The sequence below is a fragment of the Pelophylax lessonae genome (assembly GCF_965119305.1).
Source record: "Pelophylax lessonae genome assembly, chromosome: 6".
NCBI lineage: Eukaryota > Metazoa > Chordata > Amphibia > Anura > Ranidae > Pelophylax > Pelophylax lessonae.
In genome coordinates this window covers 12,697,710-12,769,798 of record NC_138773.1, presented here as the reverse complement: position 1 = coordinate 12,769,798, position 72,089 = coordinate 12,697,710, and the positions used below count along the sequence as shown (strand labels likewise).

Sequence of the window (72,089 nt, the reverse complement as noted above, 5' to 3'; positions counted from 1 at the left end):
TGCTGGGAACTGTGGGTTGGATGTTGAATTCTCCTCCTCCTCAAACATTAGCGGTAAGGAAGCGTTGCTCTGTGTACTCACACATCCTGGGTAACAACCTAACAATTCTGCTGACTTTCTTGTCCCCGAATGGTGCCAGTGCTAGGATGTTTAGTCCTTGTCCTCGATGACATGGTCATCTCTCCCTCCCACTAGTTTGGAGGTTGGCACCTAATTTTCATCCCTGCCTAACCTTATGGCACTCCATTCCTTGCACGTTCTCCAGTCTGTCACATGGACTTCTTGGGTTTGATCTCTTGGGTTCTCGTGGGTTTCTTTACTGGGTTCTCGTGGGTTTCTTTACTGGGTTCTCGTGGGTTTCTTTACTGGGTTCTCGTGGGTTTCTTTACTGGGTTCTCGTGGGTTTCTTTACTGGGTTCTCGTGGGTTTCTTTACTGGGTTCTCGTGGGTTTCTTTACTGGGTTCTCGTGGGTTTCTTTACTGGGTTCTCATGGGTTTCTTTACGCCTGTTACTAATATTAACCTACCTTTTACAAACATTTATATCTTCCCTTGTTTCTCACCAGCACTGGACCTGCTATTCGCAGAGGAATTGGGGCTGGTACTGGAAGTCTCAGAGGCAGAACACGAACGGGTTATAGAGCAGTACCGAGCATCTGGACTACAGTGTATAAAGATTGGACGCACCCATGGGAGAGGTCCCACATCCATTGTAAGTTTCTCATGGGAGGAATACTGGCTCCTTGTTCATCCAATTATTTTAAAGCTGAACTCCAGCCAGGATGAATACTATGCTTCTGTTTTTTAAATTGTGGTCTTCTGTTCTATTTTTTTTTTTTTTTTACCCCCTCCCAACATGTCCCTTATTCCTCTTGTTTTCAAGGTAGTTCCTTTTATGGAACTGGGTGTTACGGTTTTCTTCCTATTGAGAAATGGAGCTTGGTCTTACAAACTCCTACAAGTAATTTTATGTTGTACTTCCTTCTGTGGGCTTGTGAGATCTCTTCAGCGCATGGTCATGACCACAGCCATTGGTTGGCAGAAATTTTAACAGCCACTGTAGTTTGCACAGTTCTGACCGCCTCAAGCTCGGCCCACCACCATGCATTTCCCATTAAATCCAATGTAGGTTTTAGATCATTGGATGCGATGTGGTGGACACTTTGTGCCTCTTCTTCTGACATGGGAAATACAGGATACTGATGCATGGTGTGCCTGTAATCTTAAGTCAGACTACAGCTGTTGTGCCCCGTCCAGCCCTCCACAGTGTGAGTGACAGCCGGTATTGGTAAGGGATGTTCATCATCCCTTTATCCACACCTACAGCCCTGGAAAACGTGTGAGGTTTCCTTGATGTTAAAGTTCTTCTTGGATTTGTGCCATAAGCAGAAGCTGCCAAGCATCTCTTGCAGTCTTCTTCCCCAGCGAGTAGAGTTTACTAATGATATTTAGTGTTTTAATGTTTTCATCTGTATACACAACCATTTGTACCTTGGATGTCCATGGGTTTTTTTGTTCAGTTCATGTGGGTTTTGCATTTCCATACAAATGCAGGCCAAATGCACCTATCAATGAAGTCTAAAGGATCACTTAGGCCTTCGGTACCGTTCTGAGGTCATGCCACTCTAAATAAACCAGCCAAGGGTGCGCTCTTCTTATTTCTTCTACTTTCTTCGTTTTTTTCTTCTTTTTTCTTCTTATTCATTCTTTCTTTCTTAATGAATAAAGCTGCACAATGCTGTACCAGAAAGGTAAAATCCACTTCATTGTCCTAGCTCATCATCGAACACTCCACATCAGCACCTCATACTAATTAATTTTGCCCCCTATTTTTGGTCTAATCACACACTATATTATCAAAAGTATTGGGGCACCTGCGTTTACCCGTACATGACCTTGTAATGGCATCCCAGTCTTAGTCTGTAGGGTTCAATATTGAGTTGGCCCACCCTTTGCAGCTATAACAGCTTCAACTCTTCTGGGAAGGCCGTCCACAAGGTTTAGGAGTGTCTATGGGAATGTTTGACCATTCTTCCAGAAGCGCATTTGTGAGGTCAGGCACTGATGTGGATGAGAAGACCTGGCTCACAGTCTCCGCTCTAATTCATCCCAAAGGTGTTTTATCGGGTCAATTTTCCTCCACCCCAAACTCACTCCTCCATGTCTTTATGGACCTTACTCTATGCACTGGTCCAAATCATTTGGTGAAGGGGGGGTTATGGTGCGGAGGTTGGGCTTGGCACTTTAGTTCCAGTGAAGGGAACTCTTAAGGCGTCAGCATACCAAGACATTTTGGACAATTTCATGCTCCCAACTCTGTGAGAGGAGTTTGGGGATGGCCCCTTCCTGTTCCAACATGACTGCACACCAGTGCACAAACAAGGTCCATAATCATGTTGGAACAGGAAGGGGCCATTCCCAAACTCCTCCCGCAGAGTTGGGAGAATGAAATTGTCCACAATGTCTTGGTATGCTGACGCCTTAAGAGTTCCCTTTGCTGGAACGAAAGGGCCAAGCCCAACCTCTTGAAGAATAACCCCCCCCCCCCTCTTTTTTACCAAATGATTTGGACCAGTGCACAAAGCAAGGTCCATAAAGACATGGATGAGTGATTTTGGGGTGGAGGAACTTGACTGGCCTGCACAGAGTCCTGACCTCAGCCCAATAGAAAAGCTTTAGGGTGAATTAAAGCAGAGACTGTGAGCCAGGGTTTCTCATCCAACATGAGTGTCTGACCTCACAAATGCGCTTCTGGAAGAATGGTGAAACATTCCCATAGACACACTCCTAAGTCTTGTGGACAGCCTTCCCAGAAGAGTTGAAGCTGTTATAGCTGCAAAGGGTGGGCCAACTCAATATTGAACCCTACGGACTAAGACTGGGATGCCATTCAAGTTCATGTGTGTGTAAAGGCAGGCGTCCCAATACTTATGGTAATATAGTGTGTGTTTCAACCATAAAGCCCCAGTAGGGGGGGGGGGGGGGTAAATCGTGTCCCAAAGAGGTGCAGGTCCTCTGATGAACTGAAACAAAGTTGATTTTAGCTGTCTAGTACCGCAGTGTGTGGCTTCTTTTATACATTGACTGATGCCTTTGACACAGAACCTACAAATACCCTTTCCATTGTAAATGTCAGCTAAATTTCTCTTACTTGCTGAAATGGTAATGGTGAGTTTTTGGAAACTGGAATTGTTTATCATTTTTCAGGTCAGAGTTTGTGTGAATGGGGAGGAAGTGCTTCGGGAGGAGGTGCGGACACTGAGGGCCATGTGGGAAGAGACAAGCTTCCAATTGGAGCGTCTGCAAGCCAATCCCAGCTGTGTGTCTCAAGAGGAGGCAGGACTCCTCCGACGAGAAGGACCCAAGTACCAGCTGACCTTTAACCCCAGTGAAAAGCTCCCTCTTCTGGCTGAAGTCGGTATGTATATAGGGAGTAAACTATCCATGTATTTGGATTCTGCATTGTCTACATGTGCCGTTATCTTTGCAGGTTCCACCCAGCCTCGGGTAGCTGTTGTGCGTGAAGAGGGCAGTAATGGCGACAGGGAAATGGCAGCAGCACTTTTGATGGTTGGGTTTGAGGTAATGGCCAGGTCCAATCAGAAGCAGGGCATTTTGCATTTCCGGTGACTCCATTCTCATATTTTTCTCTCATTTCCAGGTCTGGGATGTCACCATGGAGGATCTTCTATCGGGAGGGTGCACACTGGACATCTTCCGGGGTCTGGTGTTTGTTGGAGGGTTCAGCTATGCTGACGTTCTGGGCTCTGCGAAAGGTAAAAGGTCACCTGGAAAGTCTGCAACGTGCTGAGTTATTCAGAGGGAGATGTGGGGTAAATCTCCTAGGTGTAGGAAGGCCCTGAAGCTGACGGGTCAGGCATACACAGAGTCCACCAATTTTATGCCAACCAGACTAGTGGAGTTGTACCAGTACAAGTCTGCATGATAACATTTCTGATGTCCCAATATACAGCAACAGTATAATTTTTCGGAAAAGCTTAACCTTTTATCATTAAAATGCTATCCTTAAGCTCCAGTCACTGACATTGCCTAGGTGGAGATGTTGTCATCAGTCTTGCACCCCTTTTTGTTAATTAGGAGCCGCATCTGCTTTTTGTTTCCCCAAGTTTGCCACTCTTCTAGAGTGGCACAAGCAATTATGCTTGTGCCACTCTTTAATTCCCTATAGAGTGTTAAAAAGTAACTATTTGTTTTTTCTGACTTCAGTGAAGTTGATTTAGAAAGGTTTGGTGCACATACAGTATCATTGAATTTCTCTATTCCAGGCTGGGCGGCTTCTGTGAAGTTCAATGCCGGTGTTCGTCAGCAGTTTGAAGCCTTCCGCCGTCGCTCGGACACGTTCAGTCTGGGAATCTGCAATGGCTGCCAGCTTATGGCTCTCCTAGGCTGGGTTGGTGCTGAGAACCCAACAGATGCAGGTGGGTAAAACCAGGACTCCAAAGAACTTCTTACAACTAGCTCCGTGTATTTCTGTGTGCCTGGAATTCCACTCCCAAGTTCTGGTTGGTTGTCCTGGTTTACTGCAGATCTCTATCCTTCTTCTTTTATATTACATGTTACATGTATCTTTCATGCTATTACATGTTACATGTATCTTTCATGCTCTAAGTTCACATGATCTTTCCATCCAGCAGGGCAGGGCCCCAAACAAGGTGTTCTACTTGGCCACAACACCTCTGGACGCTTCGAGTCCCGTTTTGTTACCGTAAAAATTGAAGAGAGTCCATCTATCTTGCTACAGGGGATGTCCGGCTCATCGCTGGGGGTCTGGGTAGCTCATGGAGAAGGTAAAGACTTCATGCATTGTATCAAGTTAATAAGGGATGTGCAGTGCTTTAGTGGGGGTAATGGGTGTTATGATGGGGTATTGGTAGGGTTTAGGGAACTTTATTGGAGTATAGGTAGTTATTTTGGGGTATCAGCCATTCCTGGTGGGGTACTGGTTGGGTATAGATAGCTTTGCCAGTAATATACAGTAGGTCTCTTTGGTGTGGTGTTGATGGGGTACAGGTTGCTGTTGTGGGGTATTGGAAGGCTATAGGTAAGAATTGGTAGTATAGTTCACTCTGATGGGGTACTGATTGTGTTTAAGTAGCTTTAGTGGTGGCATAGGTTGCTCTGGAGGGGTACTGCTGGAGTTTAAGTAGCTCTGGTAGTGGTATAGGTAATTCTGTTATAGTGTTGGTTGCTATGCTTTGGGTATATGTTGTTTTTGGAGACTTTGGCTGGCAGGAGGTGAGAAGCTCCAATCGGAGATCATTATTGGGCACTTGGGTTTTCTAATAGTAGGCAGTGGTTGTGGCATCGCTGCAAAGCTTTCCAGTCTTCCTGCATGTGCAGTGGGTGATGGACTTGGTCTCCCGATTCCAAAGAAGTGTGGAATGAGTTGTGTGAAGGATTTAAGGAGGGTGAAGTCCCTGACAGGGCTGGTGTGGTGGGTGCCAGCTTTGACCTTGTGGCAGCTTCTTAGGCCAGCTTGCTACATGTGGAGGGCTCAGTGGTGTTAGTATCCCCTAGCTCTGGTCCCAGGCCTACAGATGATATTAATCCTGCTTGTATAGTCTGTCCCTATGTCCAAAACACCTACTCATAGGGTCCTCCAGAGGAGATGATGATGTCTAGTACAAGGAGTCCACAGGAGTTTACGTCTCACTTGACTGACTTTCTTTCCCTTCCTCAAGGTCTGATGAGGTTCCGGTCTCAGGCGGTTCTGGATCATGTGACTTCCCACCACCTGGCTTCTATCTGCTATGTTGATGACCAGGGCCTGCCCACAGAAGAGTACCCCATGAACCCAAATGGCTCTCCACTGGGCATTGCCGGACTCTGTTCTGAGGATGGACGCCACCTCGCCATGATGCCCCATCCAGAACGCTGCGTTCTGACCTGGCAATGGCCCTGGATGCCAGCAGATTGGCACCAGTCGCTTACTGTCTCTCCATGGATGCGGCTGTTTGAAAATGGATACAGCTGGTGCCTGAAAAACACTGTGAACAATGTGTAGGCTCAGGGAGCAGAATGATACCAAACTGAACTCGGTTTTATTTCTCGTAGGTTACACTTTTCCACCATGTTTGAGCTAGAGACTAATGCAGTGAATCATGAAATGAGTGGGCCCATGTGCAAGATCAAGAGTGGGCTCCAGGCATCGATAAATAAAGAAATGCGACACACACGTAGCGTGGGCGTGGTTTAAGGTGCACTACATATTGGGCATGGCTTAAAGGGGGTGTGGTTAAATAGTCTGAGATTACTAACATTATCACATTCTGCACTTATGTAAAATAGGGAATGTACAGTGCAGGGTGTACAGTGGCAGATAGTATGTGCCGGAGAAGAGTATGGGGCTTATGACGGTGAGAAGTGTGAAGCGTATGGGGTTTGGGTAGTAGGTGCAGGTAGAGGAGTGCAAAGTGTATGAGGTTTGGGTAGTAGGTGCATTGGGGGAGGGGGCCCTGGTGCTCCTTACCTGGCTGCTGGATCCACATGGAGTCCTGTGTAGAAGAATCATCCCCCCTCTCACTTTTGTCCTTGGCTGACTTTTCTGGTTGGACGATCTCACGAACGCAAAAGAAAACTTCCTCTGCTCACTTCTGCCAGGCCCTGACTAATCACTCATCTATTGCACAGCCCAGCAGAGGAAGCCAGTGCTGGAAGTCTTCATTTGCTGCTACTTTTTGTTTACTTGTCTGGGCTGTCACTGCAGTGGCTTTCCCAGCATCTCTCCAGACATGCCTGTGTTCTATCGGATCTCCCTACCCCATCAGAAATCCATACCCTCGTCATTTCCGGTTCAGATCAGCTGTGGATTCATCATGCATCAGCTGTAGCCGCGTCACACGTCCTAGTGTGCATGCAGGTCGGGCAGCGGGCAGGGAGATCTCTTATAACAAATATCCATCTCATCTTCATGCCCCACATTGCACCGACCCGACAATTGGAACAATCCGATCTCCATGCCCCACACTGCACCGACCCGACAATTGGAACAATCCGATCTCCATGCCCCACACTGCACCGACACGACAATGGGACAATCCGATCTCCATGCCCCACACTGCACCGACCCGACAATGGGACAATATGTCCACTGTCCATTTGATGGCTATGTCCCATTGTCAGATCGGTGCAGTGTGGGGCATGGAGATTGGATTGTCCCATTGTCGGGTCGGTGCAGTGTGGGGCATGGAGTTCGGATTGTTCCAATTGTCGGGTCGGTGCAGTGTGGGGCATGGAGATCGGATTGTCCCATTGTCGGGTCGGTGCAGTGTGGGGCATGGAGATTGGATTGTCCCATTGTCGGGTCGGTGCAGTGTGGGGCATGGAGTTCGTATTGTTCCAATTGTCGGGTCGGTGCAGTGTGGGGCATGGAGATCGGATTGTCCCATTGTCGGGTCGGTGCAGTGTGGGGCATGGAGATTGGATTGTCCCATTGTCGGGTCGGTGCAGTGTGGGGCATGGAGTTCGTATTGTTCCAATTGTCGGGTCGGTGCAGTGTGGGGCATGGAGATCAGATTGTCCCATTGTCGGGTCGGTGCAGTGTGAGGGCATGGAGATCGAATGGATATTTGTAATAAGAGATCTCGCTGCCCGACCTGTTGCCGCGCATGCGCACTAGGACTTGTGCCCGACCGTTGCGATGTTATCAAATTTCCCTACCTATTGTGCGCATGCGACGCGGCTACAGCTGATGCATACATAACGATACATGACGAATCCACAGCTGATCTGAACCGGAAATGACGAGGGTATGGATGGGGTAGGGAGATCTCCTAGAACACCAGCCTGACCACAGGAGCAGTGATACCGCTGTCACTTGTCATCGGTGGATCCCTCCCCCCCCCCCCCCTCCTCCAATGTGGCACCTGGGGCCTTCTGGATGAAAAGATGGAGCCCCCACCACTACACCGATCATCCCTGAAGGTATCATCCATGTGTGCAGGGTGGGTCAGGGCACAGTGCCCCCCCCTCCCACTCAGGGGGCCCTTGAACACCCTGAACACATGGATGATACGCCATGGAGTGAAGTGTGTATTACTGCCCTCTACACATTCCACTCCTCTAGTGTTAACACGTCTGCCCTGAAGGCCTAGAGTTCTCTGTTTGAATCCCGGCCAGGATACTCTCTGCATGAAGTTTATCCATGCGCTTTCTTCTAGGTACTCAAGTTTCCTTCCACACTCCAAAAACAAATTGGCAGACATAATGGGGTCCTGTCTAAATTGGCCCTAGTATGTGAGATAGGGACCTTTTTTATACTGTAAGCTCCTTGGGGGCAGGGACCAATGTGAATGTACAATATGTAAAGTGTTGTTTATATTGGCGCTATATACAGTAAATACCTGTAATAAATATTGGTCTGCTGCTTTTTCATCTTTACCCTCTTGGCTTAATGAACTTTGAATCGGTGTTGTGTGTCTGGTCCGCCCAAAATTATATTTCAGTTCTAGGTGGAGTCTGATGGGCTGAATTAGCGACTGGTAAACTTTCCCAACCACAGCTCATCATGGTGTTCCTGTTCATCCAATGTTCTTCTCAATGCAGAATTAATCTAAAAATCTAGCAGGATCATGGGATCTCCCCTGTAAATTCCATAACAGAAGTGCAAACATGGCACCAATAGAGCTCCTGAGAACCAAATCCTTCGATCAGGGGTTTTCAAGCTTTCAAAACAAAGGGCCAGTTTACTGTCCTTCAGAATTTAGGGGGGCAGACTGTGGCCAGCAGTAGTACACTTTTTTTTTTTTCTTGGAGTCAGCAGGAAGAATAGCGCCTCACCTTTGTTAGTAGTGTGAGGAATATTGCCCCATTGTTGATATCAGTGGCACAAATGATACCCCATTTTTTGGGTCAGTGGGCAGAGCAATGTCTTGTATCAGTGGGAGGGATAGTGCCCCAATGGCCAGTTAAAGGCAAGCAAAGGCCCACAATTTGGAGACCAATGTCATAGATCAGAGTTCTCCAAACTGCGACCCTTTGCATGCCTTTATCCAGCCCTTGGGACACTATTCCTTCCATTGAGGCCAACGACTGGGCACTGTTCCTCCCACTGACAGCAACTATGGGGTACTATTCCTTCCAATGCTATCAGAGATAGCTGACCCCCACAGACGGGGCACGATTCGTCCCACTGACCCCCACAGACGGGGCGCGATTCGTCCCACTGACCCCCACAGACGGGGCGCGATTCGTCCCACTGACCCCCACAGACGGGGCGCGATTCGTCCCACTGACCCCCACAGACGGGGCGCGATTCGTCCCACTGACCCCCACAGACGGGGCGCGATTCGTCCCACTGACCCCCACAGACGGGGCGCGATTCGTCCCACTGACCCCCACAGACGGGGCGCGATTCGTCCCACTGACCCCCACAGACGGGGCGCGATTCGTCCCACTGACCCCCACAGACGGGGCGCGATTCGTCCCACTGACCCCCACAGACGGGGCGCGATTCGTCCCACTGACCCCCACAGACGGGGCGCGATTCGTCCCACTGACCCCCACAGACGGGTGCGATTCGTCCCACTGACCCCCACAGAGGGGGCGCGATTCGTCCCACTGACCCCCACAGACGGGGCGCAATTCGTCCCACTGACCCCCACAGACGTCCCACTGACATGCGAGACGGGGCGCGGTTCGTCCCACTGACATGCGAGACGGGGCGCGGTTCGTCCCACTGACATGCGAGACGGGGCGCGGTTCGTCCCACTGACATGCGAGACGGGGCGCGGTTCGTCCCACTGACATGCGAGACGGGGCGCGGTTCGTCCCACTGACATGCGAGACGGGGCGCGGTTTGTCCCACTGACATGCGAGACGGGGCGCGGTTTGTCCCACTGACATGCGAGACGGGGCGCGGTTTGTCCCACTGACATGCGAGACGGGGCGCGGTTTGTCCCACTGACATGCGAGACGGGGCGCGGTTTGTCCCACTGACATGCGAGACGGGGCGCGGTTTGTCCCACTGACATGCGAGACGGGGCGCGGTTCGTCCCACTGACATGCGAGACGGGGCGCGGCTCCTCCCACTGACATGCGAGACGTGGCGCGGTTCCTCCCACTGACCCCCCTGAGACGGGGCCCGGTTCCTCCCACTGACCCCCCTGAGACGGGGTGCGGTTCCTCCCACTGACCCCCCTGAGACGGGGTGCGGTTCCTCCCACTGATATCAATGATGTACATTTTTTTTTTTTTTTTTTTTTTTTTTAACTCCAACTGACCACCAAGCCTATGACATTGTTTACTCCCACGGATGCTGGGGCATTTTCTACTAGTGGTTAAAGCCTGGCCTCCCCGAAGGTTTAAAAGGCAGTAAACTGGCCCTTTTGTTTAGAAAGTCTGGAGACCCCCGCCTTAGGCCAAATGCTGCAATATCCATTTTGGGTGGTTTGTCTAATTACTCTTTTACACCTGGTAATTTTAAATACAAAGTTTTAATGGCATTCAAATAAAAAGCCCCACCCCCCCCCCCCCCCCCCAAAAAAAGGTATTTTTGCTATTTTCTGAGTTTTTGAATCCTGGCCATTTCCATCAGGATCAGAGTGTATGACAAGTTTTGAATGTATTGTGTTTGTACTGCCTTAAGAATAATAGAAATGGTATATCTACCATTTATATGGAGGCTTCCTGCCTAAAGCTGGACTTTTTTTTTTTTTTGGTCCCCCCACACTAGTAGAAAACCTTCTCCTCCGGTGACGAAACCGATTACTCTCAATTTCCTGCAGACTTGGATCTCCACAGTATAACCCTTTAAAGCTGAAGCAGCAGTTCTGAGCCTGCCTTTATTTCCTGTCTGAACAGCTTCAATCATCATCATCATCATCATCATCATCATGTCCTAATCTGTTCAGTTTGCCCTACCCCCCCCCCCCCACCCCACAGTTAATAGCTTTCTCTGCCATTAATCGTATTTTGCTCTTCTTCACATGTTGGTGTGATATTTTTTGATTTGGAGCTGGTGTCAGTCACTGTTCTGCTGTTCCCAAGCATTATATGAAAGATCACATCCCTGGCATCCCTTAAGGCGTGCATACCCCCTCCCCCGCTGGCCAATAGGTACTGCAGACTTTAGCTGTGCAATCTAATGATTTTACTATTCAAGTGTAGTTAAGCAACTACTCAGCAGATTGCACAAATACAGTTTGTAGCACCCAGTTGCAGCAGAGAAATGCATGCATATCCAAAGGGATGGTGGTGGTTCTGTTCTTTCATATAACACTTGAGGCAGGTTGCTGTGACATTTCACAGGAGCCCACCAGCCCCTACAAACAAACTCCATCCTACTACAGAGCAAGGACCAGCAGACAGACGCAGTGAAGATGTCACTGGTTCTTTAAGAGGTATTTCCTGAAAAGGAAATTATTTCATTAAGAATTGAACTGCATGTTAATAAGGGAGAGAGAGAGAGACGAGGGAAGGTAATATACACTATAGCAGGGGTCTCCTAACTATGGCTCTCCAGTTCAGGAACTACAATTCCCATTGTGACTGGAGTCACTTTGGCCAACCGAAAGTGGCTCCTCACACCCATCATGCCTAGCCATGTCTGTGAATGTTGGGAGTTTTACAATGCCTCATGGGACGTGTCATTCCGCAACAGCTGGAGGGCCGTAGTTTGGAGACCCTTGCACTATTTTGTTAAGCGTATTGTGACCCCTGCCTTTTCAGGCACATGAACTTTAATGGCATCCTAGTCTTAGTCCGTAGGGTTCAATATTTAGTTGACCCACCCTTTGCAGCTATAACAGCTTCAACTCTTCTGGGAAGGCCGTCCACAAGGTTTAGGAGTGTCTAAGGGAATGTTTCACCATTCTTCCAGAAGTGCATTTGGGAGTTAAGGCACTGATGTGAAGAGAAGACCTGGCTCATAGTCTCTGCTCTAATTCAGCCCAAAGGTGTTCGATCAGGTTGAGGTCAGGACTCTGTGCAGGTCAGTCAAGTTTCTCCACCCCAAACTCTCTCATCCATGTCTTTATGGACCTTGCTTTGTGCACTGGTCCAAATCATTTGGTTTAGGTGGGCTTATGGTGTGGGGTTGTTTTTCAGGGGTTGGGCTTGACCCCTTAGTTCTAGTGTTTAGTTAGTTTAAGGCGTCAGCATACCAAGACATTTTGGCCAATTTCATGCTCCCAACTTTATGGGAACAGTTTGGGGATGGCCCCTTCCTGTTCCAACATGACTGCACACCAGTGCACAAAGCAAGGTCTATAAAGACATGGATGAGCGAGTTTGTGGTGGAGGAACTTACCTGGCCTTCACATTGCCCTCACCCAGACAGAACACCTTTGGGATGAATTAGAGCTGAGACTGTAATCCCTGCACCCCTTGCAGACGGAAAAGACAGGTCCATGACCTTCCTTTTCTCTGCTGCAGTTTAAGCAATGCAGCTTGGTCAAAGACCGTTCCAGTCTGTGATTTTGATAGTGTAGGAACACCCTGATGAGGTCAGTCCTAATCTCTCCCCTCCTATTGGCTAGCTCTCTGTGCACTATGCATTGTAGTAAAGTCTCATTGCCTGACTGACCACACTGCTCTTCTCATCTGCACTGTAGTGCGTGATAATGCACAGTGGGGCCCTGTGCTAGGAAGAAAGGGTTGGTATGATTTTTAAAGGTGCACTAAGAGTCCATTCATTTTATTAAGCTCTTTTTTTTTTTTTTATTGTTCCACCGCACTGCTAAGAAGTGAATGAGCCCTAAACATTTTTACAGTCGCACTGTTCCCTGCCTGCTGTTTATATCCACCACCGTATACCCCCCTGTTTTCTCTGCTTACAAGAGTAGTGAGACTCATTTTCAGTTAATGCCATGGTAAAGGCTAGCACCCTTCCTGATCTCAGCCATCTCCGTAAGGCAGATTCCTCTGATCATGTGACCCCCCCTTGCGCCATATGTCTCCTCCTCACGCTATACTCTCCCACCAGATGTCCAGGATCCAGGGCCGCCATCAGGGGGGTACAGCCAGTACTCCTGTATGGGGCCCCGGCACATAGGGGGGCCCGGACAGCAGGAAGATCGGTAGGAAGACAGCATACCTCCCAACCTGGGCAGGACTGTCCCGCTGTACAGAGGCTTTGTCCAGCATAATTCTGGTGATAAATGTTACCTTCTAGCTCAAAAGGAACAGCCAGGGATTGGCTAACAAACCAGCTGGGTGTGCACTATGCAGCCACAATGAAAGACTGCACCTGTCAAATTCATGCTGTGATGTCCGTAATGGACAGGGCTGCTACTCAGACGCGCCCCCTGTGTCAAGCAACACGTGCATAGGGAAGAAGGAGAAGGAAGATATGGCAGCCAGCAATAGAAAGGTATTTTAGAAAGGTAATCATGTGGAAGATGGGGGACATTTGGGGAAGATGACGAGGGCAGAGGAGAGGTGTGTGTGTGTGTGTGCAGAGGTTGTAGCAGCTGGGAAGAGGTGCAGTACAGAGGCATTTACGTACATTCACTACTATGTACAGCTTGGTATGGCACTACTCCGGATTTTTAACATTGGCCTCAATGGGAAATCTTGGTCACCTTGGTATAGCACTACTCCTGATTTTTACCATTGGCCTCAATGGAGAATCTTGGTCAACTTGGTATGGCACTGCTCCCTATCTAGCACTCTCCTGAACCCTGTGCATAATGCGCTCCAGAACCCTGCATTCTGTATCTAGCATTCTCCTGAACGTATTCCTGACCCCTGCACTCTGTACGTGGATGGAGTTATGAATTTGTGGAGGGATTTGGGGGGTTGCGCTGTGAGGGGTGATTGGGAGGGATTTCTGCTAGGAAGAGGGATTGAGGGAGGGGGTAATAATATAATTTTGATATTTTCGGTGGAAGGGGGGGGGGGCCCTGTCAGGTAGGCTGTATGGGGCCCCAGGATTTCTAGCGGCAGCCCTGCCAGGATCACATAGGATGTTGTTTGGAAAAAATCAGAACATAGAAAAAAGTGCTTCTGGTGCAGACATTTTATTAGAAAAAAAAATAACAATTTAAAAATGTCTAACCCAGACTTTTGAACAAAGTGGAACCCTAAAAATGACTATATCTACAACTCCTGATACATTAGTGTGATGGTCAGTGGGAAGAATGCTCCTTACAGATAGCTAGAAAGATCAATGGTATTAGGGGGACCTGGTTGAGAAACCCTGGTCTAACCAATGTAGCATACCTATCAGATGTACAGCCGAGCATCATGTTTTTGTGATAAGACTTTATTAAGGATAAAATATTTCATCCCATCGTAACATTGGCAATACCAACTGTAAAAAAAATGTACTTAATGTAATGGAACCTTAATGAAGGAGGCCTTTCTACACCCCGAAATGTGTTGGTTTTTCTAATAATAAAGTTGTTTCTAGACTAGTAAAACTAGGTGGCACTCTAATTTTTTTTAAGTGTCTGTTCAGAAGATTGTTCCAAGTACATGGTCACGGTTTGCCATAGCGTTATCTACACATTAGAGGGCACCTTTAGGCTCACTCTAAACTCCTTACAGAAGTTGGGGTCCTACCCCATCACCTTGTCTTTTCACCAACTGTTATTTCTGCACATACTTAAGTATCCCACTACTAGGGGAAAGGGGTAAGATGCAGGGCTGTCTTTAACACAGGGCAAAAGGGGCAGCTGCCCCGGGTCTAGTCATTGTTGTGGGGCCCAAAGCAGCTGCCCCTTGAGCCCCCAAATAGTTGATAAGTGGATTCAAGGGGGCCCAAGAAACTTTTTGCCCAGGGTCTGATCAAGAATAAAGACGGCCCTGGTAAGACGGGTGTATTCAACTTAGACAAGGTCTTCAAAACATAGTGTGGTCTCCTGACTGGCAGTCCATGATGATCTTCTCTTCTTCTTCTCTTGGCTGAACATGGCAAAAAATGATGGAGGAAGCAGAAGTCCCTCTCTCAACTTTTTTTATAATGTTATTTTATTAGATAGCCAGGGAACTAGTCATTTTTAAAGAAGAAGCCACTAATGGGAGTCTCCATGCTTCTTAGACCAGCTCGCGACATGTGGAAGGCCCATAGTCCCCTAGATCTGGTCCCAGGCCTACAGCTGACAATATTAGTCTGCCCTGATATTCAAAACTCCTACTCATAATAATCTCATATAATAACACTGGCCTCTGAAATCTGGGACCTGGAGTCCATAAGAGTATACGTCTCAATTGACTTCCTCTGTACCTCCTCTCTTTCTCTTCTCCTTCTGTTCCTCTCTTTCTCTTCTCCTTCTGTTCCTCTCTTTCTCTTCTCCTTCTGTTCCTCTCTTTCTCTTCTCCTTTTCCACATTCTGGTTAAAACTCACAAAACTCTGATGGCATGGTTAAGATGCCCCTTAGATATAAAACTCCAGATCACAAGTAGCATAACAGCCTTCTGGGTGAACTTGGCATATACAGTATGGTGGAGGAAGCAGAAGTCCATCTCTACACTTTTGATGACGTCCTTTTATTTCCTTTAGGAAAAGATGGCAGTTCCTCCTTGTTCTTCAGCCTCACCCCCCAACAAACTCTCACCTAACTGCCATTTTCATCCTCCTGCCAAACACCTCTCGTAGTTAGCGAAAATATCACCCAATCCAGAGAGAGAGCTGTAAATTGCAATGTTCTCCATAGGGAGGTGCATTTCCAGGTGACTCATTGATCATGGACTGTAATGCTAACAATACAATGCAAATGTCTTAAAGAATCGATATGTAGAACCCACAGTAAATGTAGAGCTGGCTTTTTTCTTTGCATTTGTATATATTGAGTCAGGTAGTATTTAATGCTCTCTTAGACATCACAATGAGGGGTAGCCTGGTTAGAACGCATAGCCGTAATGCTTTACAAGATCAACCCCTTCCATAGATTTAATTGCAGAGACCATTCTAGAAGCAGTAGGTCGTTCTTTTGGTTCATAAGAAAAGCATCCTTTCACAATGGGTTGCAGCTTCTCACTTAGTGCGGCTAATGACTTGGGTAGTTCCTTATTAAACATGTTCCTCATCATTCCATTGTATGTTGTCCAGGGCTTTTTCTGAGTAAAAAGTTCAACCAACGTTGCTCCAACAGACCAAATGTCAGACATTTTGGTTGGTGGTACGTGATCTTCCAAGACACATTCGGGTGCTTTGTACAAAAGCGTCCCTCCAATCGGTCCAATTTTCCTTGACTTGTCCATTTTGGTTCTGACGGTTTCTCGAATGTTGGCCATTCCCCAATCCGTTAGGAAGGTTTTCTTTGTCTTTCCTTCAACCTGTTGGAAGAAGACATGTCTATGTGTTCTAATAATTAATTATTTTATTTTATTATTTATAATAATTTATATTATATATATATATAATTATATTATATATTAATATTATATATTTATATTATATATTAATATTTTTTATATATATATATATATATATATATATATATATATATATATATATATAATATTTATATATTTTTTATATATATAATATATTATAGTATAATAATATTTATTTATTATTTAATTATTACAAAGGAACCCGGACTTAGAGAAATATGGAGGCTGCCTTGGTTGACCTTCTGAGAACACTACTAGCCTGGCCATCTTTGGTTTTCAAGCTTTCAGATAATGACTCGGGAACAATCACATCAGGAATGTTGGAGTGAAGTCACAAGTCTTTATCAACAAACTTGTTCAAAGTCAGTAATTAGGCAATTTCTGGAGCCACTGGATCTACATAACAGCCAGGGAACCAGTCATTTTTACAAAAGAAGCCACCAATGGGAGTCTCCATGTTTCCTCAATACAGTTTCCCTTTAAATGACAAAAAAATAATGAAACACAAACATGGCTTACTAGAATATTCACAGGTTTTATATCTTGGTGGATGATATTCTGGGAATGAATGTATTCCACGGCCAACAATATCTCAAGGCTTACGTAAATTTTATCATCCTCTGACAGCTGTAAAAGACATCACACATGTTAGGAAGTCAGTAAAGCCCGGCCCCCTTAAATTAAAAAAAAAAAAAGTATTGGAGAAAATTGGGGAAAATTTTTTTTCTGGTTCACCAGAGCTGTGTTGAGACTTCTGTCAGTGCTTACCTTTATAGGGCAGGAGGTGCTGTGAAGGATCCTATCCAGATTTGCCCCATGGATATATTCAGTTGCCATCAGAATATATTGGTCTGTTTTGGTTGCTGCCATGAGCTTCACAATATGGGGGTGATGTAGTCTCCTATTCAGAAAAATAATGTGACATTAAACCAAAGAAAGACAAGGACCTCTGTCTGGTTAACCTAGATTTAACCTTACCTATACTCACCCTAAAAATTCCCAACCAGTTGCTTATTTACCTTGGCGTTATGGTTATTGACCACCAGCAGGGTAAAATCTCTGTCAGCTCCGGCCACACCTGAGTAGAGTCCTCCGTAGACTTGAACAGGGCTGAATTTGTTTTATCATTTTTTATGTTTGTTATGCATTTTTTATCTTTGGATTAAAACTACTACACTATGAGACTTCTTTTGGGCTCTGGGTGAGCTTACTTATTCCAAGTGGGATTCCTGGCTTAAATCCTGGGTGGAAGTGATACACTGCGATAACTCCAGAGAGATCTCTAAAGTTGCTTAAAGGTTCCCATGTTGCTGTAGAGCACTGCGCCCCGAGCCCACCCTGTTGTAGGACAATAGCGAATGAATATTCGCTATTATCATACTGACTCTCCTCCCAGCCAATCAGGAAGCGGGTCATGAGACCCCTTTCCTGATTGGCTAAAAAGAGACGTGATTTTGCTGGCCATTGGTGACATACGGCTGAGGAGACACACAGCGGCGCTTGGGGAAGGAGCAAGTAAGGATGCTGGCTGTTCAGCTGGGCAGCCAGCCAGCCATCCATCCCGGGAGGGGGGGGAAGGAGGGAGGGGGTGTAGAGAAGATTGCAGGCCAGCCACCCAGCCATTCGTCCCGGGGGGGGGGGAGGGAGGGGGTGTAAAGCAGATTGCAGGCCAGCCACCCAGCCATCCGTCCCGGGGGGAGGGGGGAGAAGAAGGGAGGGGGTGTCGAGCAGATTGCATGCCAGCCATCCGTCCCAGGGGGCGGGGCTTGGGGTTTAATGCCCCCCCGCCCATTTTTATTCACCAGCCGCCACTGCAACTGACACCATTCATCTTTTTAGCTATCTGTATGGGGGGAATTCTTCCCAATGACCATAAGTTTAGGCAGCATTCTTCCCACTGACCATCACACTGATGTATCATGAGTTGTAGATATAGTTATTTTTAGCAGGGGTTCCCTTTAGATCAGAAGGTTATTTCAAGGGTTCCTCTGTGTTGAAAAGATTGGGAAAGGCTGAGCTAAGCCACATAACTAATGATATAAAAGACACCATTTTGAATGCACCATTCAAGGTACAGGGGAACACTTTTCTAGTTTAGAGTATAAAACTTACATGCTCACTTGGATTTCATGGATTATACTACTGAGGTCTTCATCCTCAAGATCCAGTTTTTTAACGGCAGAAGCCGTGCCTTGATAGGCTCCTTTGTACACCGTCCCAAAGCTCCCCACTCCAAGTTTACAGCTCTTATCAATCTGGATGTGTTCTTTAGGTACGAACTGAACTGGAGGCAGCTGTAACGTGGGATCTAAAATACCAAAACAAAATTGAGGAGGATACTAAATTTCCAGAATTGCATCTTTCAGTGCCGGAGTTTTCATATCAATTCAGTACACTACAGAGGAAAACATCAGAAAGAGTTCGGAAATCCTAATTTCTTCCAGCACAATGGATTGTTCCATAGAAGGTGCCCGAAGAGAAAATGGAGAAGGACATGCAATTCTACATAATGAGTGGTAGTATGAGGAGGGCACCAAGAAAATCCATGACTTGTTTCTGGAAAATATTTCCAGAAACATAAATATTATTATCCCTTGGTAGGGCCATATTTATGAGTGTTAATGAGACCGTTATTAAAGTAGGTCTAAAAGCCCAAGGATTTTTACCTTAATGCATTCTATGCATTAAGGTAAACAACCTCCTGGGTGTAGCTCATCCCCCCTCCACGTCATACTTATCTGGGCCCCATCTTGATCCAGTGATGTGCATGGGGGCAACGGCTCCCCCCGGGTCTCTCTCTCCTCACAATGAGCTAATTGCTCCCGTTGCTGTTAATCACAGCCAGTGAGCCAATGAGGAGAGAGCGAGGAGTGTGGCTGAGTGGACATTGTCCATTCACAGAAGCGTGGCTCGGGAGCAAGCCTGTTTGAGTGCCCCCATACCACGAGGCTTGCTATTGGGGGCACTCAGCAGGGGGAAGGAGTCAGGGCAGCCGACGGGGGACTCAAAAAGAAGAGGATCAGGTCTCCTCTGTGCAAAACCATTACACAGGCCAGGTAAGTATAACTCAGGGGCGTAACTACAGGGGTGGCAGGGGTTGCAACTGCAACCAGGCCCCATGCTCCAGGAGGCCTGTGCGGCTCCCCTGTACACCTGGATAGGAGGGGCGGCGGGGGCAGCATGTAGAGAAATCACTGTCCTCCTTTTTCCTCCTGTAGCTGCAGGAGGAAAATGGAGGAGATTGGTTCCTCTGTATGCTGCCCCCGCCACTCCTCCTATCCAGTTCACTTGTGTTCTGCTGTCTCTGGGCCCCTGTGTGCTCCCCTGGTACCCCCCACCCCCCACTGTGCTCCCTCCCCTCTCCTGCCGACTGCTGCAGGGGATGTGTCACAATAAAGAACCAGGAAGGGGTCGGTAAATATATGTAATTTACCAGCTCCTTCCTTTTCTGAATGGACAGAGTCATAGTCAGTCACATTGTAAAAAAAATAAAAAATAAAATGATCAAAAATAATACAATTAAAATACCAAAAAATAAAAACTACTGACACCAGTGGGTGAACTTCCAGGATCTCAAAGGTCACACTTGCGTCCCGCCCTGGCATTCCACCCCCGTGGGGAGTCCCCAAGATGGCAGGAAGGGGGTCCAATGCAGAACTTGTGAAAGGGTCCCGCTGTGGGACTGTAATGAAGAGCCCCGCAATGAGAGTAAAGGGACCCAGGATCAGTGGGAAGAGCCCCAGGCTTGAAGGGAAGGGCCCCGGCCACGAGTCCGGGGGGCCCTTCATGGTTTCTTGCACCGGGGGCCCTGAAGGTTCGAGTTACGCCTCTGGTATGACTTCTTATTTTTTTTATTATTATTATTATTATTACAAACTTTACAATCACTTGAATGCATTCCCTACATAAAGGTAAAAAACCTTAGTAGCCCCCCTTAAATAATGACCATCCTTGATCCAGCACTGTGCCTATCTGCTGCAACTCTTCTCTCCTCTTCCTCATCTCACAGGCTTTGCTCATAGCACTGGGAGGCCATTGGCTCCTGCTGCTGTCCGTCAAAACCAGTGAAGAGAGAGCAGGGGGCAGGGCCAAGCTGCACTGTGTGTTTCAGGCAGTGGTGGAGCCATGCAGGCCATCCTATTGGTCAGATGCACTTCCAGATCCTCTGATGTATAGTCCGAACCCAAACTAATATTATAGAGCCATTTACTCCAAACTGCATACAACTGTTTCAGGCCTTTTGCTCATCAGTGCAGTACATATAAACCATGATCTCTATGAGACCCAACAGAATGTTACAGTATAACCATACAGGATATGGTGAGAAGGGTTCTTGGGTTTAGATATACCTAACATACTTAACCTGAAGCATATTTTACCCCATGCTGTATGATGGGAACATACCTTGAGCCTTCTGCCTTTCGCTTGTCCCTTGGCTTCCTCCAATATCTGCTATGGCGCTGTCAACTGATTCAGTCTCTGAAAAAAAAAAAAAACACCACCAGCCTTAGCTTGGAATGAGCAGAGAGTTATAAGCCTTGAAGGGAAGGTTCAGACATACACTAAACAAAATTATAAACGCAACACTTCTGTTTTTGCCCCCATTTTTCATGAGCTGAACTCAAAGATCTAAGACTTTTTCTATGTACACACAAAAGGCCGATTTCTCTCCAATATTGTTCACAAATCTGTGTTAGTGATCACTTCTCCTTTGCCGAGATAATCCATCCATCTCACAGGTGTGGCATATCAAAATCCTGATTGGAGAGCATGATTATTGCACAGGTGTGCCTTAGGCTGGCCCCCGGACCCCCCAGTGCAGTTTTACTGTATTGGGGGGTCCGGGGGGGGGGGTGGTCCATAAACCAGTCAGTATCCGGTGTGACCACCATTTGCTTAATGGGTGACATGTCCGGTGAGTATGCTGGCCATGCAAGAACTGGGATGTTTTCAGCTTCCAGGAATTGTGTACAGATCCTTGCACCATGGGGCCGTGCATTATCATGCTGCAACATGAGGTGATGATCGTGGATGAATGGCACAACAATGGGCCTCAGGATTTCGTCACGGTATCTCTGTGCATTCAAAATGCCATCAATAAAATGCACCTGTGTACGTTGTCCATAACATACGCCTGCCAATACCATAACCCCACCACCACCATGGACCACTCCATCCACAATGTACACCTGCCCATACCATAACCGCACCACCACCATGGCCACTCCATCCACAATGTACGCCTGCCCATAACACAACCCCACTGCCACCATAGGCCACTCCATCCACAACGTACGCCTGCCCATACCATAACCTCACCACCACCATGGGCCACTCCATCCACAACGTACGCCTGGCCATACCATAACCCCACTGCCACCATGGGCCACTCCATCCACAACGTACGCCTGCCCATATCATAACCCCACCGCCACCATGGGAAACTCCATCCACAACGTACGCCTGCCCATACCATAACCCCGCCACCACCATGGGCCACTTCATCCACAATGTACGCCTGCCCATAACCCCACCCCCACCATGGGCAACCCCTTCCACTACGTACGCCTGCCCATACCATAACCCCGCCGCCACCATGGACCACTTCATCCACAACGTACGCCTGCCCATACCATAACCCCACCGCCACCATGGGCCACCCCATCCACAACGTACGCCTGCCCATACCATAACGCCACTGCCACCATGGGCCACTCCATCTACAACGGGCCACACCATCCAGAATGTACGCCTGCCCATACCATAACCCCACCCCCACCATGGACCACTCCATCCACAACGTACGCCTGCCCATACGTGGATGAATGGAACAACAATGGGCCTCAGGATCTCGTCACGCTATCCCTGTGCATTCAAAATGCCATCAATAAAATGCACCTGTGTACATTGTCCATAAGATATGCCTGCCCATACCATAACTCCACCGCCACCATGGGCCACTCCATCCACAACATACGCCTGCCCGTACCATAACCCCACCGCCACCATGGGCCACTCCATCCACAACATACGCCTGCCCATACCATAACCCCACCCCCACCATGGGCCACTCCATCCACAACGTACGCCTGCCCATACCATAACCCCACCACCACCATGGGCCACCCCATCCACAACATACGCCTGCCCATACCATAACCCCGCCACCACCATGGGCCACTTCATCCAAAACGTACGCCTGCCCATACCATAACCCCACCCCCACCATGGGCCACTCCATCCATAACATACACCTGCCCATACCATAACCCCACCCCCACCATGGGCCACTCCATCCATAACGTACGCCTGCCCATACCATAACCCCTCCGCCACCATGGGCCCCTCCATCCACAACGTACGCCTGCCCATACCATAATACCACCCCCACCATGGGCCACCCCATCCACAACGTACGCCTGCCCATACCATAACCCCACCACCACCATGGGCCACTCCATCCACAACGTACGCCTGCCCATACCATAATACCACCCCCACCATGGGCCACCCCATCCACAACGTACGCCTGCCCATACCATAACCCCACCGCCACCATGGGAAACTCCATCCACAACGTACGCCTGGCCATACCATAACCCCGTCACCACCATGGGCCACTTCATCCAAAACGTACACCTGCCCATACCATAACCCCACCCCCACCATGGGCCACTCCATCCATAACATACACCTGCCCATACCATAACCCCACCCCCACCATGGGCCACTCCATCCACAACGTACGCCTGCCCATACCATAACCCCTCCGCCACCATGGGCCACTCCATCCACAAAGTACGCCTGCCCATACCATAACCCCACTGCCACCATGGGCCACTCCATCCACAAAGTACGCCTGCCCATATCATAACCCCACCGCCACCATGGGAAACTCCATCCACAACGTACGCCTGCCCTTACCATAACCCCACCCCCACCGTGAGCCACTCCATCCACAACGTTGACATCAGCAAACCTTGTATCTTCTCTCTACCTTCTGCCTGATAAATATTTATAAAAAATGCTACTTTGTATGTCTCTATTTGTAAACAATGCTTATAAACACTGTGTCAGATGGTCTGTTTCTTCACAGCTGGAACTTCTACATCTTCTGGGATTTGCTGGCAAGAAGTGAGAGATGGGGGGGGGGGGGGGGGGGGTGACAGGCTTATTTTAGGGCATGTGTAGTTTCTCCAGTGTCCCCAACTGGTGAAAATCCGAGGGTGAGCCTTACAGCCAGACAGAAAATGCAGTCCGCATTTCTAGAATTAGAGGCCAGCAGCGGTAAAGGTGTAACTATGTTAGATGGGGATCTTAGATTGTAAGCTCCCGAGGGCAGAGACAGGTGTAAATGTACCATTTGCAAAGCTTTGCATAAATTGTCTGAGATAAATAAATACCTGTAACAAAGAAATAAATTAAAAATGACGTCTCTCACCATTGTCTATGCTGATCGGCATCCCAGGATTGTTTCCATTGGCTGAGCTCCCAGGATCCTCTCCCTTTCTTTGGGTCTCGGTAATATCTGGAGCTTCAAGAGTACCTGTGTTGTTTTAAATACAAAATGATTATACTCTGTTCATCTGCAAGTTGCTTTATAAAAAAATAAATAAGTAACCATACAAGGGTTCATACTTTAATTCTTCTTTCGATATTTAGAATCCAATCAAGTTATTTTATCATTTTTAGGCATGTTTACTGCAAAAGTCAACTGACCCAGAATCTAGTTTGCGGGTAATGCTCCTGAAATAATTGCTTCTAATAGCTGAGAGCTCCAGTGAGCCTCAGCTGATCAAGTTTCCATATAAGGGTTGTGTAGAGGGAGGGGGTGGGTCTATTCCCTCCACTCAGGTCTCAGATTACACTCAACTCCCTGCTCCAGTGGCGGCTGGTGCCCCATGGGGTGGGTGGGGGCGGCAGACGGACCGCACCACATCCCCCCGGGACCACACCAGCCTGCACACCATACACCCCTCCCCGTCGCCGACTCGCTCACCCTGGACATGTGGAGGGCAGGCAGCAGCAGCGATGGCTTACACCTCAGTCTCCTGCATCTCCTCCCTCCTCCTTCTCAGCCAATGGCATGGCTTCTCCTTTCGGCCAATCGGAAACATGTCTCAGGACCCGCTTCCTGATTGGCCAGGAGGAGAATCCGTGTGACAATAGCGAATATTCAGTCGCTATTGTCACACAACTGGGTGGGATTGGGGTGCAGTGCTCTGCGCCCTGAGCCCACCCTTTTTTGAAGTCTATTAGAGCCTCTGGCTCTAATCACGTGCTTCACAAAAAAAAAAAAAAAAATCACCCATTGGAATTCATGCGTCCGGTGCCCTGCATGTAGATTAGGGGGCCGGACGCATGGATGGGGGGGGGGGGGTGGCGCCCCTGCGCCCACCAATGGAAAGAAACTCAATGGAAACTCTGAAATTCAGTGTAAATTCTAGACTATAAATAGATGTAGAGAAGAGAAGACTGCAGATAAACAGGTACAACTATGCAGGAGGATTTGTTTCATTTCTGTGTATCACCTGAGGCCAGCCACTCTGTGTAAGAGCTATAACCACTTGAAAACTGCCCCACGCAGCTTTACTGTACATGATTTCGTGCACAGGGTCTGGGGCGCGTGCCGCTGGCCAACCAGCAGGTCCGGTGGACGCGATGTCCATCGGGACCCACCGATTGTTCTAAAGGAGAAGCAGAACATCGGTCTGCCAATGAAAACAAGGCAGATCGCCGTTCTAATAGAGAGGAAAATGCTAAGCAGAAACACGGATCTCTGTCTTCCCCCAATCAAAGCACCTCCCCCACAATTAGAAAGCACCTCCTAGGAGCACACTTAACCCTTTGATCGCCCCTGGCGTTAACCCCTTCCCTGCCAGTGTCATTAGTACAGTGACAGTACTGATCACTGTATTAGCATCACTGGTCCCCAAAAAGTGTCATAAATGTCAGTTAGGTGCAAGATCTGTCCGCTGCAAATGCCGCAGTCCCACTAAAAATCGCTGATCGCCTCCATTACTAGTAAAAAAATAAATAAAAAAGTAATACAAATTCCATAAATATATCCCATAGCTTGTAGATGTGATAACTTTTGTGCACACCAATCAATATTTATTGGGATTTTTTTTTTTTTACCATAAATATGTAGCAGAACACAAATTGGCCTAAAATGATGAAAAAATTTGATTTTTTTTTTTTTTTTTTATTGGGAATGTCATATAGCAGAATGTGAAAAATATTGTTTTTTTTTTTCAGAATTGTCGCTCATTTTTTTTGTTCAGAGCGCAAAAAATAAAAAACGCGCAGGTGATCAAATACCATAAAATAAATTAATTCAAATTCCAATACAAATTCCATAAATATATCCCATGCACAAACCAATCAATATACGCCTATTGAGATTTTTTTTTTTTTTACCAAAAATATGTAGCAGAATACATATTGGCCCAAATTGATGAGGAAATTCAATTTTTTTTTTTAAATTTTTTACTTGGATGTGTTTTATAGCAAAAAGTAAAAAAAAATAAAATAAAAATTGCAGAGGTGATCAAATACCACCAAAAGAAAACTGGGGAAAAAATGGATATCAATTTTATTTGGGTACAGCGTTGCACGACCGCACAACTGTCAGTTAAAATAATGCAGTGCCGTATCGCAAAAAATTGCCTGGTCATTAAGGGGGGGGGGGGGTGAAACTTCCGGGGCTGAAGTGGTTAAAAGGCCCAGGCAAAGCATTTATTAATTTATTTTTTATTTATTTATTTTTTATAAAATGGAATTTATAAAAAAAATATTTTTTTTTTTTGGTGAAAAAATAATCACCTGTTTCTGGCAATCCGGGGGCAAAGAGAACCTCCCTCAGCTTAGTCAGCATCTTCTCTTCATTCTTCTTCTCTTCCTTGGTGACGAGGAGGAGATTGCGGGAGAATTTCCGTATCCTGGGCTGAGAGTACAGAATTCCTTCCTTCTCCTTCCAGCTGCTGTTTTCTACGTCATCGATTATCACCAGAACATTGAACCTCCCTGTGCCGGACAGAAACACCACAACACAAATCATCCTGCTGTTCTATGAGGGTTATCCTGACCCCCCCCCCTCAAAATGAGGGCATCAAACAGGAAAAAAAGCAACATAGGCTGTAAGTCTACGCGTTTCACGCTACATCAGTGCTTAGTTGCTTATTAACCACTAGCCGACCTCCCGCCGCAGATATACTGCAGAAGGCTGACTGCGCAAATTGCCATACCCATACGTTGCTTCTCTGGGGTCAGCATTGGGGGGGCGCACTCGTGGAGATTCGCGGGGGGGGGGGCTAATCTGTGGGGCCAGCAGCCCCCCCGGGAAGACAGAACGGAGGTCTGCTGTTGTGAACACGGCAGACCGTTGTTCTGTCAGCAATCAACACAGGACTCCTGTGTTCCTCCTATTTAGGAACACAGGTCCCTGTATTGATCCAATAAGCCCATCCCCCTCACAGTTAGAAAGCACCCCCTAGGCCAGTGATGGCGAACCTCGGCACCCCAGATGTTTTGGAACGACATTTCCTCATGCACTCTGAAGTGTAGTTGAGCATCATGGGAAATGTAGTTCCAAAACATCTGAGGTGCCAAGGTTCGCCATTACTGCCCTAGGCTCACGTTTAACCCCTTGATCACCCCTGGTGTTAACCCCTTCCCTGCCAGTGTCATTAGTACAATGACAGTGCATATTGGTAGCACTGATTACTGTAGTGATGGTTAACCACTGTGGCAGGCTGGCTCTATTACGCAAAACGACGTACCTGTACGTTGAGTCGTATGACAGATAGTGGGGGGCGCACGCTCCTGCTGATTGGCAAGAGAAGGAGCCAATCAGCGGGTCTGGCGTACGCAATGTCTGCCCGCCCCTCGTGATCGCTCCCCATGGAGATGGAGTGGCGGTCTGCTTACGTAAACACAACAGACCGCTGTTCTGTCACAGATGAATACAGTGATCCTGCTAATTAGGAACACCGATCTCTGTGTTCATCTATTGAGTCCATCCCCCACACAGTTAGAAAACACCACCTAGGCTCACATTTAACCCTTTGATCACCCCTGGGTTCACCCCTTCCCAGGCCAGTGTCATTAGTGCAGTAATAGTGCATATTATTTAACACTGATTACTGTAGTGATGTCACTGGTGCCCCCAAAAGTGTCAAAAATGTCAGTTAGGTGTCCGATCTGTCTGCCGCAATGTCGCAGTCCTGTCAAAAAAATTGCCGTCAATACTAGTAAAATATTCTAAAAAGTGACATAAATCTTTCCCGTAGTTTGTAGAAGCGATAACTTTTGTAAAAACCAATCAAAATATGCTTATTGGGATTTTTTTTTACCATAAATATATAGCAGAATACAAATTGCCTAAAATGACCACCAATAGAAAGCTCTATTTGTGGGAAAAAAAGGACGTAAATTTTATTTGGGTACAGCGTTGCACGACCGCGCAATTGTCCGTTAAAGTAACGCAGTGCCGAATCGCAAAATAGGGCCTGGTCATTAAGAGGGTAAATCTTCCAGTCCAGAAGTGGTTAAAGCAGAGAGAACTTTGACATGACAAGGACAACGTACCGAGTGTGCCTGAGAGATGCTCGATCTCGGCGTCGTATTCCTCCTGAATGCAGACTGCCCCCTCGCTCTGGCTGTGATACAGAACACCGAAGCTGCAGTTGATGATCCCTTCAATGCCTTTCTTAGAGATATGGAAGGATGTGACGTCATCAACACAGTCCTGGAATTTAGGGGATTCCAGCAAAGACTGCAGCCACGTGTAATCAGAGCTCCGACACCTGGAGAAAATCCCCACAGTCCCCAGTTTCTGCAATAAAATAGAATAAAAAAAACTGATATAACAATTTCACTGCCAGATCCCAGTATATAAAACACTGTGTGTCTTATGTGATAGTGGAGGAGGAAGCAGTGCTGGATCAGTAATCTGTATATAAGGTGACAGGGTGTCAGATAGCGGAGGAGGAAGCAGTGCTGGATCAGTAATCTGTATATAAGGTGACAGTGTGTCAGATAGTGGAGGAGGAAGCAGTGCTGGATCAGTAATCTGTATATAAGGTGACAGTGTGTCAGATAGCAGAGGAGGAAGCAGTGCTGGATCAGTAATCTGTATATAAGGTGACAGTGTGTCAGATAGTGGAGGAGGAAGCAGTGCTGGATCAGTAATCTGTATATAAGGTGACAGTGTGTCAGATAGCGGAGGAGGAAGCAGTGCTGGATCAGTAATCTGTATATAAGGTGACAGTGTGTCAGATAGCGGAGGAGGAAGCAGTGCTGGATCAGTAATCTGTATATAAGGTGACAGTGTGTCAGATAGCGGAGGAGGAAGCAGTGCTGGATCAGTAATCTGTATATAAGGTGACAGTGTGTCAGATAGCGGAGGAGGAAGCAGTGCTGGATCAGTAATCTGTATATAAGGTGACGGTGTGTCAGATCGAGGAGGAGGAAGCAGTGCTGGATCAGTAATCTGTATATAAGGTGACAGGGTGTCAGATAGCGGAGGAGGAAACAGTGCTGGATCAGTAATCTGTATATAAGGTGACAGTGTGTCAGATAGCGGAGGAGGAAGCAGTGCTGGATCAGTAATCTGTATATAAGGTGACAGTGTGTCAGATAGCAGAGGAGGAAGCAGTGTCGGGTCAGTAATCTGTATATAAGGTGACAGTGTGTCAGATAGTGGAGGAAGAAGCAGTGCTGGATCAGTAATCTGTATATAAGGTAACAGGGTGTCAGATAGCGGAGGAGGAAGCAGTGCTGGATCAGTAATCTGTATATAAGGTGACAGTGTGTCAGATAGCGGAGGAGGAAGCAGTGCTGGATCAGTAATCTGTATATAAGGTGACAGTGTGTCAGATAGCGGAGGAGGAAGCAGTGCTGGATCAGTAATCTGTATATAAGGTGACGGTGTGTCAGATCGAGGAGGAGGAAGCAGTGCTGGATCAGTAATCTGTATATAAGGTGACAGGGTGTCAGATAGCGGAGGAGGAAACAGTGCTGGATCAGTAATCTGTATATAAGGTGACAGTGTGTCAGATAGTGGAGGAGGAAGCAGTGCTGGATCAGTAATCTATATATAAAGTGACAGTGTGTCAAATAGTGGAGGAGGAAGCAATGCTGGGTCAGTAATCTGTATATAAGGTGACAGTGTGTCAGATAGCGGAGGAGGAAGCAGTGCTGGATCAGTAATCTATATATAAAGTGACAGTGTGTCAAATAGTGGAGGAGGAAGCAATGCTGGATCAGTAATCTGTATATAAGGTGACAGTGTGTCAGATAGCGGAGGAGGAAGCAGTGCTGGATCAGTAATCTGTATATAAGGTAACAGGGTGTCAGATAGCGGAGGAGGAAGCAGTGCTGGATCAGTAATCTGTATATAAGGTGACAGTGTGTCAGATAGCAGAGGAGGAAGCAGTGCCGGGTCAGTAATCTGTATATAAGGTGACAGTGTGTCAGATAGCGGAGGAGGAAGCAGTGCTGGATCAGTAATCTGTATATAAGGTGACATGGTGTCATATAGCAGAGGAGGAAGCAGTGCTGGATCAGTAATCTGTATATAAGGTGACAGTGTGTCAAATAGTGGAGGAGGAAGCAGTGCTGGATCAGTAATCTGTATATAAGGTGACAGTGTGTCAGATAGCGGAGGAGGAAGCAGTGTTGGATCAGTAATATATAAGTAAAAGTAGCTTGTATTTATTGTTTAACCTTTGGAGAAGAATACGCCATGCCACCTCTCTAACTTATTTGTATAAACTTCATCTCTGAGCTTTAAAGAGAAGCTTGAAAACATTGGCAAAGGTGTCAAGAGCTCCACCTACTGGCTGCATCAAATATAAAATATCTACATGCAGCGTTTCATAATTTCCAGACTAAAAAAATAATATTCTATTTATTTATTTTTCGTTTTTATTATAATAATTCATAAAATATATACTAAAACGTTACCATAAATGACATCAGAAATCTTACCAGTGTTGGCGGAGAAGGGAGCTTTACTGAAATATACAAAACAGAGAGGAAACGGAATAAAGAAACGTTACACTGTATTCAGAATGTGTGACCAATAAATCCTTATTTACCTTCCAGACACATAATAAAAAATAATTCTTCTGTGTTGGGAATGTACAACGTCTCACATTACAATGTGGCATTTGTTGTTTACAAGTTAAAATCTTTATTTTTTGCTAGAAAATTACTTAGAACCCCCAAACATTATATATATATATATATATATATATATATATATATATATATATATATATTGTGACAGGAAGTCAGGTAAATCTGTGGATGTAGTCACAGACAGGAGATACATTTCCACCTGGTTTAGAAAGTTCACCAATTACTATAGGGTGTCGGCTGCAGAGATAGCCAGCAGGAAGTTGAAAACCATTCAGCTGTTCAGAATGAGGAAATGAAGGCCTCTATAATTTGTCCAGAGGTGTGTGGGCATGGGGAGAGAAGGACAGTCAGATGTGTGCCCCCTGAAAGCTGTGTGAGCATGGGGAATACCTCCTGAAGCGATGTGGCTGAGGAGGGTAACAAGTGTGAAGACTACTCGAAGTGAGGTCTTGGATGGTTGCTATGTGAAAAGAAACCAATGGACATTTCCTGTGTGAAGGGGAAATTAATTAACCACTTGCCGACCGCCGCACGACTATCTACGTCGGCGGTCAGCCCCTCACAGGCAAAGTGACGTAGGGCTACGTCACTAGCTTGTGAGGGTCTAGGGAGCGAGTGCGCGCCCCCGGAGGCGCGCTCCCGCTCCCTAGTGGTCACGGACCCCCCCGATGTCCGCCGGCCACTCTGCGATCGGCGGGGGAGAGGGAGAAAGTCAAGCAGCTTGTGTAAACACGCTGCCTGTCATTCTCCTCGCTGTATGAGAGCTGATCATCTGGATCTACTATGTAGATCCGTTGATCACTCTGCATACAGCTGAAGCCCCAGCCAATCACAGTTAGAATCACGCCCCTAGGGACACACACAGCCCCTCCCTCTCAAATAAAGTTAACCCCTTCACTACCAGTGTATTTTTACAGTAACAGTGCATATATATAGCACTGATTACTGTAGAAATGTCACTGGTAACCCCAAAAGTGTCAAAAATGTCAGTCAAGGGTCCGATCTGTCCGCCGCAATGTCGCAGTACCGCAAAAAAAATCGCAGATCGCCGCCATTACGCGTTAAAAAAAAAAACAACAAAAATGACAAAAATCTTTCCCTTAGTTAGTAAACGCAATAACTTTTGCGCAAACCAATCAAAATACGCTTTTTGCGATTTTTTTTAACAAACATAGGTAGCATAAAACAAATTGGCCGAAAATTTTAAAACATTTTGATTTTTACATTTTTTTTGGGGGGAATTTCATATAAAAAAAAAGGGAAAAATATTGCTATTTTTGCAAAATGGACGCTCTTTTTTTGTTTATAGCGCGTGATCAAAAAATCGCACAGGTGATCAAATACCGCCAAAAGAAAGCTCTGTTTGTGGGAAAAAAAGGACGCCAAATTCGTTTAGGTACAGCGTCGCACGACCGCGCAATTCTCCGTTAAAGTCACGCAGTGCCGAATCGCAAAATACCCCCTGGTCGGAATGGGGGTAAAATCTTCCGGGGCTTAAGTGGTTAAGACTGAAGATTACTCAAGGTGAGGTCTTGAACTATTTCTATGTGGAAGAAAATAAATGGACTATTGAGTGTCTGCTGTAGGATCAGCAAAGTTTGCTCCAACAGTAGGTTGGAGACAGACTTCATTAGGTAGGTTCCTGTGTGTGAGAAGGTAGCCGCCCACAGTGGCAAGGATTTATTTTGTGTTTTATTTTTATTTTGCTGTTTTGAGGCTTGCACTTGTGTGAAGTAAACTGCAAGAATAAACCAACCTGTTGTTTGCAACCACTTCTCGGCTATCTCCCTGTGTAAACGCACCCCCCAAAGGGGTCATCCATGCCTACCACCGAGCTAATCCCCCACAATATATATATATATATTAGCAAAGACTCTGGAAAATAAAATGGCGGTCGTTTTTTGTCATGCAGTATTTGCGCAGCAGTCTTTTAAACGCATTTTTGAGAAAAATACATTTTACTGCATTAAAAAAAAAAAAAAACTAAACAGTAAAGTTAGCCCAATTTTTTTCTATAATGTGAAAGATGATGTCACGCCGAGTAAATAGATATTCAACATGTTACGGTTTAAAATTACGCACGCTCGTGGAATGGGGACAAACTACAGTACTTAAGGGTCAAGAATCCAGAGCCCCCTTGCAGGGTGTGATAATGTCGCAGTACATTTCGCTTGCCAGGTGAATGCAAGCTTCCTCAGGCGACATTATCAAACCCTGCAAGGGGGCTCCGGACTCCGGACCCTTCCTGCATTCCTCACTTTTTGCATTCCCCAATACTCTGGGGGATAGTGGACTGTAATTGGGATCATTACACCTAGCAGATGTCACACGTGGTGAGCAGCATGGGAGCAATATAGCAGGAGGTGAGTAGGGACCAGAGAGAAAGGAGCATCAGAAAACAAGAGGATCAGCAGAGCTGGGGGGTTACTACTGAGTGGGTTATCAGCAGAGCTGGGGGTACTACTGAAATGGGGATCTTCTGAACAAGAGTACTAATAAGCTGGGGATCTGCTGAGAAGAGGTACTAATGGGCTGGGGATCTGTTGAACAGGGGTATTAATAAGCTGGGGATCTGCTGAACAATGGTACTAATAGGCTAGAGATCTGCAGAACAAGGTTACTAATAAGCTGGGGATCTGATGAACAAGGGTACTAATAAGCTGGGGATATGCTTAGAATGGGCACCAATGAGCTGGGGATCTGTTGAACAGGGGTACGAATAAGCTGGGGATCTGCTGAACCAAGGGTACTAATAAGCTGAAGATCTTCTGAACAAGGGTATTACTAAGCTGTGGATCTGCTGAACAGGGGTACTAATAAGCTGGGGATCTGCTGAACAAGGGTACTAATAAGCTGGGGATCTGCTGAATAAGGGTACTAATGAGCTGGGGATCTGTGGAACAAGGGTACTAATAAGCTGGGAATCTGCTGAGAAGGGGTACTAATGAGCTGGGGATCTGTTGAACAGGGGTACTAATAAGCTGGGGATCTGCTGAGAAGGGGTACTAATGAGCAGGGGATCTGTTGAATAGGGGTACTAATAAGCGGGGGATCTGCTGAGAAGGGGTACTAACGAGCTGAGGATCTGTTGAACAGGGGTACTAATAAACTGGGGATCTGCTGAACAAGGTTACTAAAAAAAGGAAGATTGCCTGGATGTGTATCCACCAATGCCAAGGTGTAATGATCCCAATGCAGAAAGAGTCCAGAGTCTGGAGCCCCCTTGCAGGGTGTGATAATGTTGCAGTATGTTTCGCTTGCCAAGTGAATGCAAGCTTCCTCAGGTGACATTATCACACCCTGCAAGGGGGGCTCTGGACTACGGACCCTTCCTGCATTCCTCATGTTTTGCATCCCCCAATAATCTGGGGGATAGTGGACTGTAATTGGGATCATTGCACCTTGGCATTGGTTGATGCACATCCAGGCAATCTTCCATTATCAGAGTATTACTGGACATAAAAGTGCGTACTCATCACAGCTTATAGAGCGTTTCCGGCCATTGCATCCCCGCTCCTGTGGTTTCACTCCTCGAGATTTGCTTGAGGACTGAAAGTACAGCTTTGAACCACTGTAGTGGCGGGGATTAGGCGTTCTTGGAGGAATCAGCTGCTGGGATCTTCATTGGTGAGTGTGAGAAACATCTCCTTGCAGTTTATGCAGGGCCGGCCCTACCATGGGTCCCCCTAGGTCCATTAGACCCAGGTGGAACTTTGAAAGGGGCAGCAAATTGATGCCCGAGATTTTTTTCCAGCAGTTTTGTGTGCCATCAGTTTGTGGCGTGTTACGGGTGGCATTTCCCCATCTTATACTGCCTCCTGTAGTGCAAACTGATGAGTATGAGGAGGCGGAGTGTCTCCTCCTGGGAACGTCCCTCGCGTGATCGTGGTGTGCGCAATGACGTCAGACATCAGCGCACTCAATCTCACGCAGAGCAGGCTGGATCTTCTAGGGCGGTGCTTGCGGCAGACACAGGAGTGACAGGAGGACTGAGGACAGACAGCGGGTGTGTAAGGAACGCACGGTGACATCCCAGGGGCATACGAGAATGCGCAAATTCACTCGCTCCCGTTTAATGGCAAACTTGCGTTCGCCAATGCGCATGCGCGAATGCGTGAACACGCGTACACAATAGCGTCACAATTTGGCACCATACGAGGCCTATATAAAGGGTGACTGACACACTTGTTCCTTGCTGTCTTGTCTGTAGCTTTACCCGTACTCCTGATCCTGAACCTGCTGTTTCCTCCTGATTGACCTCCCGGCTTGTCCATTACTTCATCTGCTTGCTTCCCGCCCTGACCTCGGCTTGTTCCTGTGACTTGTTCCTGTGACTACTCTCCTGCCTTATCCTTGTCGACTTTTCTGCTTCCAGTTCTGGACTTGTTCCCCCCCTGGGGACCGCGACCTGGTGTTCAACACGCAGCAAAATCCATCCTCACCATCAGAGGCTCTGGTGAAGGCCTGCTGTCACTTAGACCCAGCACCTCGGGCTAGCCCGTGTCTATCACCAGTGTGATCCGTCCATGTCCCTGTTTTACCGGATCCTGCTAGGCTACCTCTGCACGTCAGGCTCAGCCACCAGCACCATTACAGGGTGTTTGGTGGACCCGTCCAGCGGTGAGTTATGGAAGAAGATAACAGTATATATAATATTTTATAAATTTTATATTTATATAAAATAATGGATGTGGGGCCTTTTGGTGGACGTGATTTTTTTTTTGGGGGGGGGGGCAGCATTTCATTCTTGGACCCAGGCAGCACAATGTCTTGGGCCAGCCCCGGGTTTATGATAGGAGGTTTGGACATGGAAAGGCAGGTATACCTCCCTGTTCAATACTGCGTCTTCATTGTGTGACATTCACAGACCCTCCTGCTGCTGTTCACCTCACAGCTGCTGTCAGCAATTTTAGCACTCTGTCTGCATTGCTGTGGATTCAAGTCTGACCCCTCACACACACAGAGATTTTCACCTGTGCAAATGTCTCATGTTCTCTCTCCATGTCACTATAGCATAATCTGCTTTCACTTGTCATATCTCACCCAGGACTGAACTTCTAGACCTGCTACACTGATTGGTTCCTCCCTTCCCTCCTCCATATCTTACCGCCAGTCTCAACTATACCCTGGTGATAAGCCTTTTATTGATCCTGTAACTCATATACAGCAAGCTCAATTCTCAGTCACGAGTGTGCTGACCCCTAAGGGGTAGTCCTTACCTTGCTTGGCTATACAGCAGATCCGGATCATTTCCTTGCTACCAATGCACTTTATTAGGGTCAAGAGTTCTGTTTGTTTTACATAGTGTATTTATCACAATCTGTCACTCTCTATGTTGGAGTTTGGTGGAGTTGGTTATTTATTATTGCAACAGTGTGTCTCTTTTTCAAGTCTCAATCAATAAAGTCTTTTAACTAGTTATATTACTTGGATCTCCGTTTCCCTCTTTTCATGGCTCTGTCCATGCTTTCTTTGCTGTGTTTCATTACATTTTGGTTATTGATCCACATCTAATTTTAGATGAGTTAGTGATCTAGGGTGGTTATCTATACTTGATTTGACTACCACTGCACCTGACCTAGTGTTTTTTTCCACTATGTTTTATCCTTTTATCCTACAAGGGTACCAATAAGCTGGGAATCTGCTAAACGAGGGTACTAATGAGCTAGGGATCTCCTGAATAGGGGTACTAATGAGCTGGGGATCTGCTGAACAAGGGTACCAATAAGCTGGGGATCTGTTAAACGAGGGTACTAGTAAGCTGGGGATCTCCTGAACAGGGGTACTAATGAGCTGGGGATCTGCTGAACAGGGGTACTAATGAGCTGGGGATCTGCTGAACAGGGGTACTAATGAACTGGGGATCTGCTGAACAGGGGTACTAATGAGCTGGGGATCTGCTGAACAAGGGTACTAATGATCTGGGGACCTGCTGAACAGGGGTACTAATGAGCTGGGGATCTGCTGAACAGGGGTGCTAATGAGCTGGTGATCTGCTGAACAGGGGTACTAATGACCTGGGGACCTGCTGAACTGGGGTACTAATGAGCTGGGGATCTGCTGAACAGGTGAACTAATGATCTGGGGATCTGCTGGACAGGGGGAACTAATGATCTGGGGATCTGCTGAACAGGGGTACTAATGATCTGGGGATCTGCTGAACAGGGGTACTAATGATCTGGGGGTCTGCCAAACAGGGGTACTAATGACCTGGGGACCTGCAGAACAGGGGTACTAATGAGCTGGGGATCTGCTGAACGGGGGTACTAATGAGCTGGGGATCTACTGAACAGGTGAACTAATGATCTGGGGATCTGCTGGACAGGGGTACTAATGATCTTGGGATCTGCTGAACAGGGGTACTAATGATCTGGGGATCTGATGAACAGGGGTACTAATGATCTGGGGATCTGTTGAACAGGGGTACTAATGATCTGGGGACTTATATTCTCAGAATTCTGACTTTCAAACTCAGAATTCTGACATTTAATCTCAGAATTCTAACTTTTAAGCTCAAAAGTCTGACTTTCAATTTTCAGAATTCTGACTTTTAATCTCAGACTTCTGATTTTTAATCTCAGAATTGTGTTTAATAAATTTTAGTATGGTCCAAACTTGTAATCTCAGAATTCTGACTTTGAAACTCTGAATTCTGTTAAAAAAAAAAACAAAAAAAAAAAAACTGTATGATGGCCCGAGGGCTCTTCCGTAGCTGAGGGACACTAGGATCCGTACCACCTTTAATAGACTCCCTTTTCTCCGAGGCCAACTTAAATGGGAATTATTTTGAGTTTGCATATTCATTTTTTGAGTTCACCTAATTTTTTTTTTTTGCACCAATACTTAACATAATAAATGTTTATGGTTGATCTAAATCCATTAATAAATAATATAGCTACAGCTTACAGTACGCTAGACAGAGCCTGGGCTGCTGACAAGGGGGTACCACTGTACCTACTGTAGTGGGCCAGGGCCCTGTCACTTTAACAGGGGGGCCCAGCCAGCCAGCAGTTTCAAGTTTCATAATGTATACATGTTCATACTGTTAATACATAATGTTCCCAGGGGGGGAAATCATATTCCCTGGGTCAGGTGGGCTTCATCATCATCATCATCCAGAGGGACCCAGGAGGTTGTAGGATAGAGGGACTTTTTTTTTTCCTATAAACATGCCAATGCAATCCATGGTGTTAGATAGAAAATTGAACCCCTACATTGAGGGTCAGTGGAGAGGGTAGCCAGTGAAGGACTCTGGTACACTTGTGAATGCTCCTTATATTGGGAAGACTAATGCCTTACAGATACCTGCAAAGATCCATGGTAGCTTATCTGAGCAGAGATTGCTCATTGGTCAACCAAAAATGCTATAGATACAAAAATTATACATTTTATTCTGAAATTTTTAGATTTTGAAAAACACCAATATTATAGGGTCTAATTTTCAATGTTTTCAGCAAAGGATGAATGATTCACGGTGGGTGAATCTTGGGGTTGTGTACATTTTGAGCGACAACATTGATGCTGGGTATACTAGATGAAATAACATGGTCTGGATATCACAGGATAATGGTCAATGTACAGTATATGCAAATAAAACACATTGTATTTTTTCTTTATCACCTTGGGCCATGGCACAGAAATTTGCAGAATGTTTGGGTCCTGGCTAATGCTCTTACATCTTACTATTCTCTGCTGGACATAAAAAGTAAAATCAAAAAGACACCTGAAAAGGTAGAGATACAGAATCGGAAACTCTTACCGAGGTCATGGATCAAATCTTGGAAAAGGTTCCATCTTTTCTCGACCTCTTTGTTGACTTGCTCATCCCTTTTGAGATGTGTCAGATAATCCGTCTCCTTCTCCTCCTTCCTGAACAGGAACAAGTCTGAGGGCCGGTTCCCCAGGCTGGACTTTTTGTAGAGTTCTCTAATTCCTTTCTCTGAGCTCTTCCCATCCAGGTCATCAATCACCACAATCATCTTCTTCTTATCTGCATCAGGTACAGTTGTAATTATATTATTATACATTTTTGGAAAATAAATTGCACTTTAACAGTCTAAGACAGGCATGTCCAACCTGCGGCCCGGGGGCCGATGCGGCCCAGAACCGCAGGCAATGCGGCCCACTGCCCCCTGACAATTTTTTTTCTTTTGCTAGGGAGGAGGGAAGTCGAGTCGGGGGCACAGCCACAGCGGCTTCCAACTAACTGTAGGCAGAGGCTGCCTCGGAGGGGATCATCCACTAGTTGTGTTAAATTAGTTATGGTGGGGGGGGGGGCGCAGCAGGGCAGGAAGGGCACGGCGGCGTTTTATTACTTATATGCCTTAACTATAGTATATATTTAATATGCTGCCCGAGAAAATTTCTCTACATTCAATGTGGCCCAAAGAAGCCAAAAGGTTGGACTCCCATGGTCTAAGACTTTTCTCCAGGAGAACAGAGAAGGCCAGGGAAGATGTAGAAGTGTTGGGAGATGACTTTATTTCAGGATCCCCCTATTTCATACAACACATTTGGAATGGAAGTAGTCATGGCCAATATGACAAGGCTCGTTTAAACATAACCTTTGCCCATCCCTCACTTCTGTTTGGCTTCCCCTCCTCATTGTAAGCCCATAGAATTTGAGGATATCTGACCATAAGCCTTTTGAGCTTACAATTCTAAAACCATGGCTTTCATTTTAGAGGGTGTCTGTGGGAACTTGTGGTCAAGTCTGAGGTCAGGTACTGATGCCCGAATGAGAAGACTTGACTGACAATCAGCATTCTAATTCATTCCAAAGGTGTTTAGTAGGGTTGAGGTCTGGGCTCAAGTTCCTCTACACCGGGGATCCTCAAACTACGGCCCTCCAGCTGTTGCGGAACTACACATCCCATGAGGCATTGTAAAACTCTGACATTCACAGACATGACTGGGCATGATGGGAATTGTAGTTCCTGAACAACTGGAGGGCCATACTTTGAAGACCCCTGTTCTACACCAAACTAGTCAATCCACATCTTTATGAAGTAAGCTTTGTACACATGGGCACCATCATGCTTGAACAGAAAAGAGTCTCCCCCAAACCTTAAGGTTGGAAGACCAGCCTTTCCACCCACATCCTTCCCAGCCTTGGCCAACACTGAGCCAACTCACCTTTTAGCCCCCCAGTGATGGAAACACTCCTTTCCCTAGTGACTGAATATTATCCCTTTTCTGTCTACAAATGACTAAAACATTTACTTCCCCAGCCTCTGTGCCTGAAAGACCACTCACCTTCTACTCCATCCAAAGTGATCGAAATCTGCCCCTGTCCAAAACAAAGTAAATTAAGGACGTCCCTTTCAAGCCCCTAATAACTGACAAACCTCTTTCATAAATCCCAGTGGACCACTCTACCATGGGGACTCCCCTTCTTTATACAAGAACAGTGATCCATTACTGTAAAGACCCCTGAAAGTTTGCACTTCTTGACATACTATCAATGGTGAAAGAGGTGTTACATAGACGCGTGGGGAGAGTGCCTGACCTCACAAGTGCGCTTCTGGCAGAATGGTCAAACATTCACATAGACACACTCCTAAACCTTGTGGACAGCCTTCCCAGCCTTCCCAGAAGGGTTGAATGTGTTATAAAGGGTGGGCCAACTCAATATTGAACCCTACGGACTAAGACTGGGATGCCATTAAAGTTTATGTGCGTGTAAAGGCCGGTGTCCAATACTTTTGACAATATAGTGTATGTGTTGATGATAGCATTAATGCAAATTGAGGTGAATATGCTCATGTAGGTGTTTTTCCAATGAGTACAGTCCAAACAGTATTTTAGGGCATAGTAGCCCACTATTATTGGGAAGAAAGAAGGGAAACATTCACATAGACATCAGTTGCCAACGCAGGGGTTCTTCCACATCAATAGTTTACTGAAAACGCAGAGCCACCTGGCTCCCTTGTCAGCAGCACCGCTGCTCTTCTTACAAGTCCCTCTGATTGTTTTGCCCAGTTCTCCTGGTTCTCTCAGCTCACTCAGCTCTTACTTGCTGCGCCCTGCGGCACGGCCCACTCCTGGCCTATAAATAGGGGTTCTCATGACACCCTGATAGGAGCCGACCTGACTCCTGAAACAAGACCTCCTGTCTACTAGCTGGGGCACCTGTGACCCCTGGTTGAGACCTCCCTGCCAACATGGGAGCTGTCTCCAAACTGAGAGCCCTGATCTATCCTTAGGCTTGCGTATATAACGACTCTAAACACCTGTGTGCTCACACAGGCTGCAGGCATTCAGCAAAACTCAGACACAGGATTGAGTGTTCCATCCCACCCAAGACACTTTGGAGCCTTCAAACTCCAGAAGTCAGGAAAAAGCCAAAAACAAAGCTTTCTCTGCTCAGAAATGATAGTCTGGAACCTCACATTAGGCCTTATTGTGAATCCTGTGTCAGATTCTCCTACATTTTCACAGAGGAAGTTCCACCCTATCCTACACCCATGGCCCCACTGGTAGCTGATACCTGTGTCTGTAATCTTTGGTAAATGTTTTTTTTTTGTTTTATTTAGTTACCTTTTTTTCTTTTGAAGTTCCCTCCACTTTCGGCCCTAGTCCCTGCGGTGATGGGCATCACATCTTGCCTCCTATTGACTCCTGGGATAGCAGTGTCATCAATCCCAGGAGTCAACGGGCATCCGCCGATCCTGGCATTGCGTTATTTTAAAACTGGAAATGAGGCAATACCAGGTAGCACATGCTTTGCTTTTGGGTTGTACTGATTTACAGGTTGCCTTAACAACGGGATGGGAACTTTCACCGACGGCAACCTGCAATCAACACAGTGCGCCTGTCTGTGAAGGCACGAGAACGGAAGGCGCATGCTGGGTAGCCAGCTGCACCAAATCCCGGAAACAAGTACAAGCGGGCAGGGCCGGGACAGGGGGGGGCGGGGGGCAAAGATTTATGCTAGGAGGATTTCATCAGGGGCAGATTTTTCCTGGTAGGAGGGGGAATTTATGCTAAGAGGATAAGCATACAGATTGGTGCTCAATTTTTTTTTTTTTTTGGGGGGGGGGGGGGGATTATGCTGACACATAAATCTCATATGGGGGAGGGCGGGGGGTGCAGTTTGGTATGTTCGCCCTGGGATCAAGATGACCCTGTCCCGGCTTCAGATGCCCACAGTAGCAATATAAATGAAGATTTATAAGCAGCAATAATTACTTGGAACTCTGCTTTAAATATTAAAAAACACCAACATATAATGAGGAAAGATCTCACTTACAAGAAATAAGAGGGATCTTCACTTTCGTGTCTGGCTGAGAAGAAAAAGTCCGGAAAGTTTCCTCAGTAAAGTAGAGAATGAGCGGTGGAGTGGAGGAGATCACTTCTGTGACTTTTTCACGTTCAGTGTTTGGTACATCAATGTATATTACGCTGATCTCGAAGTATTGGGAGGATAGAAGGCTCTGCAGCCAGTCACTGTCCGTCTTTTTGGACCAGGAGAAGAAGCCAATAGTCAGTTTTATTTCCTCATAGTCTGCTGGGTGAGTTCCTGCTCTTTCTTCCTGAAGGGTTTCATGGTTTTTTTTAATTATATTTTCATATTCATGTGGATGTGGCATTTTAGAGGTCGGCTGTAATGTCAAAATAAAAAAGTAGATAATAAAATCAATGAGATGCAAACAAGGTCTCATTTAGGTTCTTCTAAACTATTGGAGTGAGGGACAATGGGAAAGGGACCATATACAAATGGATGTAAAAAAAAAATTGGTATGTATTTTGACATTTTATTAGGTTTATCCAGCCCCCCCCCCCCATCCATGCGTCTGGCCCCCTAATTTACCTGCAGGGCTCCGGACGCATGGATTCCAATAGGGGTTTATTTTTTATTTTTTGAAGCTCGTGATTAGAGCCAGAGACTTCAAAAAAGGGTGGGCTCGGGGCGCAGGGCACTGCGCCCTGAGTCCACCCGGTTGTGTGCCAATAGCGAATGAATATTCGCTATTGTCACACTGAGTCTCCTCCCTGCCAATCAGGAAGAGGGTTGTGAGACCCCTTACCCGATTGGTCAAAAGAAATAGAGATCTTACCAGGAAGAGGCAGAAGAGACACGGCAGGAGGAGAAGGACAGTGGCTCAGCCTTGCAGCACTCCTCGGCTTGGACAGGAGGAAGGAGGAGGAGGTAATGAAGCAGACTGTTGGGGGGGGGGGGGGGGGGGTGGGGGGGGGATGTGTCACCTGCCAACTGACTGACTGGCCGACCGACTGGGGGGGGGGGGGGTTGCACATCTGGGTTTATCTCGACTCATGTTACAGCAGTAGAGCAGGAAGTTTAAAGCTGGCCATAAATGGTCCAAAATTTGGCTGGTTCAGCAGAGGCTGGCTGAATTTTAATCCATCTATGGGCAGGCTCAGAGGCGTAACTAGAACCTTCAGGGCCCCGGTGCAAGAAACCATGAAGGGCCCCCCAGACCCCTGGCCAGGGCCCTTACCTTCAAGCCTGAGGCTCTTCCCACTGATCCTGGGGCCCTTTACTCTCGTTGCGGGGCCCTCTATTATGGTCCCACAGTGGGACCCTTTCACAAGTTCTGCAGTGGGCCCCCTTCCTTCCATCTTGGGGCCTCCCCACGGTGGTGGAATGCCAGGGCCCTGTTGCAAGTGTGACATATGCGATCCTGGAAGTTCCTGGAAGTTCACCCACTGGTATCATTGGCTGAGAAATTGGCTCCCACTGCTGTCAATCACAGCCAGTAAGCAAATGAGATGAGAGTGTGGGGGGGGGGGAGGGCAGGGCCAAAACACAGCTCTATGTGTCTTATGGAAGTACAGAGCGGGGCTCAGGAGCAAGCACACACCAGTGCCCTCATAGCAATCAGTTTCTATTGGGGGCACTGGTAAAGGGGATGAGGCAGGAGTGCCAGCAGGGGACTCCAGAAGAAGAGGATTGGGGCTGCTCTGTGCAAAACCATTACACAAAACAGGTAAGTATAACATGTTTGGTATTTAAAAAAAAAAACAAACAAACCTTTAATATCACTTTATGCGCCATTTCTATAAGCAGTATAATATACACCAGATATAACTCACATATCCTAATAGCAGCTTTGTAGACCAATATGGCTTATGTGTTTGTTAATTCAGAACCATATACGATCCATGAGTTTGAGGTAGAAAAAGAAATTAAAATCCATTTTAGTTGATTGAGTAACATGTATGTAGGACTTACACTTTCTGATGTGTTTTGCTCCCTACTGCCAACTGGATTCTTTACATGACCTGTGATCAAAGAAAATTGGTGTAAATTGATGATCCAGTACAAGGCCAAAATGGGCACATGTTCAAAATTCTATACTTATTTATCACACAGAGAATGAATGCAATATCCTGTACGAGGTTCGGGTTTTTTGAGCTAAAAAATCTTTGCTGTACAGTATGTCCATGTTTTAGCCACACTGTTTTTGTCTGTGACCCCCACCCCAACCATACTAGCATGGCTCTCCATGGCGGGAGAGATGCAAAAAAACTTCCAAGGATCTTCTGTTTTTCTTTTCCCCATGTTATATTTTCAGGAATCTCGTGCAGCACGTGCTCATTCCTGTTCAGCAAATGCTCAATCCCATTCAGCAAATGCCCATTTCCGTCCCGCAGCTGCTCATACTTGTGCGCATATGGGGAGTCACGAGCTAGGAGGCCCAAGACGAGCAAGGACTAGAATGCACACACAAATGCACATTGACGCATATGTGCTGGCACGTGCATGCACACGTAGGCATGCACGCGCATTCACAGATTCTGGTGCCCAGCAGCCCATTTAAACTGAGAGTCTGCCTGGCTTCAGTGCTGGATTGTCTTCAGCTTTGGTTTCTGTGTTCCTGATTCTAGTCCATGTCTGCTAACCTTGTTCCTGACCCAGCTACATCTGACACTTCTCTTGGACCACCCTTGCCTACTATATCTGCTTCTTGGTAATGCTACTGACCCGGCTTGGATTTATGACTACGTCTCTGCTTCCTGATTTGGTACCCCACTGCCAGCATGTTACTGACTTCTGTCTGTCCCTGACCTTGAACCTGATCCTGATTCAGCACCTGTCTGCCTGGCTCTAACTGAACAAGGCTTGTGATCAGATTCAACACCACAACTGGAAGGACTTCTGTGTCTCCAAAGCTGCTGCTCACTCCTACAGCTTCCAGGCACCTGCATCCTTCCACTGCCCTAGCAATCCCTGTCTCCACTATCAGGAGTGCTTGGATGGGAATTGTGCCAGAGGCCACTCTCATCATCCTGGGCTCCACATTCAGGTACGTGACACATATCTTTATTTTCCTAAAACACTTCTGTACATATGTACAATGTTGTCCAGCTGAAATATAAGTATTTTGACACATTCCAAAACAAAAAAAAATCAATGACCCTAGCATCAAGACCTTGATCACCCCAGCACAGTTACTGGAACAGATCTCTTACAAAGTAGAATAGCTTGGAGTGAACCTGGCCCCCATCGCTGTACCCTGATATTAACAGAAAAAAATATAATTCAGAACACACTCTGGCCTTTCTAAAATAGAGATTGAAGTTCACATATTGATCATCGAAATCAATAGGGTGTACAATATATATCAGATTTCTTTAGGTTTATGCATGTTCTTAGCTCACATAATCCAGTATTTTTTATAGATTTGGTATCTCAAAAAAATGTAATGAGACAAATAGATAAAATAACGCTCATATTAAATTTGCATTGCTTTTAGAGTTACATATGGCAGCTTCCACATCTCCCCATAGCCTCACCAGACCTGAAAATGGCCGAGATATGACGGCACTAATGTAGCTCCGGCCCAATATGTGTTACACCTGCAATCATGCTTCCTCAGGGGCAGAGCTAGCTCAGTGATGTCATATCACAACCATCTTCGGGTCTTGCGAGTCTGTAGTGAGAGGTGGATGTTGCCTTACATAACTCTAAAAGCATTGCAATTTTTTTTTTTTTAAATGGAGAGCACTATTGATCCCATTTCTACTTTACATGACAAATAATGTTTCCATGCAGTACAAGTAATGGATGTGTGGGGGTGGCCCAGAAATGATTTTGAGCATAGCCCAGAAGGGGGAAAAAAGCGTATTTGACCCTGATTAACCATTAGGGTCAAATATTAGAGGTGAGCATTCCCTTTTCACACGAGGTCCAGCATGTGGAGCACAGGTGATGCGTGATTAACAGGAAGATATGCATTTACACGAAGCACGTTTGTGGCTGGAGCACCATTCGTGGACTAATAACACTTTTTGGACTTTTGTTGATATTGAGGACATTTTGCTACATCTTTAGTTTATATTATATTGATACAGGGGTGGAGTAAAATCATTCAATGATGTCCTTTATTCCTCATGGATAAATTAGTACGGACAGTGCTTCAAAAGACATGCCAGGTTGACGCGTTTCACGATACAGATGATCGCTTATTCATAACCACATGGTTATGAGTAAGCAATCATCTGTATCATTGAACGCGTCAACCTGGCATGTCTTTTGATGCACTGTCTGTACAAATTTATCCATGAGGAATAAAGGACATCATTGATTTCATTTCATCTTTGAGTGCGGTCTCACTTTTTTGGTTTTCAAGTATTTCAGATGGCGGATCTGACCTGCACCAGGATTAATAGCTTCACCTGAGCGGCTCCCTTCCCTTTGTTTTCTATGTAAAATTATTCAGCAGTGTTTAGCTGAAACATTGATATTTGTATTGGGGATGTAGGGTTTATGGATTTATTTTTGTTTGATTGTGCTGATTGCTTTTGGATACACGTACTGTATGTGAAAAGTTGACAAATCCCAAAACAGAATGATCTGGCCACAGTTACAGTCCTATTCCAGATTTTCCTAAAAATCTCTTGCCAGAGAGGTTGTCCTCGTTTATATATATTGGTATATCCAATGTCCTACACAGCCATTCCAAGACACAAGAACAAGCACGCCCACACCAGATAATCACCTGTACGACCCAGTAGGGAAATTTTAAGCTTGTCTAGTTTTTTCCGCATCTCCTGAAGAATCTCTCTTCTGATGATCCAGTCCAGGTCGGCCCTTGTGATGAGGATCGGTTTAATATTATATGCAAATGGATTCTTCACCCACAGAGATATCCACTTCTTATCCAACCTTTCGGAGTCACCAATCACCACAATTACTTTATCAGATCCTAAATAACATATAATATATAGAAGGGGACAGTGTGTCAGATAGTGGAGGAGGAAGCAGTGATGGGTCAGTAATCTGTATGGAGGAGGAAGCAGTGCTGGATCAGTAATCTGTATATAAGGTGACATGGTGTCAGATAGCAGAGGAGGAAGCAGTGCTGGATCAGTAATCTGTATATAAGGTGACATGGTGTCAGATAGCAGAGGAGGAAGCAGTGCTGGATCAGTAATCTGTATATAAGGTGACATGGTGTCAGATAGCAGAGGAGGAAGCAGTGCTGGATCAGTAATCTGTATATAAGGTGACATGGTGTCATATAGCAGAGGAGGAAGCAGTGCTGGATCAGTAATCTGTATATAAGGTGACAGTGTGTCAGATAGCGGAGGAGGAAGCAGTGCTGGATCAGTAATCTGTATATAAGGTGACATGGTGTCAGATAGCAGAGGAGGAAGCAGTGCTGGATCAGTAATCTGTATATAAGGTGACATGGTGTCATATAGCAGAGGAGGAAGCAGTGCTGGATCAGTAATCTGTATATAAGGTGACAGTGTGTCAGATAGCGGAGGAGGAAGCAGTGCTGGATCAGTAATCTGTATATAAGGTGACATTGTGTCAGATAGCAGAGGAGGAAGCAGTGCTGGATCAGTAATCTGTATATAAGGTGACATGGTGTCAGATAGCAGAGGAGGAAGCAGTGCTGGATCAGTAATCTGTATATCAGGTGACATTGTGTCAGATAGCGGAGGAGGAAGCAGTGCTGGATCAGTAATCTGTATATAAGGTGACATTGTGTCAGATAGCAGAGGAGGAAGCAGTGCTGGATCAGTAATCTGTATATAAGGTGACATGGTGTCAGATAGCAGAGGAGGAAGCAGTGCTGGATCAGTAATCTGTATATAAGGTGACATGGTGTCATATAGCAGAGGAGGAAGCAGTGCTGGATCAGTAATCTGTATATAAGGTGACAGTGTGTCAGATAGCGGAGGAGGAAGCAGTGCTGGATCAGTAATCTGTATATAAGGTGACATGGTGTCAGATAGCAGAGGAGGAAGCAGTGCTGGATCAGTAATCTGTATATAAGGTGACATGGTGTCATATAGCAGAGGAGGAAGCAGTGCTGGATCAGTAATCTGTATATAAGGTGACAGTGTGTCAGATAGCGGAGGAGGAAGCAGTGCTGGATCAGTAATCTGTATATAAGGTGACATTGTGTCAGATAGCAGAGGAGGAAGCAGTGCTGGATCAGTAATCTGTATATAAGGTGACATGGTGTCAGATAGCAGAGGAGGAAGCAGTGCTGGATCAGTAATCTGTATATCAGGTGACATTGTGTCAGATAGCGGAGGAGGAAGCAGTGCTGGATCAGTAATCTGTATATAAGGTGACATTGTGTCAGATAGCAGAGGAGGAAGCAGTGCTGGATCAGTAATCTGTATATAAGGTGACATGGTGTCAGATAGCAGAGGAGGAAGCAGTGCTGGATCAGTAATCTGTATATAAGGTGACATGGTGTCATATAGCAGAGGAGGAAGCAGTGCTGGATCAGTAATCTGTATATAAGGGGACAGTGTGTCAGATAGTGGAGGAGGAAGCAGTGCTGGATCAGTAATCTGTATATAAGGGGACAGTGTGTCAGATAGCAGAGGAGGAAGCAGTGCTGGATCAGTAATCTGTATATAAGGTGACAGTGTGTCAGATAGCGGAGGAGGAAGCAGTGCTGGATCAGTAATCTGTATATAAGGTGACATGGTGTCATATAGCAGAGGAGGAAGCAGTGCTGGATCAGTAATCTGTATATAAGGGGACAGTGTGTCAGATAGTGGAGGAGGAAGCAGTGCTGGATCAGTAATCTGTATATAAGGTGACAGTGTGTCAGATAGCGGAGGAGGAAGCAGTGCTGGATCAGTAATCTGTATATAAGGTGACATGGTGTCAGATAGCAGAGGAGGAAGCAGTGCTGGATCAGTAATCTGTATATAAGGTGACAGTGTGTCAGATAGCGGAGGAGGAAGCAGTTCTGGATCAGTAATCTGTATATAAGGTGACGGTGTGTCAGATAGTGGAGGAGGAAGCAGTGCTGGATCAGTAATCTGTATATAAGGTGACAGGGTGTCAGATAGCAGAGGAGGAAGCAGTGCTGGATCAGTAATCTGTATATAAGGTGACATGGTGTCAGATAGCAGAGGAGGAAGCAGTGCTGGATCAGTAATCTGTATATAAGGTGACAGTGTGTCAGATAGTGAAGGAGGAAGCAGTGCTGGATCAGTAATCTGTATATAAGGTGACAGTGTGTCAGATAGTGAAGGAGGAAGCAGTGCTGGATCAGTAATCTGTATATAAGGTGACAGTGTGTCAGATAGTGAAGGAGGAAGCAGTGCTGGATCAGTAATCTGTATATAAGGTGACATGGTGTCAGATAGCAGAGGAGGAAGAAGTGCTGGATCAGTAATCTGTATATAAGGTGACATGGTGTCAGATAGTGGAGGAGGAAGCAATGCTGGATCAGTTAGCTTTAAATAAAGCAACACTGTGAACTAATCTCTGATTAATAAACTGAAAAATAATGGTCAGAGGACAAAGGTCTAGTCACCAGTATTGCCTGTGGTCTCCCTGCAGCTGATTTTATCCCCATTACTATGTGTTTGTGTGGAGGCGGCCATCTTGGTAGAGGGCAGGGTTTTGCTTCCTCATGTATGAGCCTCCAGCAAGGAGAACAGCGAGCAGCACAGTAGTGCCATCTTTAGCTCTCACCCCCCAATCCCCTGAGACTCATACTGCAATTAACAGCTACATTGTATGAGTCTTAGGACACAGGCGTGCCTAGGCACCCTCACAGACTAGGAAATGACAACGTAACAATGTATATTTGGTGAGTTCAGGAGAACATTTGTATTACCTTTTTTGCCCACGCAGTATTCCAGGTAGCGCTCCATCTCATACAGCGGTTTCTTTGATGTGGGGGAGGTGTAGAGGATGACGATGGAGGATTGGTCCACGGGCAATGTCCAGTCCACATCCTTGGTGGGCGGGGAAAGAGCGACATAGGAGCAATGGTCGATGTTATCATTCTCCTTCAAAAGGTCGGTCATGTCAATGGAATCGCGGCTCACTTCCCAGGACAAGATCAGAGCCCTGCAACTGAAGGGGATTGGTGTACAGCTCAGTCATTGGTCAGCAATGGGAGAAGATAACACATCTATCTGGCTGGTCCTGGCATTGCATAGCTGTTAAAGCCCAACTCTGGGTACAAAAAAAAAAATACCCTTACCATACCACCCCTCCCCCCACACCACAAGGGATATGTGCTTGTTAACCACTTAAGCCCCGGAAGATTTTACCCCCTTCCTGACAGGGGGTATTTTGCGATTTGGCACTGCGTGACTTTAACGGACAATTGCGCGGTCGTGCGATGCTGTACCTAAACGAATTTGGCGTCCTTTTTTTCCCACAAACAGAGCTTTCTTTTGGTGGTATTTGATCACCTGTGCGATTTTTTGATCACGCGCTATAAACAAAAAAAGAGCGTCAATTTTGCAAAAATAGCAATATTTTTCACATTTTTTTATATGAAATTCCCCCCAAAAAAATGTAAAAATCAAAATTTTTTAAAATTTCCGGCCAATTTGTTTTATGCTACATATGTTTGGTAAAAAAAAATGCAAAAAGCGTATTTTGATTGGTTTGCGCAAAAGTTATCGCGTTTACTAACAAAGGGAAAGATTTTGTCATTTTTGTTGGTTTTTTTTTAACACGTAATGGCGGCGATGTGCGATTTTTTTGCGACATTGCGGCGGACAGATCGGACCCTTGACTGACATTTTTGACACTTTTGGGGTTACCAGTGACATTTCTACAGTAATCAGTGCTATACATATGCACTGTTACTATAAAAATACACTGGTAGTGAAGGGGTTAACTTTATTTGAGAGGGAGGGGCTGTGTGTGTCCCTAGGGGCGTGATTCTAACTGTGATTGGCTGTGGCTTCAGATGTATGAAGAGTGATCGACGGTTCTACATAGTAGAACCGTATGATCATCCTTCATACACCGGGGAGAATGACAGGCAGCTTGTTTACACAAGCCGCCTGACTTTCTCCCTCTCCCCCGCCGATCGCCGAGTGACCGGTGGACATCGGGTCCGCCGGTCACACGCGCGGGGGAGTGCGTGACCGCGCGGGAGCACGCCTCCGAGGGCGCGCGCTCGCTCCCTAGACCCTCACAGGCTAGCGACGTAGACTTACGTCGCTTTGCCTGTGAGGGGCTGACTGCCGACGTAGATCTGCGTTAGGCAGTCGGCAAGTGGTTAAGTCCAGGGGTTGCAGAAGAGGCTGTGTAACTTACCTTTTACCTCTCTCCAGCAGGCTCCCTCCAGTGGTGAGACCATTTCCCTGCAACCTCCTCTCTAAGCAGCTCCTGGGCCGGTCACACAATTGCCCCCTCCATGTACAAAACAGGGTTATCAGGCCTGCATTGTGCATGATGACACAGGGGCCGCCCACAGACCGGAGCTTCAGGGAGAAGAAGAGGACAGCCCCGGAGCAGGATGAAGCACACAGACAGATAAGTAATGCAGCCTCTTTCTGTACTTTCTGGGAATTATCATAACTAAAAGGTAATCTTTTTCTTTTTAATGTTTTCAATTAGAGTGAAAAGGAATTAAAACAGTTGTATTTTTTTGCAGTCTATAAGGAGTTAGGGAGCTTCACCCTCCCTGTTTATTTATTTATTTATTATAAATAATTAATTATAAATATTATTAACCACTTTAGCCCCGGAAGATTTGGCTGCTCAAAGACCAGGCCCTATTTTGCGATTGGGCACTGCGTGATTTTAACGGACAATTGTGCGGTCGGGCGACGCTGTACCCAAAAGAAATTGACGTCCTTTTTTCCCCACAAACAGAGATTTCTTTTGGTGGTATTTGATCACCTGTGCGATTTTTATTTTTTGTGCTATAAACAAAAAAAAGAGTGATAAATTGGAAAAAATAACAATATCTTTCACATTTTTTTATATGATATTCTCCAAAAATAAATGTAAAAATGAAATTTTTTTAACATTTTAGGCCAATTTGTTTTCTGCTACATATTTATGGTAAAAAAAATCACAATAAGCGTATTTTGATTGGTTTGCGCAAAAATTATTGCGTTTACTAACTACGGGAAAGATTTATGTCGTTTTTATTGTTTTTTTTTAACTAGTAATGGCGGCGATTTTTTTTGCGGGACTGCAACATTGCGGCGGACAGATCAGACCCCTTACTGAAATTTTTTGACACTTTTGGGGTCACCAGTGACATTACTACAGTAATCAGTGCTATAAATATACACTGTTACTGTCAAAATGACACTGGCAGGGAAGGGGTTAACTTTACTGGTGATCAAGGGGTTAAGTGTGTCCCTAGGGGCGTGAGTCTAACTGTGGGGGGGCGTGGCTTGTGATGTAACCACAGAGACATACGATCCTACATAGCAGGATCACATAGCCTCTGTGTTTACACCAGGGAGAATGACAGACCGTTGTGTTTACATCAGCCGCCTGCCTTTCTCCCTCTCCTGCAGGAGATCGTGAGTGACCGGTGGCCATCGGAGTAGCCGCTCATTTGCGCTAGCTTCCCAAGGAATGAGCGGGGGCTGGAGCGCACCGCAGGAGGCACGTGCTCGCCCCCCACAGGCGGCTGAGCGAGTGGCGTACCCCTACGTCACTTTGCCCAGCAGCGGCTGCCTGCGTCATGTGGTTAATAATAATGATAATAATAATAACAATGACAATAACAACATTAATAATACATATATATATGTGCTGGCTACTTTGCTCCTCTCCTGCCTGTAGCTGTTTGGGATGGAGAGGGGTGGAAGGGGCCGGTAAATATGTAATTTACTAGTCCCTTCCATCACTGAATGAACACAGTGAGCGATTGGTACTAATCACTTCTGTGTCCATTTGTCACTGAAGCATAGTAAACTCAGTTTACTATGCTTTCGTTTGTGAATGATCCTCTTCTACCTCCCCCTGCAGTGCTGCCAGCCTCAACTCCTCTTTCTCTCCCTGGCTGCACTGTAAGGGGAGTGGTTCTAGCACATGTGCCTCTTCCATATGCTGTTGAGCCCCCCCCCCCCCCCGCCCCAGTGTGCCCCTTTCCCCCACAGCGCTGCTGGATTACCCTCTATCCCACTGGCAGCTGCTGCAGGCACACAGGGGGATGTTTTCAGGGCAAGGGACTGGTAACTATGTCATTTACTGGCCTCTTCCTTTCCTGAATGAACCAGTCACTCCGGTGTCTTTTGATTACGAAGCATAGTAAACTATGTTGACTTTGCTTCAGTTTGTGGATAAGTAGGAAGCCTGGAGTGTTTCCTATTCATTCATGTGTGCAGCTGAGGCTACAGAGAAAGGGACTGATAAATCTATGTCCTCAGTCACTTTCCGTCTGGGGAAAGGGGCCCTGTCAGGTAGGCTGTATGGGGCCCCATGATTTCTAACAGCAGCCCTGATGGCAAGGGTACCTTTTTTGTTGTGTTTGGAGTCAGCCATTAAATGTATGGTACAATCAGATTGTAAGGTGTGTACGTGCACAATTCATTTTCCTTTTTTTAATGCCAGGAGATGACCCCGTACTGGAGTCTAAATGAGGAAATAGCGATATATACATTCCATAGAATGCGTGAACGAGGAACGAAGTGTCAGAGCAGCAAATCATCAGCTTTATTATCCGCCATAAAGGAATCAGATAAAACTGCTGATCCCCAGAAACCGTCTGTGATGAATCCAGCCAGAAGTTGTATCTTCCTGTTAATTTGTAATCTTGTATTGTAAAAATATTTCCTGCAGAGAAATCTCTAAACTGCTAAGAATCCGGGAAAGTCGGGAATCGGGCAAAAGTCCCACAGTGTATGGCCAGCATTAAAGTGAACAAGTCTGTGTGACTGGATTCCTGACATCAACAACTTGTATAATATAAGCCACAATATAAACCTATAGCATTTTGTATTTCACAAAATTGTCTGCAGCATATGTGATAAGCACAAGGCCCATGGGCCCTCCTGGCCATCTCATGTGGCCCTCGCACCCGGGGGGTTGGAAGTGAGATGTGAACAGCCTGTAAAAGAGAGCTGATTCTTGCACACCCCAAAACTCTGCACTCTACGTTGCCCACTCATCAAAACAGCACTCTGTACACAGCGCACCCCTAAACTCTGCACTCTATACACAGCGCACCCCTAAACTGTGCACTCCATGCACAGCACACCCCTGAACTCTGCACTCTATACATAGCACACCCCTCAACTGTGCACTCCATGCACAGCACACCCCTGAACTCTGCACTCTATATACAGCACACCCCTGAACTCTGCACTCTGTACACAGTGAACCCCTGAACTCTGCACTCTGTACACAGTGAACCCCTGAACTCTGCACTCTGTACACAGCGCACCCCTGAACTCTGTACTGAGCGCACCCCTGAACTCTGCACTCTCTACACAGTGCACCCCTATTCTCTGCACTCTCTACACAGTGCACCCCTGAACTCTGCACTCTGTACATAACACACCCCTGAACTCTGCACTCTGTACATAACACACCCCTGAACCCTGCACTCTGAACACAGCACACCCCTGAACTCTGCACTCTGTACACAGTGCAACCCTGAGCTCTGCACTCTGTACACAGCGCACCCCTGAACCCTGCACTCTTTACACAGCGCACCCCTGAGCTCTGCACTCTGTACACAGCGCACCCCTGAACTCTGCACTCTGTATGTAGCACCCTCCTAGGTAGGTGCTAGAGAGAAAGTATAGTTTTGGGTCCTGCCTGCTTACCAGAAGGACTGCAGTTAAATCTATATTGTTCTCTGCTTACCAGAGAGCAGGATCTGTTAGTGAGGTCTGCTCATTGTGCTCAGGTGCAACTTGTTTTGTCTGCAGAATGTTTCACACTGGTCCAATAGGGAGGCATATTGGACAGTGGGAGGTAACCAGACAAATGAGTTCACAGGCGTTTGATAAAGTCCTGGTGATTTGGCAGAGGGAAAGTGCCTTGATGCATGCTGGGATACTGTATAAAAGCCAGGAGCACATGTGCTCAGGGTCTTTCGGCTGGATAGTGGAGTTCCGAAGGGAGGGGGCGGCTGCCTCCTCCTCTGTAGAGGTGCCATGCGGCCTCAGGTGGGCGACCTGAGGGCCTAGAGAGTGCCAGTGAGGAGCTGAACCCAGAGGTCTGGTGAAGCTTACTGAAAGGACACTGGAGGATCTGATTCTGCAGTACAGTGAATACAGATCTGTGTCAAGTGGCCTGACCTGAGCGGGGCCACCCCTGCAGCTAGAATAGTCAGTAGACGAGTGTCAGTAAAGGGGATGCTAGGGAGTGTCCCAAAGATAATATAGATTCACCAAGTCTATCAGTGGAGAGAAAAGAGCAAGGAAACTTAACCCTTTCCATACATGTGGCAGTATGCAGCTGCTTCCACAAGCAACCTGGTGAGGCCAAGTGAGAGTTGTCCTTATCCATTATGAATAGTTACAGTTGGAGTATCCCACTATTCCCTTCTCCCATCCAAGTTACAAAATAAACACTAAAAACCAATACCCCTGGACTGTTTATTGTGTGACGAGCCATGGGGAGTAAAGAGGGATGTGTGAACTGTACCCCAAATGACTGTGTGCTGGTAATCAGAGGCAGCCCGAGAAGTCATCATACAGCAGGCTCTACGGGGACAATGCTACATGTACATAACCCCCCTGAACTCTGCACTCACATTAGCGCACCCCTGAACTCTGCACTCTGTACACAGTGCATCCCTGAACTCTGTACTCTGTACATAACACACCACTGAACTCTGCACTCTGTACACAGTGCACCCCTGAACTCTGCACTCTGTACACAGAGCACACCTGAACTCTGCACTCTGTACATAACACACCTGAACTCTGCACTCTGTACACAGAGCACACCTGAACTCTGCACTCTGTACACAGAGCACACCTGAACTCTGCACTCTGTACATAACACACCTGAACTCTGCACTCTGTACACAGAGCACACCTGAACTCTGCACTCTGCACACAGAGCACACCTGAACTCTGCACTCTGAACACAGCACACCCCTAAACTCTGTACGTATTGCATCCCTGAACTCTGTACATTATGCACTCTTGGTATTAAATACGCCTTTAGGATCCTCCCACTGTTGCAGTGAAATTTGGCCACACCCATCATTCAGTGCGGTTCGGTGGGGAGGAGTGGTTGAGTTCCTGCACCTATTTTCTGAGAAAAAAAAGTCCTGCATAACTTTATATAGTTACATAGTTTGTGAAGTTGAAAAAAGACATCAGTCCATCCAGTTCAACCTATGATGTGTGTGTGTGTTTGCTGTTAACCGTACATTGTATACCCCTGTATGTTGTGGTCTTTAAGGTGCCCATCTAATAGTTTTTTGAAACTATCGATGCTCCCTGCAGATAGCACTGCTTGTGGAAGAGAATTCCACATCCTTACCGTTCTGACAGTAAAGAACCTTTTACGCAGTTTAAGGTTAAACCGTTTTTCTTCTAGTTTAAGTGAGTGGTCTTATTGTATCTCCTTTCTCTGAATAGTTTGTTCCCTATGCTAGGGTCATCAGTACAGTATTTGTACATTGATATATCCCCCCTCAATCGTCTCATCTCCAGAGAAAATAAGTTCAATACATGTAGTCTTTCCTCATAGCTGAGGTCCTCCATTCCCCTAATCATCTTTGTTGCCCTTCTCTGGACTCTTTCCAGTTCCAGCACATCCATCCTGAGGACCGGTGCCCAGAACTGGACAGCATACTCCAGATGTGGCCGGACCAGAGTCTTGTAGAGTGGGAGAATAATCTCTTTATTTCTGGAGTGAATCCCCTTTTATTATACAGGCCAGTGTTCTGTTTGCTTTGCTTGCAGAAGCTTGCCATTACCTGCCATTGCCAAGCCTGTTGTCCACTAGGACCCCCCAGGTCCTTTTCTATCTTAGATTCACCCAGAGGTTCACCCCCTAGCGAGTAACTTGCGTTCATATTTCTGACAAGAAATATATAGAGGGATCACATGGGCTCTGTGATAATTTCAGAGAGAACGGTCAGATGTGTTTACAACATCCGACCGTCCTTCTCTCCCAGTGGGGAGCAATTGTGGGTGCCGGCGGCAATCGCGTCCACAGGCCCCGTGCATCGCCGCTGCCGGAAGCATGCACTCACCCCCCAGCACCAAGCCCACAACCGACGTAGGGCTACGTCGGTTCGCGCAGGAGGGCCAGCTTGCCACAGTAAATGTGCGGCGGGCGGTCCGGAAGCTGTTAATAAAAAAACATTTTTTAAATTAGTATCAGTGTCAGTATGTTTTAGGTAGAATAAAAAAAAAAAGCGCAAAATGTGCACTATTGTTTCTGGGCTGTATTCTGAGTATAAGAAATAATATACACATACTGTATGTGGTATCGCTGCGATCGTCAGGAGGAGAATTTATTTTGGCTTGCTCTTTGGTGGTGGGTTATGGTAGTAACAAGAAATATACAGCTAAATTTAAACAAAAAGATTTTTTTCTATTTTTACTCCTTTGGGATAGTATTCCTTTGATAATAAAAAAAAAAAATCAGGAGATATCCATTACCATTTACCACCAAATAAAAGCCCAATTTGTCCTGAAAAAGAACAAGATATAATCCACCTGGATGCACCAAGTAGTTGTGATGATCCGTACAGTTTTACTTACACAGGTCAAAGTTGCAAAATTGTGCATTAAAATTTGTTTTACCCTAAGGCCCCTTTCACACGAACGTTCCAATCAGATCCGCCTATCAATTTTTTAGGCGGATCTGATCGGATCCTGCATGCATCCCTATGGGGCAGCGGATGTCAGCGGTGACTAGTGATGGACGAACATCGGCCGGGGCGGTTCGCGAACATCAGCCGTGAATTTTCTCAGAAGTCCGCGAACCGCAAGTTCGCAGCGGGCCCCATTGACTTTAAGGGGAGGCAAACTTTAAAACCTTTAGGTGATATTTGCAGCCACAAAAGATGTACTAGCTGTGCACAAATAGTCCCAGCACATGGACAATGTCATAACAGAAGTATTGCAATTGAAAAAGTTGCCCTAAATTTTTTTTTTTTTTTTTACAGCAAAAAATATATATATTTATTTTTTTCATAAATCAGCCAGAACTGACAGCAGCCGGTAAATACATGTCTAACACATATAGGGTCCATTCACACATCTGTAAAATGGGTCCGCATCCATTCCACAATTTGGCAGAACCTTTACAGACCCATTGATTTTCATTTCCAGTCTGAAAAATTAGGCATTCACAGGATAAAGATGTAAGTGTCGGCCATTCCAGGCCCCAAAAATTAGCCCACATGCGTTTTCCTGACAGCTAAGAACATAGTATTCTGTGGCTGAAGGTACATTAGGCATTCACAGGATACAGAAGTAAGTGTCGGCCAGTATTGGCACCAAAAATTAGCCCACATGGGTTTAACTGACAGCTAAGAACGTAGCGTATTTGATGGCTAGAGGTACATTAGGCATTCACAGGATACGGAAGTAAGTGTCGGCCAGTATTGGCACCAAAAATTAGCCCACATGGGTTTAACTGACAGCAAAGAACATAGTGTATTTGATGGCTAGAGGTATATTAGGCATTCACACAGGATACAGAAGTAAGTGTCGGCCTATATAGGCCACAAAAATTAGCCCACATGGGTTTAACTGACATCTAAGAACGTAGTGTATTTGATGGCTAGAGGTACATTAGGCATTTACACAGGATACAGAAGTAAGTGTCGGCCTGTATAGGCCCCAAAAATTAGCCAACATGGGTTTAACTGACAGCTAAGAACGTAGAGTATTTGATGGCTGGAGGTACATTAGGCATTCACACAGGATACGGAGGTAAGTGTCGGCCAGTATTGGCACCAAAAATTAGCCCACATGGGTTTAACTGACAGCTAAGAATGTAGTGTATTTGATCGCTAGAGGTACATTAGGCATTCACAAAGGATACAGAAGTAAGTGTCGGCCTGTATATGCCCCAAAAATTAGCCCACATGGGTTTTACTGACAGCTAAGAACGTAGTGTATTTGATGGCTAGAAGTACATTAGGCATTCACAGTATACAGAACTAAGTGTCGGCCTGTATAGCCCCCAAAAATTAGCCCACATGGGTTTACCTGGCAGCTAAGAATGCTGTATTCTGTGTCTGAAGGTACATTAGGCATTCACATGATACATAAGTAAGTGTCGGCCATAAAAGGCCCCAAAAATTAGCCCACATGCGTTTACCTGACAGCTAAGAACGTAGTATTCTGTGGCTGAAGGTACATTAGGCATTCACACAGGATACAGAAGTAAGTGTCAGCCAGTATAGGCCCCAAAAATTAGCCCACATGGGTTTACCTGACAGCTAAGAACGTAGTATTTGATGGCTAGAGGTACATTAGGCTTTCACAGTATACAGAAGTAAGTATTGGCCTGTATAGGCCCCAAAAATTAGCCCACATGGGTTTAACTGACAGCTAAGAACATAGTGTATTTGATGGCTAGAGGTACATTAGGCATTCACAGTATACATAAGTAAGTGTCGGCCTGTATAGGCCCCAAAAATTAGCCATTCAATGGACATGAAATGCCTTTTATGCCGCTGTATGTAGTGAAGCCAAGGACCAGGAATTGCTGTGGGTGGATGGCGGTCTGGCGGATATTTGTGGCCTGGCATGAGGAATTTCAATGAAACATGGTCTACTGGTCACATGTGTTGAATTCCTCAGAGATCCATGCCTCATTCATTTTTATAAATGTGAGGTAGTCTACACTGTCATGAGCTAGGCGAGTGCGCTTATCGGTCACGATCCCCCCTGCTGCGCTGAACGTCCTTTCAGACAGAACACTGGGTGGGGGGCAAGCCAACAGTTCCATTGCAAATTGTGCAAGCTCTGGCCAGAGGTCAAGCCTGCCCACCCAGTAGTCCAGGGGTTCATCACTCCTCAGAGCTTCCACATCGGCCGTTAACCCAGTGTAGTCAGACACCTGTCGGACACCTTTTTTTATGCTCTAACATTTGGGCCACAGAAGCCTGCCTTTTTCCAGAACAACGTCACGACGGCATCATGGAAGGTGGAGTGGAGGACAAATGTGAGGAGAGAGGAGAAGGAGAAGCAGAAGAGGCTGGACGGTGAGAGCCTGGAGTGTGGCTTTGTGGGTTCTGACGGTGTTACTCCCACTGGTCTTGGTGATGGGATTTCAGGTGCCTTCTTAAGGCAGTTGTCCCTAGGTGAGTGTTGGGCTTACTGCGACTTATGCGTTGGCTGCAAAGGCTGCAGATGGCAACACTGGTGTCAGCAACGGATACATTAAACAAAAGCCCACAGTGCGGAGCCATGTGCCGGCGTCCTGGGAGCGCCAGATGTGACTGTACATGGTTGATGGCTCGCGCCTGATACATTTGCAGTCTGCTTTGTACCTTTTGTGCAATGCAAGTTCTGCCTGCCTCTCCTCCCTATATCCAGGTCCGTCAGTCCGTCAGTCCGCCAGTTCTACAAATAATTGGCCAGTAACTGTTGTCACTGTGTGTAGCACAGTTAACAGAGCAAAAGAGGCCACATTTTTGCAGGACTAAAATACAATCTTAGAAAAGTATACTGTTAAATAACACCCCACTTCAATCTGTGGTATTGGGGGGGGGCAACAGGTTTATCACACCAGTTGTTCAAAAAATTGGCCAGGGAGTTTGGCACTGTGTGTATCAGACTGAACGCAGCAAAAGAGGCAATTATGTTGCAGGACACAAATACACTTGTAAAAGTATTCTCAGATAACACCCTGCTTCAATCTGTGGTATTGGGGGGCCACAGGTTTATTACAACAGTTCTACAAATAATTGGCCAGTAACTGTTGTCACTTTGTGTAGCACAGTTAACACAGCAAGAGGCCAAATTTTTGCAGGACTAAAATACACTCTTAGAAAATTATACTGTTAAATAACACCCCACTTCAATATGTGGTATTGGGGTGCCACTGGTCTATCACACCAGTTGTTCAAAAAATTGGCCAGTGAGTTTGGCACTGTGTGTATCAGATTTAACACAGCAAAACTGGCAATATTGTTGCAGGACACAAATACACTTATGAAAGTATACTCAGATAACACCCCACTTCAATCTGTGGTATTGTGGGGGCCACTGGTCTATCACACCAGTTATAATACATTATAAGTGCTTTTGTCACTGTCTGTAGTATTGCTGCAGCAATGCTCAGTCACCACACCAGTCACAATGCTGCACTAATCCACTATAATATGCTTTCTACAAAGTATATTTACTGTGGATTACCCCCCCCCCCCCCCATATAGTGCACTGCACAGCAATATCCATAAAATTGCAGCCCTTTAAATGACTTTCGTGGACATTAACAGAGCGATTTGTGTCACTGCTGCCGATCTCTAACTGCCCCTAAAGCACAGACTGGATTCCTGTCCCTAAACTCAAAAGAGACTGTAGTTGACCTATACCGAAATACCAGCCCTGAAAAGGACTTTTGTGGATCTTAACCACTTACCGCATACTAACGTAGGTCTACGTCGGTAAACTTTGCGGTAGTGTACCGGGATGATGCCTCTAGCTAGAGGCACCATCCCGGTACCGTGGTTTAGAGCAGATGGTTGGCTTTCCGTCGGTACCGACCGATGCAGCTCGGGAGCCGCTCGATCGGTACCCGGGGGGGCGGGAGGGGACGTCCCCCCCCTCCCGCCGCCTTCCGTGGCTTTGCCCGGGGCTCCCGTTCCACCGGGAGCCCCGAGCACCCAGCCGGCACGTCCGCCGGCTGGATGGAGTCCCGATGAATGCCGGAAACGGCATCGATCGGGTCTCCGATGACGTAACCCGGAGGCGGCGTCCATGACGTCACTTCCGGGTTACTGTGCTGCAAAAGGCGGCGTTTTGCATACAGGGAAGTGTAGTGGAGGGGTCTAGGGTCTTTTAGACCCTCGATCCCTCCATAAAGTGTACCTGTCACTACATATTGGTGTCACAAGGGATGTTTACATTGCTTGTGACAGCAATAAAAGTTATCAGATTTTTTTTTTTTTTTTAAACTTTAATAAAGTTAAAAAAATAAATAAAATAAATGGGAAAAAAAAAAAAAAATTTAGCCGCCTCCGTCACCGTTAGCTCGCGCACAAAAAAAAACGTATACGGAAGTCGAGCCGCAAATGAAATCGCTGTTCAAACCACACATGTGAGGTATCGCCGCGATTGCCAGAGCGTGAGCAATAATTTAAAAAAAAGAGCTACACTCTAACTCAAAACTGGTAACCGTTAAATAAATTTAAAGCGTCGCAGATTGAGATCTCTATTGACCGTAGTTTGTCGCGATCCCAAGGGGGGGCGCAATTTTAAACCGTAACATGTTGGGTATCTATTTACTTGGCGTGACATGTTCTTTCACAATATACAAAAAAAATGGGATAACTTTACTGTTTAGTATTTTCTTAAAATTAGTGAAATGTGATTTTTCAAAAATTTTCCAAAAAAATGGCGCTTTAAAGACCGCTGAGCAAATACCGCGTGATAAAAAATATTACAATGACCGACATTTTATTCTCCAGAGTCTTTGCTAAAAAAATATATATAATGTTTGGGGGTTCTAAGTAGTTTTCTAGGAAAAAATACTGATTTAAACTTGTAAACAAAAAGTGTCCGAAATAGCCTGGGGCTTAAGTGGTTAACAGAGCTATTTGTGTCTGGCAATCTGTCCCTCATGAACAATGCAGACCTCTCCCTACGCTGACAAAAAGCGGAATGTGAAATGGTCGCCTGCTCTGGTCTATTTATAGGGTAGGGGGACTGTCCATGTGCTGAAATGTTTCAATTGGCTGTCCCGTTATACCTGACGGCTGTGTCATGGGTCAAAGTTCTCCCCAATGTAAAATAATATGGCCGCCACGAACAACGCCATGTGTTCGCAAATTTGGCAGGTAGCGAACAAACAAAATTTGCCGCGAACCGACCGCCGGGCGAACCGCAAGGCCATCTCTTGCGGTGACATGTCCGCTGACAGCCGCTGCCATCCGCATCCGATCCTGTCCGTGAAATCTGGATGGATGGAAATCCTATTTTCCATCCGTCCAGGGGATTGGATCGGATGGGATCGGATGAGAACGGACTGGCGGTCCGCTCTCTTTCGATTCCCCCATAGAGATGCATGGGGCTCTGACACCTCCCTCTCCACACACAGAGCGGAGAGGGAGCTGTCACCTGCCTGCTCAGCGGGGATTTGTGTATCGATCCCCCCGCTGAGCAGCACGGAGTCCGCCTAAGGAGGCAGACCGTGTGAAAGGACCCTTAGGCGCAAAGGGGTTAATGTAACTGAAAGCACGGCACTTCTGTTTTATGTATTGTGGTATTTGCAAATTGTGCTAGCTGCTTTTGTGTTTTTTTTTTTTGTTGTACCTAAGCACGGGTAGATTCGGTAACAATCTACCACCGCCTGCATGAAGGCAAACGTAATACCTGCCTTTTGACCAAGAATTCTTTCCACTCATTTTTGTCAACATGAGTGCCTCTGCTGATCCCATCTCTGTTATTTTTTGGGGAGATTGCTATTTATTTTAAAAATGTTTTTATGTTAACAGAAATAAGAGTCTGTAGATTTTTATGGGGATATGCATTTTATTGACAAAAATTGACAAAGAGTCCAGAAGGGGAGGAAGTGGGACTTTAAGTGATGCCAGTAATCATGTAATCAATAGGAACAATGTTATATAAAAAGTTATACATTTATTAATATGAGTTAAAACATCCCCACAAAGTGGGACTCAAATTACAAACAGTTAAAACAACCACATAGGCGATGAAACCCATGTAGGACATCACAGCATTGGCCTGGCAGTGTTAGTGCACAGCAAGGTACAGTCCCATTGGTTCTTGTCCAAAGCCCCAACACGTTTCAACTTATCCAAGTCTTCTTCGGGGGGATGCTGGACAATAGGATAATACTGATACTTCTGGGTGTGGAGACCAGTGTTCAAGCAAGACTCCTGGTCATATAAAGTACAGCTTTGTGACCCTGTGGGAGCAAGGAGACAGATGGAGCCCCAATCTAGCCCCTGTAGGAGGCATAGCTCCACCAATGACGCTGATTAGCACACACAGGTCTAGCATACAACCGCCATGCAACTGCAAACAGCAAAGAGAATGAATTAATTTTATTGTTATATGATTTCTTTGTTTTGACGGATTTTGACGAATCGGATCGGATGTCAGCGGACATGTCTCCGCTGACATCCGATGCCCCATAGAGATGCATGGGGCATCTGTTCAGATCCGCCAAAAAAATGGACAGGCGGATCTGAATGATCCGCATGTGTGAAAGGGGCCTTATAAATCACTGTTCTGCTGCACTTAGAAGGCGCTGTGTTTTCTTTCCCTCTTTTCCTCCAGAGCAACTTCTACCTCTTCCACAAGCAGCCACTACAGTGGGCAGAGGCTACATAGACTTTCCATGCCAATTCTCCCCATACTGTCATTCCCCTATACCCACAGTCTGTTTAGTGATTCAGTGAACTCTGCATGCACCAATCACCTTATTTTTTGGTTTGAAAGTTAACATCTGGTGAGTTTGCATTGCATGTGGGGTCACCGGTCATTTACTTTATCTACCATGGGTGTACTTCTCCTATCTGCTGTGCAAGAGACTAACTACTGTACATAATACACCATGATTGCTATATTTTGTTATGCCTTTTTCCATGTTCTGATGTGTGGAAGAAATGCTCATGAACACGGACAGGTCCTCTTTCCCAGGAGACTTGTACAGGTATCTTCAATGATCTTAAGAAATAGTTTTTTTATTACCTGCGGTTTTTTGTTGTGTGACTTCCTTCATTTCAAAGGATTCACGAAACACGGAATATATGGACTCATGCTGGGTTTAAATGATCTGGGTATGGACTATTCTACACTCAGTTTCTATTAGCGCTGAAATTTACTATTATTGTAGATTTTTAAATGACTATAAATGACGGATTTTTGGTGCCTTCAAAGACCCAAGAGTTTCTATGGTATAATTAATTTGTAATTAGGGATTGGGTACTACGACTACAAAATAGTCCCATTAGGTAGGTATATAAAGTAACAATAATATATTTTAGTTAGAGGAACCAGCGATAGGACAGTAAGCTTTTTTTTTATAATCATTATCAAAAAGGGGAAAACCCTTTGGAGCACAAGGCACAGATAAGGGTGGTGATGAACTGACCTTTGCGTCTTGTCAAGCTTTCTTTGTCTCTGTAATGTTCCTTCACCATCCTGAGTCCCTCCTGTCTTCTCTAGTTCGGGGGTCTTGCTTCCCTTTGGTTCCCCAGGTCTGGGTGGGGATGTCACCTTTTGATCATTTTTGGGAGACTTTGGGTGTTTCTCTTTTTTCCTATGAGCTCCTTTGTCTTCTCTGACCCCTTTTACTTTTGGTGTCCTTTCACCATGAGAACCTTCCATCTTGGCTTTTCTTGGTGACGTTAAAAATCTACCACTGAGGCTTTTCAAGTGTTGAGTTTTAAAGCGACTTGTCAATTTCCTTAGAGATCCTGGGATTTGTCTCTGACATTCTGTCTGGTATTGGTCTCTCTGTGTAGAAGGTCCCAGAGAATGTCATCACCACAAGTCCCGTTAATCCTGGGCTCTCATTTTATAGGATTTTTTCAATATTAGGTTTTGTCCTCCAAGAAAACACATCTAACGCAGAGATTGGGTTTCTCTGTCACTGTAAAAGTTGTCACACGGATTATGTTGAGTTCAAGGTCCACAGGACGGGAAGGCGGAGCCCTGACACAAAGGTGACAGCTACATACAGATGACACTTTCTGCAGCGAACATGTGTTATCTTATTTCCTCATATATATATATGGATGTCTACATTCCATGAACACGTCTCTGATATTTCATGGCTGGACTTCAAAAGGGCTTAAAAGAAACAAATGATACAATTAAAACGCTCTTTTTTGAAGATTCAGACTGGCATCATATATGGGACCCCACTGTACATCGCTCCATTGATATTGCTGCAATTGATTGTAATTAGAACCCCACTCGGACCAATGACCTACTGGTACGTCACTGGACTTTGGGTTGTTATACCAGGATGATGCCTGGATCATCCCAGTACCGTTTTTTAAAGCCACTGGATAAATTTCACAAGCAGCTGGAAGGGGACAACCCCCCCCCCCCCCCCCGCTGCCTTTTACGGCCTGCTCAGGCTCTCCCACCTTCGGAGAGCCGAACAAAGCCGGGATTGGCCTTGATTGGCTCTTAGCTATGGTAACCCGGAAGCCAGGACCTGACATCACTTCCAGGTGACACTGATCTTGGTGTTTTGAATGCTTTAAAAGGCAGAGGGGGGGGGGGGATTTGGAGTCTTATAGATCCCATATCCCTCCATATAGAGTACCTGTCACATGCCTGTTGTTGTCACAAGGATGTTTACATTTCTTGTGACAGCAATAAAAACCAATAAAAAAAAAAAGCAACAATATAAAAAGAATAAATAAATAAAGTCCCCCTGTCCACCCATAATAATGCGCAAAGGAGGACGTACGCGTCGGTCTCGCATGCATGCAAACAGCGTTCCAAACATGTGAGGTATCGTACAAAAAAAATCCAAAATAGGCATTATTGAATTTAAATCATCCAAATTGCACCAAAAATCAATTCCCATTTTGACGTTCCCTATTCACTGGAGCCAAACAGAATCTGGCCAAGGCTTGGTGGTCCTCTATATTGACTTCCACCCAAGTCAAAAATAAGATGATGTGGTGAATGTCTAATGAAAAACTTGCTGACTTCTTTCACAATAAATCCCATAAATGTGAGAAAGTCTGGTGTCCTTCGATCGAATCCTATATTCCAAAAGACTTTGATAGGCCCTTGTTACACATATAGAACAAAAGATTGCTTATATTGGTGTCCACATGCTCATTCCTCATGTATGTTTGCCTCCCCGAATCCTCCTCCATTTACTTTATATTCTTTCTCTTTTCTTCTTCTTTTCTATTCTCCTCTTTATATTTTCATCTCTTTCATTTATCTCACATCAACATTTTTTTTTTTATTTAAATTTTTATTCATTTTTCAGTACAATAATACATAAAATATATATACAAACAAAACAAAAATACAATACACATCCCCTGTTCTCCAGCTAGTAAATTACACATAGGTAAAAAAAAAAAAAAATATCAGGGATTTTCACACGTGCTCCAATACATCAATTGTGCAATGTTATCATAAATAGTGTTCTCCCTAAAACACACAAAATAAATAAATAAATAAATAAAATCCACACGTGTTCCAAAACTTAAATTGTGTAGTAATAGCTTAGGTGATGTTACAAACAGAAAAAACCCCACGAGTGATCAGATGCAACTAATATGCAATATACTCATTAAGTGAGGAAAAAAGATAAAAAAAAAGAAAAACCAAAAAAAAGAAAAACCCCATGGGTGATCGGATGCATCAATTATGCAAAATACCCATTAACCACTTAAGCCCCGGAAGATTTTACCCCCTTCCTGACCAGGGTTTTTTTTTGCGATTTTTTTACTGCGGACAATTGCAACGCTGTACCTAAACGAATTTGACGTCCTTTTTTTCCCACAAACAGAGCTTTCTTTTGGTGGTATTTGATCACCTGTGCGATTTTTACTTTTTGCGCTATAAACAAAAAAAGAGCGACAATTTTGCAAAAATAACAATATTTTTCAAAATTTTTTATATGAAATTCCCCCAAAAAATTTAAAAATCTAAATTTTTTAATATTTTAGGCCAATTTGTTTTCTGCTACAAATGTTTGGTAAAAAAAAATCGCAATAAGCGTATTTTGATTGGCTTGCGCAAAAGTTATTGCGTTTACTAACTAAGGGAAAGATTTTTGTAATTTTTATTGTTTTTTTTTTTTTAACGAGTAATGGAGACGATCTGCGATTTTTGCAGGACTGCGACATTGCGGCGGACAGATCGGAACCCTAACTGACATTTTTGGGGGTACCAGTGACATTACTACAGTAATCAGTGCTATACATATGCACTGTTACTGTAAAAATGACACTGGCAGGGAAGGGGCTAACTTTATTGGTGATGCAGGGGTTAAGTGTGTCCCTAGGGGCATGCTTCTAACTGTAAAGGGGCGTGGCTTGTGATGTAACCACAGAGACATAAGATCCTACATAGCAGGATCGTATGATCTCTGCAGTTAGATCAAAGAGAATGACAGGCGGCTTTGTTTACATCAGCCGCCTGCCTTTCTCCCTCTCCAGCGGGAGATCGCGAGTGACCAGCGGACTTCGGGTCCGCCGGTCACACGCGCAGACATGTTAGGGACCGGGCAGGGGGGCGCGCGCTCACCCCCTAGAGGCTCACAGGCTAGCGACATAGTAATACGTCACTTTGCCTGTGAGGGGCTGACTGCCGCCGTAAATAGTCGTGCGGCGGTCGGCAAGTGGTTAAGGGAGTTGTCCTCCCCTTTGTGGCCACAACAGCCTGCACTCTCCTGGGAAGTCTTTCTACACAATTTTTGGAGCATGTCTATGGGAATATGTGCCCATTCGTGAGGTCAGGTACTGATGTTGAACGAAAAGACTGGGCTCACCATTGGAGTTTTAGTTCTTTCCAAAGGTGTTCAGTAGGGTTGAGGACCAGCCGTGTTTAGTAGGGTTGAGACAATTGCCTTAACTGGAACCAATTCGATATTTAAAACGCCCACATCCCAAAAATCGTTACATAGAAGCAGGTTCCCTCTTGAACGGGACTTTGAAGGGCAGTGAGTGAAAATGAGTATAAGGAATAAATGTAATAGAGTAAAGAAAAAGAGAAAATTTTCAAAAAATATACAAAATGTATTTACATCAAATACATAAGACCGTACATACCTGGAGACAACCTCCGGGATGATTAAAACAGTGTGTTGCGGTTGTTCAGAAGCATACAAAACACCTGACAGTATGGAAGAGCAGTGTTCTGGAACATAGGTAGCTGAGATCCAACGCGTTTTGAAAAATAGCAAGGTCAATTTCTTCCTCGGGGGTCTATAACAAGCATGGCTATGTATACAGGTCTTCACAAGTGTTCAGATGTTTGATATAATGAAACAAGCGCATTAAAGCGGAGTTCTGGCCTATTTTGCATCTTTAGTGATTCCTGGAGTGCTCGCTATGCTGATCAACAATTGGGCATTTTTTTTTTTTTCGGGGGTCCCTTACCTTATTTTCAGGGCATTTTTGATTGTACTTCCTCCTTCTCCCCCCTCTGTGGCCGCGGCCACTGACATCACTTCCGCCTTTGCATTGCATCCTGGGAGCAGTTTGTCATCACTCCCAGGAGGCTGGAATCAGGAAGAACTCCCAGAACACTCCCTGGAATCAGGAAGAACTCCCAGAACAATCCCTGGAATCAGGAAGAACTCCCAGAACACTCCCTGGAATCAGGAAGAACTCCCAGAACACTCCCTGGAATCAGGAAGAACTCCCAGAACACTCCCTGGAATCAGGAAGAACTCTCAGAACACTCCCTGGAATCAGGAAGAAGGACACAGCAGATTACACTGCGGCTTCAGATGCCCACATCCAAGATGGCCGCGCCTAGACAGCATTTTTAAAAGTAAGATTTTGACTAAAATCCAATACCGTACACCTTGTAAGTATGAGAACAGCGGTTCTGTAAAGGGCGATGGATTAGTATTATAGGGGTATTTTTAGTTAAAAAGGTATTTGAGACGGAACTCCGCTTTAAGTTTAAAACCAAAGACAGAGTAGTTCATGCAAGGCTGAAGTCAATCAGTTTCAGAGTGGGTCAACAGACATGGATCCATAACACCTAGTGTCCACAAGGGGCAGAAGTAAGGAACCTCCAATAGTATATACAATGTTACATCTCCCACTGCTAAAAAGGTAGAGGGGATAGGTCGAGCAATTCGGGGGGGGGGGGGTCCTGAGGGCTTAACCAACAATTTCTACTCCTCTCTTTGGACCTGGTTGGGAGCAGCACATAAGGAGTGACCACACTGTTCCAAGGAGAGGTGAGGTTGAGGACCAACAGTCTTCAGTAGGGTTGAGGACCAACAATGTTCAGAAGGGTTGAGGACCAACAGTGTTCAGTAGGATTGAGGTCAGGGCTCTGTGCTGGACACTCAAGTTCCTCCACATCAAACTGGTCAAACCATGTCTTTATGGAGATGGCTTTGTACATAGGGGCACACTTTCCTGAGGCTGACGGAGCTCCCTCGCAGTGCTGATGTACGGTTCTGCAAGGGGCTCATCTGACAGCCCTTCTCTACCATGATCCCGCGGCACACCTGAGGACCTCTGGCAGGACACTAGTGTGCCGAGCACACCGGTTGAGAAAGGCTGTTGTATCTTACCATTCGTTAGATGTGGAGTCTGCATTAGTTATCTTTTTTCAGGCTTTTTTTTTTTTGTTGTTACTTAAAATGATATTTTTAACATGTTATACTTACCTGCTCTGTGTAATAGTTTTTGCACAGAGCAGCCCAGATCCTCCTCTTCTCAGGTCCCTCACTGGGGCTCCTGGCCCCTCCCTCCTACCGAGTGCCCCCACAGCAAGAAGCTTGATGTAGGGGCACCTGAGTAAGCGTGCTCCCGAACTGCTGCTCTGTGTGTCTATTCCCACACAGAGCTGTGGCTCGGCCCCGCTCCCTCCCTCTCCTCGTTGGCTCACAGGCTGCGATTGAAAGCAGTGGGAGCCAACAGCTCCCGCTGCTACTTCAGCCACTGAGGAGTGAGAGTCCCTGGAGAGCCGAGGCTCTCGTGGACATCAGTGGATTGAGAGGGGGCTCAGGTAGGTATTAGGGGCGGATGCCGCACAGAGAAGGTTTTTTACCTTCATGCATTGAATGCATGAAGGTAACAAACCTTGAGCCTTTAGAACAGGGGTCTCCAAACTTTCTAAGCCAAGGGCCAGTTTACTGTCCTTCAAACTTTTGGGGGGCTGCACTGTGGCCAATGGAAGAAGAAATGTCCAGGCATCAGAGGGGGTAAACAATGCCCCATGATTGGTTTTAGGGGAGTAATAGTACCCCATCGTTGATATCAGTGGGAGGAATAGTGACCCATGTTTGGTGCCAATGGGAGGAATAGTGTGCTATTATTAGTGTCAATGGGAGGAACAGTGACCCATCATTGTTGCCAATGGGAGGAATAGTGACCCATTATTGGTGCCAATGGGTGGAATAGTGTGCTATTATTAGTGTCAATGGGAGGAATAGTGACCCATCATTGGTGTCAATGGGAGGAATAGTGCCCCATTATTGGTGCCAATGAGAAGAATAGTGACCCATCATTAGTGTCAATGGGAGGAATAGTGACCCATCATTGGTGTCAATGGGAGGAATAGTGACCCATCATTGGTGTCAATGGGAGGAATAGTGACCCATCATTGGTGTCAATGGGAGGAATAGTGACCCATCATTGGTGTCAATGGGAGGAATAGTGACCCATCATTAGTGTCAATGGGAGGAATAGTGACCCATCATTGGTGTCAATGGGAGGAATAGTGACCCATCATTGGTGTCAATTGGAGGAGTAGTGACCCATCATTAGTGTCAATGGGAGGAATAGTGACCCATCATTGGTGTCAGTGGGAGGAATAGTGACCCATCATAGGTGTCAATGGGAGGAGTAGTGACCCATCATTAGTGTCAATGGGAGGAATAGTGACCCATCATTGGTGTCAATGGGAGGAATAGTGACCCATCATTGGTGTCAATGGGAGGAATAGTGACCCATCATTGGTGTCAATGGGAGGAGTAGTGACCCATCATTAGTGTCAATGGGAGGAATAGTGACCCATCATTAGTGTCAGTGGGAGGAATAGTGACCCATCATTAGTGTCAATAGGAGGAATAGTGACCCATCATTGGTGTCAATGGGAGGAATAATACCCCATTGTCAGTGTCAGTGGCCGGAACTATGCCCCACTGTTGCTGAGATCGGGTGGTAATAATGAGCCAAGGGCCAGATAAAAGCAAGCAAAGGACCGCATCCAGCCCAGGGCCGCAGTTTGGAGACCACTGGTTTAGAACCACTTTCATTTTCACCTGGTGATCCTACCAGTAACACAATTTATGTTCTAGGGTGACAACGTTCACTCACTGCACTGTATATATACAGAAGTATTGCTGTCATCCTAGGGCAGGACTACAAACACCTACCTCTTCACCCTTTTTCTATAACATAGAGGGTGTTCTGTAGTCCTTAACGATAACTAAAAACAACGTGGCCAACGACAGTTCTGCACCAGTAAAGAGCACAGGATGTTATCAGCTCCCAAGATTTCTGGATCAAGAGTTATTTATTGCACTTATTAAACAGATATTATACTTGCAAAGGTATATTTAACATACCAAAAGAGAGCAAAAAAGAGACATTCATTGTTGGGAGTTATACACAATTTAATACTT

General features: G+C 45.9%; 2 protein-coding genes across 3 annotated transcripts in view; one reads left to right on the top strand and one right to left on the bottom strand.

The window, feature by feature from the left end:
- Nucleotides 1-6,117, top strand: part of PFAS (phosphoribosylformylglycinamidine synthase) — a 21,833-nt gene extending 15,716 nt beyond the window's left edge. The window contains exons 21-28 of one of the 2 annotated variants that reach the window (XM_082262412.1): nt 1-53; nt 567-712; nt 3,208-3,418; nt 3,491-3,582; nt 3,662-3,776; nt 4,287-4,439; nt 4,656-4,808; nt 5,703-6,117. The exon at nt 1-53 is cut by the window's left edge and continues 70 nt beyond it. In XM_082262412.1, the coding sequence (XP_082118538.1) occupies nt 1-53; nt 567-712; nt 3,208-3,418; nt 3,491-3,582; nt 3,662-3,776; nt 4,287-4,439; nt 4,656-4,808; nt 5,703-6,025 (1,246 nt within the window). In that variant the 3' untranslated portion in view covers nt 6,026-6,117. Of the gene's footprint in view, nt 54-566; nt 713-3,207; nt 3,583-3,661; nt 3,777-4,286; nt 4,440-4,655; nt 4,809-5,702 lie in introns of both variants that reach the window. The other variant, XM_082262411.1, reaches the window with a different exon arrangement.
- Nucleotides 6,118-15,354: 9,237 nt separating this feature from the next.
- On the bottom strand, nt 15,355-65,272 carry LOC309558410 (uncharacterized protein; the record flags this gene model as incomplete). The annotated part of the gene is made up of 15 exons (XM_082261484.1): nt 15,355-16,240; nt 16,820-16,927; nt 17,069-17,201; nt 18,413-18,608; nt 20,705-20,779; nt 23,742-23,846; nt 26,126-26,326; nt 27,890-28,136; nt 30,293-30,318; nt 38,205-38,435; nt 41,697-42,048; nt 43,641-43,690; nt 46,411-46,617; nt 49,513-49,754; nt 64,884-65,272. Coding segments are annotated over 15 exons (2,997 nt in total), but the record flags the coding sequence as incomplete, so codon positions are not given.
- Nucleotides 65,273-72,089: the final 6,817 nt, after the last annotated feature.